General features: G+C 31.5%; 3 protein-coding genes and 1 long non-coding RNA gene across 6 annotated transcripts; 2 read left to right on the plus strand and 2 right to left on the minus strand.

The window, feature by feature from the left end:
- Positions 1-2,129: 2,129 nt before the first annotated feature.
- Positions 2,130-6,731, minus strand: LOC139486174 (uncharacterized). The gene is made up of 3 exons (XM_071270964.1): positions 4,892-6,731; positions 3,819-3,960; positions 2,130-2,249 (listed from the first exon to the last, which is right to left on the minus strand). Exons 1-3 carry the CDS (start codon positions 6,711-6,713, stop codon positions 2,228-2,230), a joined length of 1,986 nt encoding a protein of 661 aa, XP_071127065.1. The 5' UTR covers positions 6,714-6,731; the 3' UTR covers positions 2,130-2,227.
- Positions 6,732-25,709: 18,978 nt separating this feature from the next.
- Positions 25,710-27,923, plus strand: LOC139486175 (uncharacterized). The gene is made up of 2 exons (XR_011655489.1): positions 25,710-25,947; positions 27,744-27,923. It is a non-coding gene; the product is annotated as an uncharacterized lncRNA (long non-coding RNA).
- A 10,933-nt stretch (positions 27,924-38,856) lies between these two features.
- Positions 38,857-44,680, minus strand: LOC139487096 (collectin-12-like). The gene is made up of 4 exons (XM_071272099.1): positions 44,581-44,680; positions 42,020-42,259; positions 40,991-41,170; positions 38,857-39,105 (listed from the first exon to the last, which is right to left on the minus strand). Exons 1-4 carry the CDS (start codon positions 44,669-44,671, stop codon positions 38,858-38,860), a joined length of 759 nt encoding a protein of 252 aa, XP_071128200.1. The 5' UTR covers positions 44,672-44,680; the 3' UTR covers position 38,857.
- Positions 44,681-61,018: 16,338 nt separating this feature from the next.
- LOC139486176 (galactose-specific lectin nattectin-like) lies at positions 61,019-69,260 on the plus strand. 3 transcript variants are annotated; one of them, XM_071270965.1, is made up of 3 exons: positions 61,019-61,226; positions 65,558-65,737; positions 68,229-69,260. In XM_071270965.1, the coding sequence occupies exons 1-3, from the start codon at positions 61,031-61,033 to the stop codon at positions 68,477-68,479; spliced, it is 627 nt and encodes a 208-aa protein (XP_071127066.1). In that variant the 5' UTR covers positions 61,019-61,030; the 3' UTR covers positions 68,480-69,260. The 3 variants fall into 3 exon arrangements, 1 of the variants encoding a protein (XP_071127066.1); XR_011655490.1 differs by lacking the exon at positions 61,019-61,226 and adding an exon at positions 64,619-64,706; XR_011655491.1 differs by lacking the exon at positions 61,019-61,226 and adding an exon at positions 64,627-64,729.
- The last annotated feature ends 2,829 nt before the right edge of the window (positions 69,261-72,089 follow it).

Genomic DNA, 72,089 nt, shown 5'->3' on the forward strand with positions numbered 1-72,089 from the left:
TTATTTAAAAAAGTGAACGAAAAAAAAAAATGAAACACATAAACAAACGACAACCACTAAATTACCGGCTTCTGACAGGTGACAGGTACATACATACATAATTCAAACTACATTTTACCTGCGTACTGCTGTGTGTTTGTTTAGTTTACATTGGCTAGAGGTATAGGTGGAGGGTTGAGATCTCACAAAACATTTTTATCCCGGCCGCATTTTGGCGCCTGTCCGTAGTCAAAAGCATCAGGCCTTTGTAAGTCTTGTATGTGTTTTTAATTTGAGTTCTATTCTATATATTATACCATTTTCACTGAGCTAGTACACAGTTTTGTTTCGGGGTCAGCTGAAGCCCGCATCAAGGTACCAGTCGCTGTGTTGAAGACAAACAGTAGGCCTTGGGCTGTTTTCTGCTCTTTGGTCGGGATGTTTTCTCTTTGACACATTCCCCATTTACATTTTCTATTTTATCTTACTTTTTTTTAAATAATATGAATTAACAGAGCTGCATACCGCATATATTTGGAATGTTTACATATGCTTGCATTTCAAAATAAAATGAGATGCAGATTCGAAGTTGATATTTTCAAAACAATCTCCAATATGATAGTTATCAAAGGTACCAGGATTATAATTTAGTACGCCAGACGTATGAGCTTTTCAATGTTTTTATAAAGTTAATATTTTAAACTTAGTAAATGAAGAAGCAAATTATTATTTTTGCAAGGTCAGCAGAGACAGGTCAAACGATAGCGAATTGACGTATCTTTGTCCATAAATACTAACATCGTACAGAAAAAAACAAAATAACTCGATATCTGTAAATCTTGTCTTACTAAACAAAGTGGTCTTTCAAAATGTACCAATGAGTTAAATGGAAGGGTTTGGTAGTATTTTCATTGAACAATGGACAATGGTCTATACTGAACATTTAAATATTATAATATATATATATATATATAAGAAAAGATCAAAATCAAGCCCAGGATTAAAGGTGAACAACTTCATTCGCTTTGCTAACTTTCTCCGATTATGTTTAAATATCTTTGTAATATACGAAACGAAAATCGTTGTAGTTTATCACAAGATACCTGTAAAACTTATGTATATTTATTGATAGTTGTCAATGAAACCTTTGAAATAGTACAGCAAATATCTAAAACGATAAAGAAATGTAAATGTCCATCATTCATATGTAAAAGTCGGGAATTGCTTTTTACCAACTCCTTAGATGAAAGATGTTCAACCCAATACGTTCACAAAGTCCTGTGAATAGCTAAAAAGACCAAAACAAAAACTTTACAAATATTCAAACCATTTGCATGAGAAATGAACAGATTCTCAGGCCTTCAGATGTCGTAAGAAAAATATTGGGCTTCCGGCAAGGTTTTACAAAATTCATGTAACTTAATGCTGAATTGTTTATGATTTACGGTCAACTTAATTTGGATGATTTGTTGTGAAATGAGGACAAGAAAAAAGCGATTCCGATGCCTGTCCTTCACACAGTGATATTTTTATTTATATACAATCCCATAAGAACAGACAACAAATTAAAAATATTTACAAACGTTTTGTGAATTTTAAAAGGTATGAGTTGAAGAACAAAGCAGAAGTACTAGTTTATTACGTAATACTAGTTTCAACTTCTGTTAAATAAAATATAAACAATTACTCAGTTAGAAAGAAAAAAAAACCAACAAAATAAACAAATCTGCAACAGCCGGTGAATTTCTGTTATATAAGTGCAATCTTTATGTGCATCCCGTTTCAAAACTGTGAGAGGATTTATTTCAAACTTTTCTCAATCCAACATGACTTATTATATATATTTTGGTACAAGTCGTTTTTGAACTTCGTCAAGCTGGGCTAAAATGATCAATAATTCATGTATTTGTGGAAACACCGATGCAGATATTTTTAAACAATGAAGAATATCCCAGCTTAATCTTGCATACATGTATGTGTTTAATTTTCTTGTTATATTTACTTTTTTTCTACCCGTAAATGTTTACTCTGCCTGCTAATTTAAATGTTAATAGTGGATACAATAGTGTTTACATTGCCCGTAAGTTCATCTCATGTTGTCTTATCTTTTTTATGGTTAGATTGGTTATCATTTACATTAACAAAGTACTACATGCATCAATTTTATTTATAATATTATAGAATTAATTTATATTGTTATTATGTCTGTTATTCAAAATTCAAATCGTTCCATTCCATTTCCTGATTTTCAAATACCCTGATAATCTCCTCTGAAATGAATAGACAATATGATCAGTAGTACATATTTCAAAATAAAATAAGTATAATGTTAGATAGTATATGTTATTCAGGTCTTAGACAGGGTATATACTGTGACATTCCCGGCTTAGAGTTTATATCTCCTGAGCTTGGAACGTTACAGTATATACCCTTTCTGAAACCTGAATTACACATATATTACGGATTACTCTGTCGTAATGTTTTCTTCCGGGGCTTGTAGGACTATTTGTAAAACATTCATGATGTAACATGTATAACAAATACATGACTATTTATTTTCTTAATATTTTGAGAATCCCTTAAAATGCACCTCTTTTATCTTGACAATTTTTTTCCCGTTAAGAAAACTGTTTTCAATAAAGTTTTTAGATTTCATATTTTGTGATTGTATGTGCGTGTGGCTTGTTTTTTTTTACAACAGATACATTGTATATTGAAAACCCAACAGGACATGTTCGGGATACGTGAAGGATTTTGTAGTTTGCTGTGAAATTAATTTGTATCGTGTATTTAATCATTCATAATAACACTTTTCACATTAAATTTTAGTATTTAGAGTGTAAATTGCGTGATTTTGTATAAACAATATATCATTGACTGATGCACGCCATTTTTTCCCTTTGCGTGAACCTCTGAAATTTCTAAGTGTTTGAATACTTTTTGATTATGTCACATAGTAACCGGTGTTTTGTTGACATTTTTGAGGTTCCAATTGGGAATAGAAACGTCGAATATCATATATACCCGGCAGTTTCCTGAATATATAATAATGCTCCTGTAGTCCGCTTTCTATACCTAAATCCATACGACAAAACTATTTTGTGAAAAACTAGTCAATTTATCAAAATTTAGCATTTTCTCAGTTTATTCATGCCCTGATACTGTGCTGGTGGGTCCTGTCATTGTGCTGGTGGGTACTGATACGGTGCTGGTGATTTGGGATAGAAAGTTGGTCATATTTGAAACAAATGTTACAAAATCAATAAAATTGGTTAGATATTGTATCTAATAGGATCTGTGAATCCTATTTTTACTTTTGTGCTTCTATTTGGCTGTTTAATAAACGTATTCAAAATAATCTGCTCATTGTTGAAGGCCGTACGGTGACCTATAGTTGTTAATGCCTGTGTCATTCTGGTCTTTTGTGGATAGTTGTGTCATTGGCAATCATACCACATCTTCTTTTTTATATTACTTTGACAGCTGTGATCAGTTTTTTTTTTTAATTATTTGAACTCGTAATAAACCATACATTTTTATTGTTTTTTCATACCATATATTGGGTATCAGTAAAACAAGACAAAACATTTTGAGTGTCAAAATAACACATCGTAACAAAGTTTTAACAACTTACTTCATTGAAAATAGATATATATTTATAAGTTGTCGTTACTATCATGTATACGTATTTAATTTTCTAGAAACTTTTAATAAAATTATTTTTAGTTGATGTGATCGGAATTGCCATGGCTTCGTTTATCTTTGTTTTCAACAAAAAAATCAAGTATTTGTAGGTAATCGAGATATGGGTCCATGTTTAGAAAGTTGATTATTCTTACCTCTTTATGCAGTCAATGCAGCATTGGCTACAAGGACAGCAAATACAAGCCAATAGTGTCATCAATATAAGTACTGAAACTGATGTTAGAACTATGAAACTGATCATTATATTCCTATACAGTTCACAGTTGTTTGTTGTTCCTGAAATACAATTTAAACACTAAATGACTTTGTGTACGACGGTAAAAATTAATATACAAGATGTGGTATGATTGTGAATGAGACACTAATCAAAAGGAGTTCAAAGGAAGTGAAAATACGCAATTACAGATCACCTTCAAGATAATTTACACAACCCATACCGTATAGTCGGCTACAAACCCTACATTAAAAATTTTGAACACAAATATGAAAGAGCCGAACCAACGACAAGACCATTCGTTCATCATGTCTGCATATCTATCCAACCTTCAGATCTAGTGTAGAATATTCATTTTGATTTTTTTTATTATTGAATTGTTTTGATACAAGAGAAGGTTCGATGATTCACAAAATTGGCACTTAAATACGAATATTTATATAATCTCTTAGTTTCAGATAAAAATTGAATTTTAGACGTTGATAAAAAACAATGATGTTAGAGTTTGAAGTATTCGAAATGTTGAGCAAAATACTATTGAGACCCGGCATGGATTATCGCTGCTAACGCAAAGGAAAACATAGGGAGAAAGTGTAAAGAAATAATAGTTGATTTGCTACAAATATTCCTTTAATAAACCACATTAGATAAATTATCATAGATTATAACACTAACGCAAAAATGTTATTATTTTAGTTTTATAAACTGAAAGATAAATTTAACTCCTTGAATTTGAAAGTATGTGATGTATATTCAAAAATACTCACAAATTTAAACATCAATTAAACTATTGGATGGTTTATTACTTATGTACATTCCCGTTTGTATTGTTTGAGGGATGGGGTAATCGTAATCTGTAATCGTACTCGATTGCATTTCGTATTTTTGATACTTTATTTTACGTAAAACTTGATCCTTTTCATACTGATGTTTAAGTTTTGCAAATACAGAAAGCTTATGGAAACAAAGGACATCATGTAAATATTTTGTTACCTTCATCAGTATTTCTCTGAAGCTCCGGTAATTCATTTATGATCATTCCCATCCCATTCGTATTGTGCAAGTCGATGTGGCAATGTAAGAACCAAACACCTGGATTATCGGCCTTGAACCTGATGATAACGTAACTTCCGGTTGGTACAATAATAGTGTCTTTTTGTGGGGGATCCTTCCAATTCAAGTCAGGGTGTTTCCCCTCCGACCACGATTCATTTCTCCATTTCGCATCGTTACAATATCCGTGTTTATCGTTGCAAATTATGTCAATTGTGTCCTGTCCACCGTTTGATATAATATTGCCAGTAGTTATGTCATATTTACCAAATCCGATTTTCATAATGTAAAACGAATGTCCATGTAAATGTATTGGATGTGACCATCCAGATCCATTTCCAATATTTGTCAGAACAAGTTGATATATATTGTTATCTTTTGGACGGTCTATGGTTACTGAATATGTGCATTTACATATATTGGATGCATTACAAAATCGGCAATTATAATCTACTAGATTTGGCTGAGCTAAGGCATTGACAATCGGAGAACGAAATTGGTGACCGTTCACGGAACCAGGTGTGTATCCTTTTTCCCCAGGAAACCCAAAATTAAAGAAAAGTTCCGTCGCTTTACCTTTAATCTCGTCTGTCTGCGAGTTTGGGTCATTTGAAGCCACGTTGTTAAAATTGAAGCAATAACGATTTTCCTGTTCAGGATAATATTCAAAGGGACAATTGAAAACTTTGCAAGCATCAACATTGCAGTTATTTGTATCTGCCTTTGGTGGGTTTAAATCTATAACAGTAGGTGACGATTTGTAAAAAATCAAAGCTTCGGCTGCATGATATTCATTTCGTTGTTCTATGCCAACTTCTAAAGACTCTGCGACAAGTAAGTAAGTGCTTGGAACGTTATCGGTATGTAGCATAAAGTCTATTCTTTCTCCGGGATGAATAATAAATGACTCTGTCGCTTCTTCTTGGATTTCTCTTCCATCTGAGGCCACAATATATAATGGACGGTGCTTCTCTACATATACATGGAATGGATACATTGTGGCAGCATTTATCACCCTAAATCTATATTTTTGATCTTTTTCCACAATAAATTTATAAAGCGGAGCTTCATTGTTTTCAGTAGAAGATGAGTAATAACGTCCACGACCATTAATTAACCCCGAATGAAATCGAAATCGACTGTACTTTGCACCAGAATGATCATTAGTTACGTTGTATGCTTTTCCTGTCTTTCGGTCGTAATCACCCCATAACAGTTTCTGATATAAAACTTCAGAACTGTCATCATGATTCCAGTCTTGCAAAACTGCTATGAAAACATTGTTTCCTTCTTGTGGTTGCGAAACCTGTTGAAAACCTTCCGGAATAACTATGAGAGGCCCATATAGTCCCATTGTCCTTTGGTCACCAATATGTGCATGGTAAAAATGAGTTCCAAATGGAAATGCTTTAAACTTGTATGTTTGATTTTGGCCTGGCAATATCGGGTATTGAGTTATAAACGCTACACCATCCTCTTCTGGAGTTGATCTTTGGTGCATTCCATGCCAATGAATAGTCATACAATCAGTATGCATCAAGTTCCTTACGTGGACAATCATGTTTTGATTTTCATATGACGTGATAGTTGGTCCTGGAAATCGTCCGTTTATAGATATAACTTTCTGTAAGTTAAAGCCATCGGTTAAAATAAAACTGTCTTCGATTTTTTCATTGAATTTTTCACCAGTATTGAAATTTACAGCAGTACCATTTCGTGGTTTCAGAAATATTGCCGGTGATCTGAACCCTTTGTACAACATTGATAAGTCATATTCTATAGTAAAATAACATTCACAAATTGGATCATTTTTACGACACGTATTTAACTTACATGATGTTCCTGACTTACGAAAATAATCGAACCAGTCTGTATCTGTTGGTTGTGCAGAAGATCCGTCGAACATGCTCAGTACGTACAACATGGATACAAGATAAAATCTAAAAGAAAGTTTCGAAAACATATTTTATCTTTTAGAAAGATATTTGATTATTTAATTTTTGGTGTAAATTAAAAATGTCAGTAACTTGTAGAAGCAATTTAAAAGAGAGGATGCGTGTTGACGACCAAACACGTGTATCATGTGAGTACTGTAAATTCAGAAATTATTGCGTGCATTTATTATTGTGAATGTAGCACGTAAATGTGACATTTATCATTGATATCAAATACAATCTGCATATAGTATCAGATATTGGAATCCGAGTGTTTATTATAAATACAAAACTCATTCTGGCGCACAAATAGCATGTATGAAAACTTCGAGGTCACTTCTGAATTAACAATCGTAGTCACCCAATATACTAGATTTAAATAATAAACTTGAATTTTAACACTCAAAACTACAGTCTTTACATAAATTATCGTAAACACATATCTTTTAGAGTCTGAACTTATTCTTTTGTTCTTTCTCATCATATGTTCTTATATATTTGATCAGTTTAATTCAGTACATTACTAACTAATACGGTATACATACTTGACTAACAATTAAATGACATGAATAATAGGAAGAATTATATAGTTTTTATAAATAATATCGCATGCATTGTGTCACTATCACGATGAAGAATCACGAAAACAAAAGGACCTTAAATATATCATGCTTAGTAATAAGTGAACCATATATTGAAGGCTGTCGTCTACATTAGACTCATCGGTGTCGCTCGAAAAAAACCTCATATCAATAACAAAGCCGAAGCGAATTTGAAATCAGGTATTCTCTGTTAAACTTATTAAGTCTTGATTTAAGTCATTCGTTCTTTTAATTCTATGGGAGCAGTGCTTATGTAAGGAGCATACTCCTGATAATAACGTCTGTATACAGCGACCATGTGCATGATGTTCGAACGTAAAGAAAAGGGTAAAAAGCATGAATTCATTTAACATAAAATTTAAAATTTTGTATACAATGTTAAGGTGCATGCATATAAAATAAAATAATAGATATAACGTGTACAGGTGGCTATCTAGTAACACGACAATATGGGTACTGTTATCAAAGATGAGCTCGGTTGTTCTTTTAACGCTTTAAAATATCTTGAATAAATAATCATTATCAATATCTTTCTATATCACTTTGAAGTACAGTAAAACCTTGTCTCATGAGCATCTAATATAACAAGTAGTTCATCGCGTTCTGTATAGAACACATTGCTCACTGTTGGCAACAAGCACCACTTTCAGTGACAAAATAGACAAATAATATTTTTACTCGTTTCGCAAGTGAAATGTCCAAGCAAAAGCCGTCAAGATATTTAATTCTGAACTAAATTCTAAAGTGCTCGAATTTTAATTTTAACTTTTAACTTTTAACTTTTAACCCGTTCACTTTATCAGAAATAATTTGTAAGGCTTGATATGATTTTTATTTCCGGTTCAGGTTTTCTAATATGGCAAATAGCATTGTCTTTAAAATAAAAATGATGTTTATCTTTTATATTCCTGAACTTGCTCTTTGCTTGTTTATAAAAAAAGGAAAATATTTCTGGCATAGTTTGACAGTTTGAATAATCTCAAAGTCCGAAAAAGTATACCGAAATCTCTAAGAAAAATGTCGGTCCTTTTTAGTTTACTTACTATGCTAATTGTATAAACTGAATACAATTAAGGCACTTAATATGTATTTAATTAAAGTGATTTAACAAAAAAACAAATCAAAGCATTGCAGAGTATGTCGTTGTACATCACTGTATGCATGTACATCGTTTTGAAATAAAGAAGTGTGGTTCCATCGCCCATCTCTTTATAAATGGGGACCTGTCTAAAATATGTATTAATCTGTTTCCTTTGTGTCACTTTAAAGCCAGGATTGACTGTGTGTTGAAGGTACAATTGATTCAAGTATGGGTTTTATGTCTTTCAAGCGTCAAAACGCTAGTAAACATTGCACTTTTTAAATGATAAAGTTGTCCGAATTCATATGGTATTACATGTTATCTCTTTTAAAAGAATAAAATGAATGACATTGCTTATGCAAAGCGCTTACCTGTGATTAAATTCCATTTTCATCAACCAAACGTAACACAGTGTATACGACAGTGACAGTCAGCAAATAAGAACAGATATGGAAGTTGCTCGAATAAGGTTATAGATGTTTTCGGGCCCGGTAGAAGCTGGTAAAGTTTGGAATATGACTTCTATTTTAAAGTCACATGAACAGATACTAAATTTTGAATACTTGATATATATCTAATCAACAATTTTAACACTCAACGTTTCTGATTAATGATCTGTAATCAAGTAAGTTGTGCATGTGTCCTTGGTGAAACAAATATTCATCAAGTGTTCAAAATAATTTTGTTTAAACTTATTTCTTATAATTTGAACTCCGTACACTATATAAATCCCTCAATCTAAAACGAACTTTGTTTTTTTTTATATAGACTGATACATAACTGAATATGTTTGGCCATATAAAATTACGGCCCCTTTTGGCTTAACATCTTATTATATTTTTTATATTGTAGCATTGCTCATGCCAGTGTGTACAGCAGACTAGTGGTAATGACATCTTTAAACGAATGCAACTGAGTGACAACTTATTCCTAATTGCAGTTTAAACAATCCGAATCTATTATTTGTAATTAGCTTTCAACTATTGCACATTCTTTTATATTGGTACCTTTTTTGCAGTCTTTTTGTCACGGTTTGTTTGTGCTTGTTGTTTTGCTGATAATTCGAGAATTTACCAACTAAATGTTATAGTTTAAAAGACTATGATTTCTTGTTACTACACTGTTCATACTATGATTTCGTGGGACTCACAAACAATTTACTCTCGCCATAATATTTATATAGCTGTCCCAAATCAAAAGCCCCTGATTTTGTAAGATGTTGGAGCTGGTTGTTTTTTGCCTAAATTGTTGAAGCTGGTTGTATTTTGCCTTAGTTGTTTGAGCTGGTTGATTTTTGCCTAAGTTGTGGAGCTGGTTGTTTTTTTGTCTAATTTGTTTCTTGTTTGATGATTTAGAAACAATCAGGTCCTGGGTTTTCGCTTTTAAATTGTTTCATACTTTATCGTGCTGCATCTCATATAATTTGTATTACTAGTAAAACATTCATAACCCAGAAATCGCAGTTGAACCAGTTCAACTATCCATAGTGAGGAAAGAGTGCTAGGAATTCGTATATCTAAATCGTTTGATAGTTTCATTGCGGCTTTCCAACAATAATTATACCTGTAGATACAACATGTATAACATATTTCAGAAACGAAATATATATTCATAATATCAGATGAATTGTCATGAATCCGAATTCGTGTGATCTGGATTAATTTTAAACTGAATGTAGGTTTGTTTGAATATAGTCGAATTACAAAAGTAGCGAATTGTCATATTTTCCATTTCAATCTATGTTTGATACATATGCCAAACCTTAAATGGCATCTTTTTTTAATCCAAGATCCAAGACCATTAAATCAAACCCCATGTTTGACAGTATTTAACATGTTATTGATTGTATAATAGGTTCTTAAATAAAATGGAGAATGGAAATACTGATATGTGAGTGTATACATAAGAGTTAAGATTCCTAACAACCAGGTTTAGTACTCTAGCTTCAAAAGTTTCTCTGAACATTCTTTGAAACGGTGTCATAATGTTTGCTTTTCTTTGTGTCTATTTATTCTATTAATTCTATAGAATTCATTGAAAGTCATTTTATTAATTTGTCTATGCTGATTTGAATTTTGCGTACTTGTTCTGCTTCCACTGGTCCAGAATAAAGAATCAGAAATGACAGATATACTGGCCGTACGTTCATGTTTCCGTTCAACTACAGGGCTTTGGTTATGATTATGTCATCATGTTTATTTTTCATCACATTTCATCAAGTTGTATTGAACATTATATCATATTTAACTTTTTAAACTAATGTATGCAATGTATATGTTTGCATTTTGTTTGATTTTCATGATGAGGGCCTCAGGGAAGATTAGTTATATAGCTAACTGTGTAACCCTCTTAAAATGAAGTATTGTTGTTGTTGTTGGATTTTTCTACAATTACTTATAACCTATATTGATTAATTACAGTGGTTGTATTGAAAAGCAGACAACGTCCCATCTAAAATTTTAGCCCTACAGAGGTTTATTATTTCTGAACGTTTTCCTTTATCTAGAGAATGGGATAACAATAAAATTGAGAATCCAAATGAGGATTCGGTCAAAAAGAAAACAACCCGACCAAAGAGCATAAAACAACCGAAGCAACTAATTGGCTTTAAACATGGCGAGCGAGAAGATACCGCATCCGAATGCGGGCTGCAGCTGAATCTAAAAACAAAAATGTGTAATAGTTCCATGAAAATTGACGTCATACTAAACTCAAAAACATATGAATGAACTTAAATATGAAATCATAAGAGACTAAAGAGGGCAATATTGCCAATATGGAAAAACAAACATCTAGCAACACGCACTGTAAAATTCGTATTGTTCTACACAACTTGTATTGCCTTGGGACGCTTTAAAGAAAGACAAAGTGTATAGACAACAACTCAGTAGACTGAAGACTATTTAAAAATACACATCGGATATTAGAAATTGATAACATGCTAATTTCATTCTGATTTATCGATTTCATATTGATTATTTTTGTCGTCGCAGGTTGCTGTTTCATTTGACATTAACCTGTATATTTGTATTCATTGTTGATACATTAGTAAACTGCTAGAGGTATATGCTTGATAGACATGTATGTGTCCTGGTTGCCTTTTATTTTGATATAACGTTAACCTCCACATATTTTTTCTTGTCCCATCATTAAGATGTGTAACTACTTACTTATAATATATAACTGATATAAAAAAAAAAGAAGATATGGTATGATAGCCGATGAGACAACTGTCCACAAGAGACCAGAAGGACACAGACATTAACAAATATAGGTCACCGTACGGCCTTCAACAATGAGCAAAGCCCATACCGCATAGTCAGCTATTAAAGGCCCCGCCCCGATTGACAATGCAAAACAATTCAAACGTGACAACAAACGACCTTATTTATATAAAAAAAAAATTAAAAAAAAACAAACATGTAACACATAAACAAACAACAACCACTGAATTACAGGCTCCTGACTTGGGACAGACACATACATAAATAATGTGGCGGGGTAAAAAGTAAAATCACAAAAATACTGAACTCAGAGGAAAATCAATTCGGAAAGTCCATAATCACATGGCAAAATCAAATAACAAAACGCATCAAAAACGAATGGACAAGAACTGTCATATTCCTGACTTGGTACAGGCATTTTCAAATGTAGAAATGGTGGATTGAACCTGGTTTTATAGATAGCTAAACCTCTCACTTGTATGACAGTCGTATCACATTCTATTATATTGTCACCGATGCTTGAACAAAACAAACAGACACAATAGTCAAAAATGTCAAAAATAGGTGTACAGCAGTCAACATTGTGTTATCATATTAATCATATGTAACGAATCATTTTGATTACATTATACGATTTTATTTGTCTATGTAAAATGCACCCATCAAGGAAGGAGGGTTTTGAGTACTAGTGTAAAATAGCGCGTCTGAAATTCGCACAGGTAGACATGAAATAATTTTGTCGTTCAAAGTATGACTTTCTGTCCTACATTCTGCATAAATACAGTCACGCAACATAGATATACCAAAAACTGACTAAACAGTATAAAGTAATAATAAATAAAATAATAGTGTGGTTCAAAGTATGACGGGATACATGAGTACAGAGTCACGTCAAATGTATGTCACAAAAAAGTTGGTCAACAGTAAAAGTACTATTAATAAATAGAATAATTTTGTCATTCAAAGTATGACAAGATGCATAGGTACAGAGTCACATCGTAAAATAATTTTGTCGTTCAAAGTATGATGGGATACATAAGTTAAGTCAAAAAGGATATCTAAAAAAACAGACTTAACAGTAAAAGTAATATTAATAAAGACAAATAAAAGAATAATATAACACGTTATTAAGATGATAAACAACGTCAGTACGCAAAATCTATACTTCAAGACCATCGTGTATTATTTGTGAAGTTGATACAGAATATTTATCATCAAGTTCTGGGTACCTTCCAATGAAGAGACGAGACGTTCTTTGACATATCCCTGGTTCATCAACTTTCTGCTCAGACATTGGTGACGTTTTACAAAGTCTGAATAGGAAAATGTATATTCCATATGCAGGTAAAATATGTTAGCGGGATCCCAACCCTCCCACTAACCTGGGACAGTGGTATAACAGTACAACATAAGAACGAACTATAAACATGATAAAAATCAGTTAAAAAAGGCTCATCAGATGGACAAAAATATAAGTGGATGTGGCCGTGAGTATTTGTTCAAAGAAATTTCAAGTACATGTAATTAACCCGTCAGGTCATCGTTGAACCTTTCTTATCTTATTGTAGATATTTCTAAATGCTATCCTAATGTTTTATTTTATTTTTATTCTAAATTTGCTTTGCTTAATGTTTGGTTTTCTTTTTTTTTTTTTTTTATATATTAATTATTTGTTGACTGATCTGAGCGTCACTGATGAATATTATGTAGACGAAACGCACGTTTGGCGTATCAAATTATAATCCTGGTACCTTTGATAGGTATTAACATCAATGGGTCGATGCCACTGCTTGTGGACGTTTCGTCTCCGAAAATATCACCAGCCCAGTAGTCAGCACTTAGGTGTCGAAATACATATCAATTATATGGTAATTTTTATACATTTACTGTTTGCAAAAGTATACATTATTCGAAATACTAACGATTGTTTTATCCCAGGCATAAATTACCTTAGTCCTGTTTAGAAAATTGTTTGGAATTTAGGGCCCTCAATGGTCTTCAACTTTGTATTTGTTTTGGCTTTTTGATCTGAGCGTCACTGATGAGTCTCATATAGACGAAACGTGCGTCTGGTGTATCAAATTATAAACTTGGAACTTTTAAAAATTATTTATACTGTTATATTAACTATTATGAATAAAAACAAGTTTTACAAATGGAAATCAAAATGGTAAAAATTTGTACAGTTTCTATGCAAATTCGCTGTTTTCTTTCTTCATACCTGTATGTTTGTTAATATGAGGTAGACAATCCGTAGTGGATCAGCATCTGTTTACCCTTCCAGCGCACATGAGACTACCCCCAGTTTTTGGTAAGGCTCGTGTTAAGTAGTCTTAGGTTTTTATGTTGTGTCTTTTGTACTAATAGAAGTCGTCTTATTTTCATTTTTAGCCATTGTCAGTTTATTTTCGATGTAAGAGTTTGACTGTCCATCTGGTATCTTTTACCTTTCTTTCATGCATGCACACCCCCCCCCCCCCCCCCGGGCCCCCCGTTCAAAAAAAAAGAAAGGTAACTCTAATTATCTAATGTTCTTGCAAGGACGCTATTGAACTATTACTTTATAGCTTTATACTTGAATTAATCATTTCAAATGTTTCACGGAAATATTTTTTATTTGGTTTTTGGCCAAGGTGTTCAAGGGGTCTAAGTAGTCGAAATACTTAATCACTAGCATGTCAACACTCTTGTTGTGAGTTCGAATTTCGCACGTGGAACATGAAGTTCTTCAACTCGAATCTGACCGCTACCAAATAGCACAATACTAATTAAATATATAAACACCAATAAATCATTGTTTGTTTAAACATAATTATGTTACAAAATATTACAAAAAACACGTTTAATAAATATTTTATGCGTCAGAGGCGCCTTTCTGTATTTATCTTTATCGGTAATTTGTACATTTTTCCTTTGATGTGTACTCGCTGATAATGTCAGTATCAGTGTACAGGCTGTGATATAAAAATTATTGGGTTAGTACGCAAATGACATGCACGAATGCAACGCGTAAGGATCTATTTTCCCCTTTCATTCACAAAATTGCGCGTGATTTTTATTGCAGAAACGCACGAGATTTTTGGCGAATGAAACACTTGACATTGATTATAACTTTCACAAAGTTAGTTTAGCCTTTTTTGTTGTGAAAATGTGAACAGAAAATGCATGAAAAAGTCGACAGACTTAAAAAAAAAATGCGTTATCTATAATTGATATATGAAGTACAACTAACACATCGTCCATGGTGTTCCAATCCGAGATTTTATTCATACAATACCAATACATAGCCTGGTGCCGTCCCAAGTAGTTTTCTGTTTCTGTTTCTTGAGAAGTATTTGTTTTACCTGTTCAGTCACTATAAAGTGTTACAATTCATATTTAAACGCAACACATAAATAGTGACCAAAAAGGTACCGCTATTGCATGAGAGAAGCTAGAAAAAAATGAAATTTACGCATTTTCGACATATACAATTTTAAAAGATGTGGTTTCATTGTCAATTTAAAGACAGATATTCATAGAACAAAGAACAAAAAAGTGAACTTATTCATATGCGGATCTAGGATAAATTTTAAAAAGGGGGTAACCGGGGCACCATAAAATGTTTGAAATAATTATGAAGTAGACAAGAAATGAGCTTGTTCAGATAATTTACAAACTACAGTCAGCTTTAAGTAAAATATAATTATAACTTGACGTCGTTGAACTTAAAAAATGATGATCGATGAAAAATCTGCTGATTAATATCGTATCATTCTAATGTTCTGACTTACTATGCTCGAGGGGGGTAGGACCTTAATCGGGACTCGTGATTTCGGGATATCGGGATTTACTTTTTAGCTCACCTGGCCCGAAGGGCCAAGTGAGCTTTTCCCATCACTTGACGTCCGTCGTCTGTCGTCCGGCGTTAACTTTTACAAAAATCTTCTCCTCTGAAACTACTGGGCCAAATTAATCCAAACTTGGCCACAATCATCATTGGGGTATCTCTTTTAAAAAATGTGACCCGGTCAACCAACCAAGATGGCCGCCATGGCTAAAAATAGAACATAGGGGTAAAATGCAGTTTTTGGCTTACAACTCAAAAACCAAAGCATTTAGAGCAAATCTAACAAGATAAACTTGTTTATCAGATCAAGATCTATCTGTCCTTAAATTTTCAGATGAATCGGACAACCCGTTGTTGGGTTGCTGCCCCTGAATTGGTAATTTTAAGGAAATTTTAGTTTTTGGTAATTATCTTGAATATTATTATAGATAGAGATAAACTGTAAACAGCAATAATGTTCAGCAAAGTAAGATTTACAAATAAGTCAACATGATTAAAATGGTCAGTTTACCCCTTTAGGAGTTATTTCCCTTTATAGTCAATTTTTAACCATTTCGTAAAACTTAGTAATCTTTTACAAAAATCTTCTCCTCTGAAACTACTGGGCCAAATTAATCCAAACTTGGCCACAATCATCTATGTGGTATCTAGTTTAGAAAATGTGTCCATTGACCTGGCCATCCAACCAAGACGGCTGCCACGGCTAAAAATAGAACATAGGGGTAAAATGCAGTTTTTGGCTTCTAACTCAAAAACCAAAGCATTTAGAGCAAATCTGACATGGGTAATACTGTTCATCAGGTCAAGATCTATCTGCCCTGAAATTTTCAGATGAATCGGACAACCCATTGTTGGGTTGCTGCTCCTGAATTGGTAATTTTAAGGAAATTTTGCTGTTTTTGGTTATTATCGTGAATATTATTATAGATAGGGATAAACTGTAAACAGCAATAATGTTCAGCAAAGTAAGATTTACAAATAAGTTAATATGATTGAAATGGTCAATTGACCGCCTAAGGAGTTATTGTCCTTTATAGTCAATTTTTAACAATTTTCATAAACTTTTTCCACTGAAACTACTGGGCCTATCATTATAGATAGAGATAATTGTAAGCAGCAAGAATGTTCAGTAAAGTAAGATCTACAAACTCATCGCCATCACCAAAACACAATTTTGTCATGAATTCATCTGTGTCCTTTGTTGAATATTCACATAGACCAAGGTGAGCGAAACAGAGCCTCTAGTTTTAAATCACAGGAGTTTTAAATCCTATCAACAAGGGATTAAAAATATACCAAAGTCGACTATAGTCGACTTTGGTATATTTTAGAACTCTTCGAGAGAAGCTGATAGTCGACTTTGGTATATTTTTTAACCCCTTATTGATAGATTAAGAGAGCTCTTCAAGTGAAGCTATACTGTGATAGTCGACTTTGGTATATTTTTAACCCCTTATTGACAGTATTTCAAACTCCTGTGATGTAAATTCGGGACCTCGTGATTTCGTGTTTTTAAATCCGGGATTTCGGGATCAGGACCCTCCTAACCCCCCCTCTATGTTGATGCTTTGTGAAAAATAAAGAAATCTGACTTACCGGTATGCTACCATTATATTTGCCATTGTTAGAGTAATGTCCAAAGCAGAATATTAATGAAACACATGCAATAATTCCTTTTCAATACTTTGTGAAAGAGAACGCCATGTTTACTGCACTGTGACAAAATTTCAAATGACGTAATGCAACCTGTGACGTCAAGTGTGATTCGCCGTGATTCGACGCGAAAAAGAAGTTCGTTTGTTATTTTCTCTATTATTGTAGTAATTTTTATTTCATTTAAATTGAAAGCCAAGCATGTAAAAGTACCGATAGAGCTATATGACAAAATAAATTACCGAATTAGACTTATCACAAAATGTACAGTTAAACTGACCTTAAATTTATGACGGTTGAAACATGATGGTAATGACATTTTGGTTTTTTTTTACTTTGCTGGTGTTCTACAGATGAATCCCAGTTTCTGGTTTTGTCTTGGAACTTCTTCAACCTATAGAGTGATATTGACAGTTCCTTTTTATACTGTCCGAGTTTTTATATGTAAGATCATGAAGAAAAAAAAATCAAAACAAATGCAAATTGTAAGTTGAACATGTTATTCCTCAATAAACATATCATTAAACGTTACAAAAACATTTTGTTTTCGCATATGAATGGAAAATGTCTGCTACAATCAATATCAAACCATTTTGCTTTAGGGTTGAGGCCATATCTCATGCAGTCAGCGCCTGGTATTACGTTGTCCGTCCGATCATCTGGTTGATTACTACCCCAGTTGGTGTATGTAACACGTTGTCCGACAATCCAATGGAAAATCCCCTCTTGGTATACATCCGTTCCAGCTATCCACCATCAGATTAATCCTGTTATTTCTGTTAATTACAATACTTTGTTTTAATAATGATTAAGATAACTTTTTTGATCTGAGCGTCTCTAATGAGTCTTATGTAGACATAACGCGCGTCTGGCGTATTAAATCATAATCATGTTACCTTTGATAACTGATTATAGCAAAACTGTTGTTGGTTGTACCCAAATTGTGACATTTTTACCATTTTTGTCTGTATGTTATGTACAAACATTGCTGTTAATATAATTATATGCGATTGTCAAGAGAGAGGTTTCGCTAGCTATAAAACTAGGTTTTATCAACCATTTGCTACATAAGAAAATGCCTGTACCAATAGTAATCAAAGGTACCAGGCTTATTATATGTTACCCCTCATGCGTTGAGGACCCTAAATTTCAAAACGTTGTGCCAAATACAGCTAAGGTAATCTATGATAGGGATAAGAAAATCCTTTGTATTTCGAGTTATCATACTTTTGCAAACAGTAAATTTATTAAAAAAAATGACCATATAATTGATATTCATGTCAACACCGAAGGGCTGACTATATAGCTGTTGCTACTCTCGGATACAAAACGTCCAACAGCAGTGGCATCGAGTTATGGATATGACAGTTGTTTTCCATTCCTTTGAACTGTTTAAGCTTTTGATTTGTCAATTGATAATGTTATTTGTTTTAAATTAAACTTAGTACTCGGTATCTTTGTTATTTTATATTTAATTTAGACGCCATCTAACAAAATGCTTATTTTGATAGTCTCTAACTAAACTGTAACTTTTAGTTTCACTTTTTCACTTCAATAAATGCTTGGACAACAGTTGTTGGCATGACACGGGTTATGTTCTTCTCATATATTTTATGATAGTATGATACTAAACCCCTAACGGGAGGGATTGTACCTGATATTCATATGATGAAGACATAATCTTTCAATCAGTTTAATTGAGGTCTGGAGCTGGCATGTCAGTTAACTGCTAGTAGTCTGTTGTTATTTATGTATTATTGTCATTTTATTTATTTTCTTTTGTTACATCTTTTGACATCAGACTCGGACTTCTCTTGAACTGAATTTTAATGTGCGTATTGTTATTTTTTACTTTTCTACATTGGCTAGAGGTATAGGGGGAGGGTTGAGATCTCATAAACATGTTTAACCCCGCCGCAATTTTGCGCCTGTCCCAAGTCAGGAGCCTCTGGCCTTTGTTAGTCTTGTATGATTTTAAATTTTAGTTTCTTGTGTATAATTCGGAGTTTAGTATGACGTCCATTATCACTGTACTATTATGCATATTTTAGGGGCCAGCTGAAGGACACCTACGGGTGCGGGAATTCTCGCTACATTGAAGACCCCTTGGTTGCCTTCGGCTGTTGTTTGCTCTATGGTCGGGTGGTTGTCGCTTTGACATATTCACCATTTCCTTTCTCAATTTTATTGGACAAAACAAATCATGATGATATGTATGACCATAAGAGTGAAAACCTACCAAATTTTGCCAAAAAATATGGTAAAAAGAAATATTCTTTTCTCCCGTTTTGTATACCTAGCAGATGCCAGCTATCATCAGCGCATTTTTGCTGTGATGCATTCCATGATAATTTTGTGGCGTGAAATGTAATACAAATGTCCAACTGCCATATGTATTCATAACTAGAATCAAGGCAATCGACAAAAAGATGAATAATATCAATTTTCAATTACCTAGTCTGGTATGCAGAATTTACCACAAGAAAGGCATAAATTACACTAAGTAGTAAAAACCAATGAATTTCAAGAATATTAAAATAAATTGCAAGCGTTCTGAATCTTATATTTATGCTCATAAGGATATCAATCATATTTATGTCTTATATAACATATTTTTTTTTATTGTATAACAGTAGGTACCATATAAGTCGTCAGTCAGTATATACATGTGTATTATACACTGGGGAAGTTCTTAACCTCTCTTGATTATAGACTGGGTGTATACATTGTTACACTGTTCCACCATTTAGCTTGTATATTAAACTACTTGAACTTGATAGACTGATATTAACCTGAGGACTGACGGATTGTATTTGTTGATTGTTTAGTGTTTTAACGTAATTTTTTAGCACTGCATTTAGGCTATTGCGTGGTGGCCACTTTTTATTGGTGGAGGGAGCCGGAGTAATCGGGCAAAACAACCGACCTTCAATAGAAAAACTGATAATCCTTTTCAATTAAGATTGGATACGAGTGCACCCGCACGAGTGGGGGTTTGAACTCACAAACTGATATCAATTGACTCCTGTACCATTCGTTCATTCTATCAAAACATCAAGATTATGATTATGTGTTCATATCATTTCCTAAATAAGTGTCAAAATCAATATTTCAAAAACTAAAATCACAAAAATACTGAGCTCTGAGGAAAATTCAACACAAAAAGTCCAAAACGAAAAAAAAAAAACTGTCATTTTTAAACCTTTGTTTATGTTCTCCTCTTATATTTGATGTGTTTCCCTCAGTTTTAGTTGTTAACCCAGATTTGTTTTGTTTTTTTCTCAATCGATTTAAGACTTTCGAATAACAGTATACTACTGTTGCCTTTATTTATAGCGCGAACCCTCTCCCTTGTACGACAGTTGCATCAAATTTCATTATATTGACAACGATGAGAGAAAAAAAAACAAAGACACACTAGGGATACAACAGCAAAACGAATCCCACCAAAAACTGGTGGTGCTTTGGAAGTGTCAAAACGACTACGTGACACAATGTTTGGTGATTCGATTTCTTTGTTAACTTTGTCAGATTACAACCTTACGAACAACCTCACATATACACAGAACGCTTTGCCCAAAAATATGTCGTATATATTAGGATGTGTTAATGTTATTTAAGAGCTAATATCAGGCAAACCATTTAATGTACGTGGTACGCTTAATATGTTTTATGCATAACCAACACAAATTTACCTTTCTTCCTGTAAAAGAAGTTGTCCAGTGTGTTTTCATATATTATGATGTCATCCTCTATGGTAAAGGTCACACACTGTCCATTTGTATTGTCATAGAAAAAACCGTCGCATGTTTTATTTTGATGACTACATCTACAACATTCAAGCGATGTCCTGACTTTTATTGGTGTGTTTAATCTTCCTTGGACATAAGTTGTTTCTCAGTTTGGAATTGATACAAAGGTTTCAATGGTACTCACTAAACATATTTTAAAACATTAAATTCAGTAACGTACTGTACAAATTTACAATATATATGGCAAATGAAGATCTCTTTACAAATATAATTTGCCAAAAGCAAACCAGTCAAAATTGTGCAGAAACTTTGTATCGCAAACTCATTAATTAAAATGTATTTGCAATGCCCTATTGTGTTATGTTGTTAAAACTAACCTTTACCATTATTGACCTACCGACCGACGCTTTAGCTATAAGAAAGTAACAAAATAGATATAGGAAGATGTGGTTTGAATGCCAATGAGACAATTCTCCATCAAATTAACAATTTAAAAAAGTTAATCATTATAGGTCAATATACGGCCTTCAACACGGAGCCTTGGCTCACACCGAACAACAAGCTATAATGGCCCCCAAGATTACCAGTGTAAAACCATTCAAACGAGAAAACAAAGGGTCTAAGGTCTAATGCGTCATGTTAGAAATGGGCCAATGTCGCGAAATATTCGCATATCTATGGGATCAAGGGAAAATCTACGTAGTGTTTATTAGGTTGTTAAAATCATACGAGTTCTGCTACCATAATCTGTTTTGCGCCTTTTCCAAATTACCATAAAATTTTTCATCATTCTCATGTATAACTTGTCAAACTAATTAACCTTTGTGAATCCCCAATTGTGTAAATGTCTTACCGTTATAATTTTAGAAGTCTATAGTTGCTATATTTTCTATGGGTTCTAAAAGGTAAATGTTTAATCTCTGTCTAAATAGCATTGCTACATGTATGTCGATTATTTAACGCAATTTTAAACCGTATTCTTTAATTAAAATCGATCGAAAGATGATATTGGCAAACATTCGATTTATCATTTGTCTTTTTTGACCAAATATACGCCAGCGCCATCAGTTTAATTTTCTTCATTTTTTTCCAGATCGAATCTTTAAACTCCTCTCATTTTATTGCATACAAACACTTGTAGGAAAAGTTTTTTTTTTAAATTTTATAACACATATAAAATAAATACATGTTAATTCTCGTATAATAATTTTCATCAAGAATAATTTACCAAATGTACATATGTCAGAAAATAAGCATAATAACTTAATATTTCAGGCAATAGCTTAATGCATAGGCAATTCCGTATTGCCAAGGATTAAAGCGTATTGCATATTTTAAGTTATTGCTGCTAACATGTACTTACCAGAAATAACTTGAATCAAAAGAAGGACACATAATGATATAGTTCCGAACAAAGTTATGGTCATCATTATTGTAAATTAAAGCATTTCAATTCTTCAGATGTGGAAAATATCGAAATATTTCACTCACTTCAAAACTAAAAGTAATATGTCAAAAATAAAGTTTGTATTATCAACAATGGACATAAAAATTAACTCTTATCAAATAATTATTTTAATGCTTATTATATTGATTTGACTGTGAACTATTTGCATATTAGTACCAATTAATGTTTATTGCGAAGTAACGTAAACAATAAAGAAAAGTTTCATTTAAAAAACACATAGAACATAAGTTTGGTCAGTTTTATAAAAGTACAAGATCTTTGAGTTTGTTAAGTTTTTCTATAATATATTAAATGCCTGTTAAATGGAAGTCAATATCGGAAAAGATGCTAAAGAATTTATGTAAATATACTTTTGGTTAGTGGATTGTTTACTTTTGGTTGCTGATTAGATATCTAAATAAAATATGCGTTTATCAAGAATTGGATATAAACTAAGGAAATGATTGAATTCTATACAAAACAATCGAACACAGTCATACCACATTTTTCTATTCGGATACAGTTAAACCATGAAAATCACTACCTTTTTAAATGATTAAACCAAAGTCCGGCATCAAGATACAATTGATAAGATAAAAACTAAATACATTCAATTCAAGTATGCTGACATTATAGGCGTCACCACCTTGTTGTTTAAATTCCGATCCTCTTCTCTTTTTTTTTTTTTTTTTTAATTTAAACTGGTTTATTTTCCTTTAATATGTAAATGTATGTTGTTAATAATTTTTTCAGATGACATACTTTGTATCGAATAATTAAAAAAAAGTATGCATCAACAGAAAATAAGCATAACTGTAATAATGAATAAACCTAAGGTTTTAAATCAATTGATATTGTAAGTCCATAACTGAAAGGACCTTGCTTGTCAAACCTCAATAAGATGCAGTAAAATATGTGTCATAAATCCTAAAAATACCACTATATCGATACGTCTGCTGTTGGAGTTTGGTTTCCGAGGGTATTGCAAGCCAGGTACGTGTAAACTGCCATGAAACTATTACTGTTTTATAAAAATTATTTGTTCTAAATCTAAAGTTTAGGACTATTTGGATTACATCAGCTTTTCAAAGTTTATAATTACAAAATATTTTACGACCATTACTCAAGAGATGTCATTTGAACATTTCGGTGTTGACATGAATATCAATAATGTGGTCATTTTTATAAATTTTCTGTTTACAAAACTTTGAATTTTTCGAAAAACTTATGATTTTCTTACCCCGGGCATAGATTACCTTAGCCGTATTTTGCACAACTTTTTGGAATTTTGGATCCTCATTGCTCTTTAACTTTGTACTTGTTTGGCTTTATAAATATTTTGATATGAGCGTCACTGATGAGTCTTATTTAGACGAAACGCGCGTCTGGCGTACTAAATTATAACCCTGGTACCTTTGATAACTATTGAAGTAGTATTTTCATTCAACATATGTTTCTTCTTCATTTGTTCTTTTAACACATTTGTTATATAGTTAACGTTATAAAGATCGTGTTTAATGAACAGTAAAATTGCATGCGACTGCATTTTATAAAAAAAACCTGGTTTATATTACATGTAAATGTAAAATAATAACAACACATCGACTATCGAATTATTTTACATTAATAATTGTATTCCACTAAAAAAAATTTCTGATTCTCGCGAGGTGGATTTAACTGTTTTGTGTTTTTATGTTACCTGAGCTGTGCAAAGTTTTAAGTTTTTTTAATTATTGTTTGCTTCTATATATAGCTAGCATAATTCAAGGGCTATAGTTTGTCGAAACGCGCATATGGTACATTCAAAGTGGTATCGATAATACTTTTGAAATAAAACTTATCAGTACGATACTTCTCAAGACAGGAGACTTCAAGTGCTAATTATTAATTATAAAATGTGTATTAGTTTTCTATATCTTAAGTGTAATTGGAATTTTATTTACAATAGATTAATATTGGTTATTATGAATTTTAATTAACGCTGAGCATTTTTTTTTTAATTTCTCTCTTTGTTCGGAACTCAATGAAAGATCAACATCATTACCATTGAGAAAGACGATAAAAAACATCAATATGCCTGCATTGTATAGCAACTATTTAGCTTTCTTTATAAGAAAAACCTCCCAATTTACCTAAATAACCGTTAAGATACTTTGACAATTGCATCTAGTTCATTTGAAACACTGACAGAATTATAGTAGCTGTACAGTTATTACAAACATGCATTTTTTCTGTGTAAAACAATTGTGTCTGTTGATGGCTGTTGGTGTTTTAAAAGGTGAGAAGACTATTTCGGGGATAAAAAAAAATGACAGTTAGACAATCTTATCATTCAAATTGAAGTTTTAGAATCATAAGGTATTTCAATGATTGTACACCATTGTATAGGACGTTGGTTACTTATACCAACGTTGTGGTGTATGCCTTTGGAAATGTTACTCAGAATTTATCTATTTTTGAAAATAACAGATAACAGATAACAAAACACTAGTTTTAATTAGTAAATTTAAATGTATAATTACATTGTATAAGGACACATTAAAACAATGTGCATGTTATAGACTTTTATTAGAAAAATCTATGCATTGTATACAGCTCTATATATTTTTGATAAGCTTTAGATTTTCAAATATTTTGGTCACGAGCATCAGTGAAGAGACATTGATTGTCGAATTGCACATCAGAAAAATTGGTACTGTAACAGTTTATTTTTATTAGTATTTTTAAAAAATACGACGTTCTTTTGTGTAATCTTGAAAATAAACAACACTGATTGCTGTTATCATATTTCAAATGACATTCAACATTAGAACAGCTGGTTACTTGCATTTGTCATTTAAAACAATTCATTTAACTACAGCTTGTCTTGAGTGACATATTGTTAATTTTAAAAACAATATACATTTTGCATGCATATTTCAAAAGTGTTTGAAAAAATTATTAGATATAAGAAGATGTGGTTTGAGTACCAATTAGACAACTCTCCATCCAAGTCACAATTTGTAAAAGTAAACCGTTAAATGTCGACGTACGGACTTCAAAACGGAGCATTGGCTCACACCGAACAGCAATCTATAAAGGGCCTAAAAATTGACTAGTGTTAACCCATTCAAATGGGAAAACCAACGGTCTAATCTTTATAAAAAATGAGAAACGAGAAACATTTATAAACAACATCAAAAATCGACAACTCCTGAATATCAGATTGTGTGCATTTACAAACTTTATATCCTACAGGCAATAGTCTGCAAATCATGGAAGGGATTCAAAAGTGGGATAGCATGGACGTTCATGGGAATATAGAAAGTGTAATAACTGTTGATACGTATCTAGAGTGTGCCAGGTGGTGTCTAAAGTCTGATGTTTGTGATGGTATTTTCTATAACAGCACCAATGGATATTGTGTTGTTATTGCAATTGCTGATGGATTAATCAGTGATGTTTCTCTCGGGACATTTTTTCGTTTAAAGAAAAGTAAGTTGTAATAAAAGGTGCTGATCAAACTGAGAATGGAAATGGGGAATATCTTAAAGAGGCAACAACCTGACCACAGAGCAGATAACTACCGATTGCCACCAATGGGTCTTCAATGCAGCGAGAAAATACCGCACCCAGAGGTGGGCCTCAACTGGCCCCTAAAAAATGTGCAAAAGTTCAGTGAAAATTATTTCTATTTATAACGGATATCTAATTTGTCCTTGTTGTTCTTGCTTACTGGTATATAAAATAATCTTGAGGAAAGGGTTTAACTCGAATTAACATGCTTGCAGCTTTATGCAATAAGTTTGTCAACCGAAACGGTACAAAAGTTAAACAAATCAGGTTTTGGAATTTTGGATCCCAAATGCTTTTCCACTTTGTACTTGTTTGGTTTTATAAATATTTATATATGAGCGTCACTGATGAGTCTTATGTAGACGACACGCGCGTCTGGCGTACTAAAATATAATCCTGGTATCTTTGATAACTGTTTACCTAATTATGTATTTGCAAAAAAAAGTTTAGGGGGAGGTCTTGTATAAAAGTATAAATATATGTCAAGGATTATTCTTTTTTAAATCACACCTGATAAACAAGGTGCAATTCGATGTTCCTTGTTAATTTTTGTCGATTTAAATTCCCATCTTTACAATTAATCCAGCTGTTATTTACGAATGTTTTTGCATTTATATCATAGTTTTGTATAGACAAATAACATTAATTTTGTTTTGCAATCTATATCGACATTTCGGATATAGTGCAGCTGTATTTTCTTTCACTATAAATACACTATAAATACACCAAATACGACTCATCAACGTATTTCTAATGGCTACATGTATGTTCAACACTAAGAAAAAAGAAATAATTAACAAAGTTCTGAGCTCCAATTCAAAATTCCAAACGGAAAGTCCATAATCAAATGGCAAATTCAAAAGCTCAAACACAACGAATGGATAACAACTGTTATAATACTGACTTGGTACAGGCATTGTGTTATGTAGAAAATGGTGGATTAAACCTGGTTAATATGTCACAAATAGGGTTACAGCAGTCATGATTGTGTTATAATCCTAATCACTATAAAAACAAACGATAGGACTTTACGATTACATAATTTAATTTGCACAATCTTTTTTTCGTTTAATTACTTTTAGGACTATTTAACATGTTTAAATGGTTGTTTGTCCTCAAGGTTTGTGGTTTTTGCATATGTTTGTATGTATTGTGTGGTGTATCCTTCTCCTTTCTAAAGTCCTTATCATCTTCCAATAAATTTGAAAAATTTGGAGAAGAAAAAAAAAAAGAACAAAAAAATATGTCTTATGTTGTTATAAAAAATTAGTACCCTTTGTATAATAAAGATATGAAAATAATAAATTTCGTATGATTGCAAATGAGGCAAGTATCCACCAAATTTTCAAAGGGCACATTTGTCTACATCTATGGGTTGCCTTCAAGAGTAAGAAAAACAAGTATCAAATAGTAAGAAATGACGTAAAGAAAACTACCGGCCGTCTACTAGCTGATAGAATTCCACGAATTTTTTTTTATTATGATTGACGGCAAACATCAACAATAGTGGATTACAAGTGCATTGTACATTGTGTACACGCATATCAATTTTTTCACATTATGTTGGTACAAATGTACCACGCTGTCATTTGTACATAAAGTGGATTATTTCTGGAGCAGTTGTTGTAAAGTGTAAATCAATGTGATAATATACATCTTGCATGGATTCAGGGTAAACGTTAAATAAGCTATAAAATGTGATTCTTATTTTGCAGCTTGTCTTTATCCTGGATATGTATATATATGGCAGTTGGATTCTTGCGTAATGTTTTATTATTCGCATCTAACATGGAACAATTCAAAACTGAGATGCATCAACGACAATGGTAATCTGTTAACCATTGACACAGCAAGAAAAGAATATTTCATTTTACCATTTGTGATTGAAATGTATGGTATGTACAATATGACCGTTACAAATTTATAGAAATTGTAGGTAACATTATTTTACAGAGATTAGTAAAACATATTTAATTAGCACACTCATTAAATATTTAGTTTGAATAAAAATCTAATGAAACAAACAAAAACTTAGAAGTATTTTTTCCAACTGATTTTTTACAGTGAATTCGTATGTTTTGCTATAACACAAGTGGCACATGTTAAAGAGAGAGCTTAGTGTTCACAAACATGTATGACCCTGTCACATTCGTTTTGTTCCTTTCAGAAGCATGTAATTTAGTGGTTTTCTTTACCTTTACAAACCAACACAATGGCATAAACAGATGCCAATTTATAGTACTGTAAAGCACTCCATACCTTTTTGGAAATGTTAAACTTATATTCTTTTGACTATACATTTGATGTATTTATCAATGGAGAATGGTACTCTGTCGGCAATTTCAGTCCCTGTTCTTTAGAAATTCCTTCAATTCCTTCAGTATTTACTTCTAATCTTGATTTTCTTGTTTTATGAGATTTGAGCATCGTTAAAAAAATTGTTACCTAAATTTTTTCCTATTTTAATCTAATTTGTTGTAATTCCTCGTGTTATCTATCAATAGATGAAAACTGTATTACTGTGCTCGTGTATATTCACAACTTACGGACTTCATATGCAGGCGTGTGCTTCTAACGCAGAAACTGCTCCAACAAAGTTATGAGAAGGAAACATTAAAAATGACACTCTGTAAATATTATGGTCACAATCCCAAATTTGTGTATCTATACGATTTGTCTGTATCTGAACTAACTAAGGAGAGTCTACCCCGTATCACATTTGTTGTTTATGATTTAAGTCTGGTCTTTTATAAGACGTGTCTCCGTATTTGTACATCCAGCATTCATGTATTTAGTCAGATATTGGTTAATGTCTTATCGTTTGTAGTTTTCATTCTTTTTTTTCTATTTGTATCTAAAAGAAAAGATAATTAATCACCCAGTTCCTTTGTAAGATTTTAGATTAAAGCAACTACAAATGTATATGCACAGGATTTATTTGTTTTACATAGTTTGATTTAGAGGGAAAACATTTAGTTAGATATATAGTTATTACACAATTATTAAGTAAACACAGTTCTATATTAATATTCTTGTAAGTCTTATAAAAAACATAAAAATGTAATTACATACCTAATCTCGATTTATATCTATTTTTTTAGAAATTTACCAGTGACGTCACTTTTTGTGGCGTTGATGCATTCGTGTGGCGCACAGTTCATAATTCTATTATGCTGTTTTTGTGGATTGTCGTAAATTAATTCTAAGTTTTCGTTCGTATTCTATGGTACTAGTATATTATCTATTTATGTATTTTACGTCCTGAGTTGTTTCATTTATTAATATTATATTTTGTCATGAAATGTTGTCACGTTTGAGGTTTCACTAGCCACAAAACCAGGTTCAATCCACCATTTTGTCTGCAAATTTCCTATACAAAGTCATGAATATGGTAGTTGTTATCTAGAATTTCGTTTCTATGTATTTTGCATTGTCGTTTGTATTTGTTGCACTTCAGTGTTCTGTTGTTTCGTTGTTTTCCTCTTATGGTTGATGGGTTTCCCTCGGTTTGAGTTTTTAACCCGGATCTGTTATCTCACAATCAGTTGGTGACTTTTGAAGAGCGGTGTACTACTGTTGCATCTATTTTAACTGTTTTTGTGACTATATACATGTAGACACTATTTAAGCAAGATGTGTACTTCAGTTGACAATTTTGGGGTTCAAAGATTATGAGGCTACTTCTTGTTTCTAGCATCTGGAATGTTGATTATATACTTGCATAATGTTATATACTTCTACATAATGTGTTATAATGTTAAAAAATTTAATGTGCTTTCTTAGATTAGAACACTTTTCAAACTTGGATTTGTTATTCGTATTCAATAAAGCATCTGTCAAACAAGTGTGTATCGGGTTGATCGGGTTATCGATTGTTTTTACATTACAGAAAAACAGGGGTTAAGGTTCTGGTGGATAGGTGGGACGGATGCAGCACAGGAGGGAATTTTCCGTTGGATAAATGGAGAAAATGTAACCTACAGTAACTGGGCCCAGGGCCAACCTGATAATTTGTCTGAGGGCATAGATGGAGCAGACTGTATCAGATATGTTATTAATTCCAAGACTGAAGCTGTATGGGTGGATAAGCACTGTCACGATGAATTACGATCTATATGTGAAAACAAAATGTTTTTGTGATTAAAGAAGACATAAATACATATTATGAATGCAATTCATCAAGTTAGATTTATGTATTATGTGTTTTGCTATTGTTTCTATGATGAAACTATATTTGAAATTTAAAATATGAAAGATCACAATTTCGATTTGGATTTAAGGATGTACTTAGGTGAGGTTTTGGAAATGAGTGTCAGATGTTCGGACTTCTTGGGTTTTTTCCATCAATATAGGGTAAAATATTTTTCCTCATAACACTTATTTTTCTTTTCATAAATGACTTCAATAGCTCATAAAAGGCCATTTTCCAAAATTTAAGCAGATTCTTAATTTTTGTTCTTTCGATTTGAGACCCAAATAATACCAATGCAAATGTAAGGTAAAAGTCAGAGTCAGCCTAACTCGAAAAGGAGCTTCATGACCTATCAATAGTTTTAGTTTATTTTGTTCCTTAGATGGTGCTCATTCAACATGTAGTATCAATTTCAATTTCTTGATTTTTTAAATTTCACCTAAGTACATCCTTAAGCCGACATAACGTTCAAGTTTATTAATTATTATTACGAATCAATAAAAATCTTTGTGATCAGTGTACGTAATGTACGAATCCTGAAATGTCATTTTCACTGTATCCGTGATGAATTTCTTATGCAGAATGATAAATAAACAGACGACAAATTTACGATTTTTGAATACAATTAAAAATAATATACAATATGTACTGTTTTTATAAATTCATGATAAATATATTTGATGCGGACCCTGCAGCCATCCAGGTGTAAAATTGATACACAGATAGATAAATATTAAAAATAGTTAACGAACAGAGCGTACAAGAGTTTTAAAAGTAGCAGTCAAGTTTCATTTGTAGAAAAATGTACCTTTTAACATGATTAATAATGTAGTATAACTTAAAACAGGGTTTGTTGTTCAGCTTGATAATATTGAATCAAATTCCACTTTGTTGTTTTTGTGATGCGATTCATGTTTACTGTTGAATAATGATATCAAAATTATTTCATTTTCACTGTAGAGCCATTCATTACTGTTGCATATGCGATGCATTTTCACAGAAGGATTTTAATTAATTTTCATCATATAAAGTCGTAATTTAGTCGACTCTCTAACATAATTCATGAAGTCAGAAGGATTGATTATATATGCATACTTTGTGAGTGAAAGTCTGGGGAAATATAGCAGTAAATGCCGCAAAAATTGCATTTGTTGCTCATTGTTGAAGACCGTACGGTTACCTAAAGTTGTTAATTTCTGTGTCATGTTGGTCTCTTGTGGAGAGTTGTCTTATTGGCAATCATACCACATCTTCTTTTTTATATTGTCAATTCTATATTCTCTGATAATTTGTTCAGACCCAGATCTATATGCAAGATTAAACATATCCTTTCCTATCACACGCCACCATTGTATACATATATCTTGGACAGCTAAAGTAGCAACCATTTGATTTTCTGAAGGAGGGAGGCTTTGGATTTTTTTTACATTGGACGAATGAGCGAAAGTAACTTGTTATTTTTTCCCTTGCAAAATAACCTGTACTTTTTTCAGGGAAAAGTTACTTGTATTTTTACCAGGGCCAATCAAAAACAATTAATTTTTTTCACGTAGTGATCCGAACCTGCTAGGAGGGTTTGGATCCTCCCCCTGCCCCTAGGAAAATTTTTAAAATTAGACTATACTCATTTTCTTCACTAACACATTAATATAGTTCTTTTTCCAAAAACAATCTATTGTTATATAAACTAATGTGCCATTTCAAGTAAATCAATCTCCTCCCCGAAAATCAAATGATTGCTACTGGAAAAGCAGATTACGATTTCGGTCTAAATATACAGCACATACTTAAGACTTACTTACTTGCTTGGTTTGTATTCATGTTTGCCTATGCGTTGTAATTGAGATAGAGCACTGCATTTATACTAAAAAAGCAAACAAACCATACAAACCGTTTAACTACAAGCATTGTGAAAATAGCTGTAATGGATGCATCTATGAAAATCAAAGAGAAGTCACATAAAGATCTTCATTTCACGATTGATGAGTGGTAACGTTTTCGTCTCGGACAAACAATTGCTTTACATTAGACGTCTGGATGGCTGCATAATTTTTTTTTGTAATGCCATTTTATATACATCTTATACAGTAAAGAAAGTTCGAGCAGCAATCTATTCACCTTGATATATGTTTGAATTTCTCATAACTATGTTCTCGATGTTTTGCTTACGAACGGTACAGAACTATGACGAAAAAAAACCCAGAAAAATAAGAACAGAAAAAGTATCGATGAACAGCACACAATATCCGAAATCAACCATAAGTTGATTATATCCGTGTATATTCAAGTGATCATCTACGACCAGTTTAATTTTTAAAAATCATCAGTATCAAAGTCATTTTTTTAAACTATTTTCAGTTGTTGCATGTCGAATTATCATATAAAATAATAATGAAAATGCATCGCACCTGCAAAAATTCCACATCAGAAATGATTGCACTTTTAGTGATAATTCATCGCAACCATCATAGTTAAAATGAATAGCATCCAGTCAACGATATCATGGATGCAGCTGCTTTAATTACACTTTTTTGGACTTTAATCTTGTGATTATACATTAGAAAGTTATATTCTTATTTAATTGTGTTAAAACATACATTTAAATCAATTATTTCGTACTTTCAAAAAGTAAACAGACGCAGTTTTTCCCGTCTTCCTTTATTCTACAATAGACATTCTCGCATAAAACAGTGAAAATTAACAAACTGGATTCGCACTTTATATACAATGGCAGTAATATTGTATAAATGCATCGTGTATAGTATCACTTAATTCTTTCAAATATTTTACTTTTTATGTACATGTAATGATTTAGTATGGTGTGTCCTAGATTTGAAAATATGTCTAAATTGTACAGCTCACAATATTGGCAGCAGAATTCCGTCTTGAAATTTAAAAGGAAACTTTGGAATCATGATTTTTTATAGTTTGTTATTGGTTTGAAACTAGGTCCCGCATAATTAACTTGATTTTATTGTTTAAAGCCGATGTGGTAAATCTTACATGTCTGCCATGGTTAAGGCGAAGAAGAGGTTGGGGAGCCCGAAAACATGTTCAACTCCGCCATATTTTGTAAATACTGTCTCAAGTTAAGTTTCTGTAATGCCGTGCATATCGTTTGTAAATGTATATCATATTTTTCTATTTATTTTGAACAGAAATTAGGCTGGTGCATGGTTTTCTTATTGGAATTCCTTTACATTGAATTTTGTCGCAGCCTTTTATAACTTATGTAACTTTGAGTATGGTTTTGCTCATTGTTGAATGTTGAAGGCCTCTTGATGACATATAGTTGCTTACACCTACGTCATTTGATCTTAGGTGGATAGTTGTCTTATTGACAATCATATTGCATCTAAAACATATTACTACATTGTATATGCGTTCTTATGCCCTTTTGTGTTTCAAATGAAACAATTGTTGTTAATTTTGAAAATAACTCTTCATTATACACGACAAGAATTACATAACTGAACCATGTCCAACATGAACTAAACCATGACACGAATGAACCAAACCATGACACAGATATTTCAGTAATTTTGAATTAAATGCAAAATTAGGTATTTTCAGAATAATTGACGGCAGTATTACATCACGAAGAAATATGTGATGTAACAGACAGAAAGATAATAACTTTTTTTATGCACGTTTAACCAATTAGCAACTTTTAAATTTTGACATACGCAATCTTTGTTCTGTGTTAAATCATTAACTATATGATACAACTTGCGATGTACTAACATATTTACTTTATACAAAGGTACTTGCCAGCTTGAATTATTGATCAGAAGATCCTTTTAAAAAATATCCGATTGTTTACATTTTTTCATTGATTGTCATCAAAACACTTATTATAACACCGTCATGTCAAACTTATCCAAACTATGACAAAATCACTGTACTAAACGCTCCTCGATATGACGACCTTACTACCCGTGATAGGATTAAACGCTTTTTTGAAGGAATTTATAAACATATCATTTTTTTTGTGAGTAAATTGGTCGGGTTTATACACAAATAAATTCCTTTAAAAAGGCGTTTAATCCTCATAATTCTTTAAAATTAGAGATAAGGAATATATTTTTCAACACTCGTTACCTCTATCACACATAAACAGTATAGTTATGTCATTGAATAGGCCTGGCGCATGAATATTTTTGTTGGTTAACGCAAAATATGTACTCAACGAAATTTGCTATCTGATAAAAAGTAAAGCGCAAATAACATTCGAACGAAAGTGTTGGTGTATCATTTTATTTAACGATTAACGTGCAGTAAAAATAAATTTGCTTACGTCGGTGTTATTATCGCAGTCCCTTTGTTTACATTGGTAGCGAAAAGAAGTTCGGTCAACGTCGTCTATCGAAAAATAACGAACGTCAAGATTACCACCGTAAGTTCCCTCGACCAGTCATATCAACGTATTCCCTTATATGCAAATCATATAAGAATTATGATTTTCTTAACTGAAGTAAGCTCCAGTCAAAAGGAGAACACTTTACTTTTTTGTACAAAACATTTATACTGATTAATAGTCATATATGTACTATATAAAGATAACAATAAAATCATATTTGCGTTTTTCCTTATTACTTAAGTTGGGCTTATTGTGTAAAAATAAAGTTATGGATAGAATAACATAGACATATTCTGACAATGACATCATCAAGTAAAACCTTACGATCACTAATGATAATCTTAAAGTCTTTTAAATACAACATGTTCAAAATGCTGACTTTTGACTTTCCAATTTTAACCTGCCATGAATCAATTAGATTATCAATTTTTACAAATAGTTCAAATTTATAACTAAGATTTTTGTGAGAGTTTGGACCACTTTGATTTTGACTGTTTTTGTTTGGCAGATAATGTTTATTAACATCATGTTTAATTTTGGTTAATCATTTTTTTTTATAATAAACCAAAATTAAAAATAATGTTAAGATGGGAGTAAACAGACGGGTTCAAACAGAAAGATTTTAAAAGCAGAAAAACTGTGCAGGGTTAAATCAGCATGACTTTAGCAGATGACCATACTAAAAATCCAAGGTAAAAAAAATGTATACAAATTTTAATTTTCTCAAGAACATGTTGTGGGTATTTTCTAGTAATATACTAGGAATCCAGACCTAACTCCATTTTTGAAAAATAGTATGATAAAATGAGTTCAGACTACGATGTAAATGAATTAAAATTGACAGGATTACTCTTCTTAATGATAAGTATTGGAGATTTGATATTTCCATCTCTGTACATGTCTACGCAAGGCATAGACATGTCTACGCCAGGCATAGGTAACTCAGTCTTTTTTGTGTGCAATCAAAGTGGACATGCAATAGCTTTATCACAGGTATCAATGTTGCTGTAACAAAAACTTTAGTGATTTTATACGTTGTTTTAATATAGATAAACCGTATTGAAAACCTGTGTTGTGTTCGAACTATGTAGAAAGGAATTTAGAGATTTTTCTTCTTATACTTATAGCATGTATACGCTATTCTGAATTTTTGTTGAATGCATTATCATTGAATAAGGTTTTCATAGACAATCACACATCACCTCATTCATTCTACGCCATTAAAATCAAAACTATACAAATAAAGAGCCTTTATATATAATGTTGAGAAAAGGTGAAGCTAAAATAATAAAAAAAAAACGACATAAAGAAAGAGGCAAAACAAATTGAGATTGGTCGGCAATCTAATTAAAAACCGATCTCTCATCGCTCCCTTTTCCTGATATGTCGCGTGGGAGATCTAACGAAACCCGCTTTGAGGTCACATGTGAGTGAACTAGAAGTTACGAATTTATAATGATATGATAATATTTTTATATTCACACACTTTTTGTTTACAGTCAACACTTTAATAGTACATTTAATCCAAGATTATCACTATATCAAATTATACCATGTGTAACTTACTGTATTTAACTCTTTTTTTTTTGACTGTATAAAAAGTACTCAAAAACATACTTATATGTGAATGTATAGTAGTCATGATTCCATATTAGAAGAGTTTTAAAGTACTTGAGCTTCAATAGTTATTTGGAACATTCTTTTATACGGTGTCGTAATGTTTGTTTTTCTTTGTGGTGTTTTTGCTATTTATTTTATACAGTTCTTTAAAGTAAAATGTTCTTTGTCTTGACTTATTTGGATTTTGCGTACTTTTTATTTGTCAACTGGTACTTAGTAAAGGTCTCTCGAATGATAAATAAATATATAAAAGATAGACATACTCGCCAGTGTTTCCGTCGAACTACAGGATTTCGTTATGCCTCCTGAGATTTGTCTAGTTACCAAATAATAACTTAGAACCTCTATTGATTCATTACACTAAAGTAAAAGGGTGATATTGAAAAGCTGTCAATATCCTATTTAAAATGTTAGCCCTATAGTCGTATACTATATCTTAACGTTTTTCCTTATTTTGAGAATTAGGTAACAAATCTTGTTTTGTTCTACACGACTTTTATTGCCTTAGAACGCTTAACAGATAGACATATCGTGTAGACAACTAAGTATGGTTGACGACTATGTTGAAATGCGCTTCTGACGCATGCAGTTGATAGCGTATTGTTTTCATTTTCACTTATTTATATCATTTTGAATATTTTTGTCTTCGCGGGTTGTGGTATCATTTAACGTAAACCTTTATCTTTTTATTCATATATAATACATTAGCAAACGAATATGTATTTGCTCGTTAGACATGTAGGTGTCCTGGTTGCCTTATATTTAGGTCTTTCCACCTTTCCGTGGAAAGACGTTTTGATTTTGTTCTGATGATTATTTTTTTTTTCTTCCGCCTAATTTTTGTCTTGCGTAATTTTGTTGTTTCAAAAGATGTCGCTTAGATATTTGGAGTATGAGATCGTATAGTTTATATGCTTTTACACTGACAACCGCGTAACTAAATACTTTGCGTTGTAAGAGTTATCTTCACAAACACTGTTTTTCTTGTGGTCACTACTTCTTTGCAAACGTAAAAGATTACGACAAATTTATTATACCAAATTGCCCGTCATATTTTGAACGACAAAATTATTCCATGTCTACCTGTGCGAATTTCAAACGCGCAATTTTACACTAGTACTCAAAACCCTTCTTCCTTGATGGGTGCATTTTACATAAACAAATAAAATCGTATAATATAATCAAAATGAGGATGTTAATTTGATGCATGCCTTTTTGTGCCTCTTCGTTACATTTGTTGTTTTTATAGTGATTAGGATGATAACACAATGTTGACTGCTGTACCCCCTATTTTTGACATTTCTAACTATTGTGTCTGTTCGTTTTGTTCATGCATCGGTGACAATATAATGGAATGTGATACGACTGTCATACAAGTGAGAGGTTCAGCTAGCTATAACACCAGGTTTAATCCACCATTTTCTACATTTGAAAATGCCTGTACCAAGTCGGGAATATGACAGTTCTTGTCGATTTGTTTTTGATGCGTTTTGTTATTTGATTTTGCCATGTGATTATGGACTTTCCGAATTGATTTTCCTCTGAGTTCAGTATTTGTGTGATTTTACTTTTTACATCTTCAGGATTAGGAGTTTAGTTTTGACCAAAGCTTTCCGGAGACTCCATATGAGAGTGATTCCCCCTTATGTATTTGATATAAGTGATTTGCATTTCTAACTGGTAAACCATAAGTGATAGAGCCATAGAAACGGACATTTTAGATTGATTTTTAATATTTTGATAATAAAATAGATCTTTACTTGTGGAAAGACCTTCAATTGTTCTTTGAAAAATTGGTTTTTAATTTAATATAAAGTTCCACCAATAAAATATGATAATACGTATTTGTAATTGATAACTAAGCATTTGAAAAAAGAGATATCAAGTAATTATCCTGTCAAATAATCGTTGAACCTTTCTAGTTAAATTGCAGGAATTTCAATATGCTATCAAAATGTTTCATTTTACTTTGGTTTCTAATTTTTAAAGTTTTTTTGCCTTGTTTGTTTTTGGCAAATTTGTTTATAATGGTTTTAATGTAATATGCATTTTTTTTTTTTTACTTTTTATGTTTTTTTCTTTATTTTCTTTCTTCCGTATGCAATCTTTATTTGGTTTGAGGCCATGATGGCCGAGTGACATTGTAGTCGAACTACTGTTTCACTAGCCTGTCAACACTGATGTCGTGAGTTCGAATCAAGTACTTGTCAGGTGCGCTCGACTCCAATCTGACCACCCCATTAAGCACAATAGTTCTTATAGGGGCGTAAAATACCAATCAATTAGTCAATCAATCAATTTTCTTTTGGTTAACCACGAATATATAAGAATAATCGTAGCCACAACCTCGTACTCTTTTACTCGATTATGACATAACAAAATTAGACTTCACCAAATTTGCACTTGAATGGACCTTGAAGAACATGACAGGTGCCACATGTGAATCGTGGTCTTTTTTTTTAACCTTCCGTGTAAACCAGAAATAATCCCTGGTTTTGTGCGGTCGTTAGGTTTCTATGAAGTGTGATGTAGACTGTATTTTGACTGTCCCTCTACTATTGTATGAGGTCGTAAAATAATCTTATGACAGAAAATATCATAACAAATGCAAATTGATTATTGAAAATTTAGTTTCACAATAAAAATATCATTCAACGTTACAAAAACATTTTGTTTTCACATATGGATGCAAATTGATGGCTACAGTCAATATCAAACCATGTTGCTTTAGAAGTAATTCCATATCTCATGCAGTCTGCGCCTGGTATTATGGTGTTCGTCATATCATCTGGTTGATTATAACCCCAGTTGTTGTGTATTACAAGTTCTCCGTCTACCCATCGAAAAATTCCCTCTTGCAATACATCCGTTCCACCTATCCACCAGCCGGTTATTCCTGTTGTTTCTGTTAATATCAAATAATTTCTCAAACTTCACCGTCTACTATTTCATCAACTTTTCAACAAAAATTGAGTTATCGTTGTAAGGGGGCTGTTACAACTGGATTCACATATAATTAATTCATGTTCCAAAATAAAAACATTTTGAAGACCTTGCACAATGTTTTGCAATTGATAATTCGGAACTAAAAATTAGATATCAGAAGAAAAAAAACTCCAAGGCAAATTCCAAAATTAATACTTGTTATTCGATGTTAAAGGTTTTAAATGTACAATGTTCAATATTCAAGATAAAAATTGATTTATGTCATTTTTCACCTTCTACAAGTATTGATTTAAAAAATATATATATCAAAATAATTGATAACAAAGACTAAAATAAAACAAAAAGCCTAGGAAAAACAATGAAAAAAAATATTACCAATTCAAACTCAAACTAGCTGAACTTTCATCCGGATTATTTGATGTGTAAATACAAAGAAATGTGTTTATTACAAAAAAATAAAACTGTTGAGAAAAAAAAGACGTCTTTAATTTTGATTACATGTATTTATACAATTTTCTCATACTGCAGTACCCTCATGGTGAGAGTGGTAAACTGTAACCCTTGAATTCTTTAACCCGAGAATAAAAAACTTTGGCAAAGAGGTGCGTTCGTTTATCCTTTAGGGATATATAACTTTACATCCATGTCCAGTCAGAACGAGAACGTTAAATCGATTTGAGGAGGGTACCATGCTCTCTGCTCCTACATTTTCAGTTGTATTTCAAATTTCTCGCTTATCGTCCAGGGTGATCCTTATAATAGGAATTAACGTTTGCATAAATAATAAGTAATCAACAATACATTTTTTTTAATCGTGCGAACGATTTTAATTTTCTTAAAATTGCGATTTTCAAATGCTGGAGTACTGAAAAAATATGTCTATGGAATCATGACAAGCAATATTTGAAGTCATGAACAAAACATGTTTTAGAACAAAAAGATCTTCGAATAATCCTGAATTGTCTTCGTGAAATAAAACAACCAATAGTGTATAAAATGTGGGACTTGACTTTAAAAAATAATACTTGTCTAAGCGCAGAAAAACTAATGAAAAATAGCCAATAAAAAGTAAATGTGCAGATATTCAAATTCAAGTTCAAATTGTGGTTCAGTTTTAAAATATTTTATTTGCATAAGCACAAATTGGATGAGCCACACGTCGCACAGACTAATGGAGTCTTCTCCATTTAACATATTTAACAATACAATGTATATGAGCATGCATATATTATATATTATTAACATTTGTATAAATTGGACAGACAATGTAAGTGACACAAAAGAAGTAGAGAGAAAAAAAATAAAGTAAGTAGATTACTACCCGAGGTTAATAGTAATACATTTAATGGACAGTTATTTGGGAGCAAGCTAAGATTTTCTAAAAGCTTACTTTTTATTTCTGAATACAATATACATTCAAAAAAGAAATGATGCGAATTTTCGCGATACACACTACATCGGCAAGGTTAATCAGAAATAACATTAACCTTAGACAGATCATCATTTAGGAAGGAAGCAGAACATCGAAGTTGAGTATGCGCAATGTTTAGTTTACGACTTCTAAACTCGTAATGTTTCGGTATTTATTCATGACTATTGGGATTTAAGTTTTTTAGTTTCGTTTTAAATTTTCCTAATGTATCTGCTTCAAATTGTGGTTATAGGAAGGATCAACTGGAAGACTAAATTTCAAGCCTATTTGTACTTGACTTTTACGTGATTTAAAAACAATCGAAGAAAGGGAAGAGAGAGTACATCCTACGGATTACCCTTTAAATTTACAAACTTGAGGTTAATATGATAAAACATGCATTATACGTATGGACTTAAAAGTGAAAACATACCGTATTTTGCCCACAAATATGGTAAAAAGAAATATTCTTTTCTTCCACTTTGTATAACTAATAGATTTCCACTGTCATCGATGCATCTTTGCTGTGACCCACTCCATGATAATTTTGCAGTGTAAAATGTGATGCAAGTGTCTAACTGCCATATGTATTCATACCCAGAATCACGACAATCTACAAGCAAACAGATACTAGTAGATTGAATTTCTTATTTCATAGTTTGGTATTCCAAACTGAATACATGATAAGACTTGGGTATATGCTTAGTATTAATATCAATAATTGTTTGAATATTACCAATCGATTAAACTACGATTAGATGTAATCGAAAATTTTGACGATTATAGATTACCGTCGATTATTTGAAACAAGAGTAATCAATTACAAACAATTATGATTAACCCATCCCTGTTTGGTAATTCAAACGTTTGAAATCGTTCTGTTTCAGTCGCCATTGCTGGCATTGTTATCAGTCACGATTGCACAAGGTGTATCAAACACCAAACAAATAAATTGTAAGTATAAAATGATATGTATATGATACCGTGTTAGACATCAATCAATCCATACAAGTGCAGACCATAATCGAGAAGATCTTTTCTGGATTGATTGGGTTGGGTTGATGCGCGTGTAATATTTTAAGGTATCTATTATAATCACATGCTGCATTACCAGGGAGATCGGTATAAGCCAGATGACTGAAGCACAAAGGGTTGATATCAATTGTCAGCTTTACTATCACATATTTCCGTTAATTTATTATAACATAAAGACTATGAACATTTATTGTTTCCTAAAGGAGTATCAAAAACAACATTCGATAAAGACTGGTTGACCCATTGTTATGATGATCCCTTTAAAAACTATACCATGTTCAAAAGCTGAGGAACGATTCCATATATACCCTGAAAGCTTAACATTAAAATGTCTTATATATTATCATGTGTTAATGTTACAAGAAAAAAATAAGGCACCCAATTTAATAAACGTGTTACGTTCTATTCATTACCAACAAAAATTTACCTTTCTTTCCATAAAAGAAGTTGCCAAGTGAGTATTCCTGTATCATGTGTCCATCCTCAATGTCAAACGTTGCACAATGTCCACTTGTTTTGTTATAGAAAATGCCATCGCAAATGTTATGCTGATGACAATATCTAGCACATTCAAGCGTTGTACTGACTGTCAGTGTTGTATTTATTATTCCTTGGGCATTAGTTGCATCCCATTCTGGAATCCGTACAAAACTTTGTATAGTGCTCACTGAAACACGATTCGAAATATATACAATACAGTTTTATATTATTTTAAAATTTATTCAAATTTATACTATCTCAAAAGAAAATGTTTACACAAATGTAACTCATTTGAAAATTTACCAGTAAATAATTACATTACATGTATGTTTCACGAGAATTCGTCAGTTTGATTGGCTAACAACAATCGCGGGTCATTCAAAAATTAACCTTCATATGAAAATGAAATGTTACCTTCGTGATGACACATGCTTTGAAAAAAGGGCACAGTTAGATAAAAGAAAAACTTGATAGAACTTTTTTAATGGTCTTATTGGCATACAAATGTAATTATAAGATATGAATGCTCCTTTTTGTAATTTTATTGGGTGTAAAATTGTTGATCGTGCACACATTTTTAGAATTTTTTTTTTAAAAAGCAATATTATATTGAAGGCATGTTTATTCTATTAGTCATTTGCAAACTATAACTGCCATGCTTTATAAAATAAATGCTATAATCATTTAAGTAGAGTAGACACGTCACAAGGAAATGCATTATGATAGGTTTAAGATATATAAAAGATTATTCATAGTTCATCTTTTCCCTTGCGTTTTTTTCAGAAATTTATAAATTGTTTTTCCAACGTCAAACAGTATTTTTGTTTAAATACTTGAACACATAACTATTACACGTTCAAAATGTCCCTGTCCAGAGTCAGGAGGCTGTCATTTAGTTGTTGTCATTTGTTGCTGTATATCATATTCGTTTTCCGTTTATTGTTTTGTACATAAACTAGGCTGTTATTGTTGTCGTTTGAATAGTTTAATACTTATCATTCAGGTGGTTTTTTTTAAATTATACTGTTCAATTTGGGTTATGCTCACTGTTGAAGGTCGTTTGGTGATCTATAGTTGTATGTCTTAACGTCATGTTTTTTTTCTGTTGGAGAGTTGTCTCATTTGTGATCATCCAATAATTTTTGATTTTCATATCATTATTAAGTCTCAAGGATGCATTCACCTCTGTCGTTAATAAAATAACTGTTAAATGACGTTTATAAATGTTTAGATCAGTAATGCATTTGTAATAGTCAGTTTCATCGATATTTATAGAATAACTAATCCAAGAATTTAAATATGAATATAAGTTCAACGAGTGGCTGAACAACACATTATTTCACGAATGCGCGTAGTGTGTCAAATCCTTAAATATTAATTGATTGTATGAACAGATTGACGCAGATTTTAGTATCAAAATAAAGACTTATTATTTTTACCGAAATAATGCTATCAAATTGTAACATATATTAATTGTAAGTGTGATTATAGCAAGCCCGCTACTAAAAACTTTTTTTGAAAAATATCAGTATAAAAATGTTAATTAAGCATACATCATGTACATATTTTAAATCAAAAATACTAGATATTATAAAACAATTGCAAGTATCTGACAGGTCGATATTCGAAAAAAAAACGAACCAAGATGAATAAATTGTATATTTAAGTACAATGAGGGATTAGATTGTGTGAAAACACAAAAAAGAAAGGAAAACTCATATATTTGTAAAATAAGTGACTTAAAGGTACAACAGGCCGGGTGTAATTTAAAATTGTTATTGTATCATTGATATGTAATATCATTTATTCTACACATAATAAATCACTATAATGAATGTAGATTTTGCATAAATGTGCGTTTTATTAAGATATAGAAATAAATGTTGCATTTCTTTTATTTGCATTCTGAACGCTAATTATATTTATTTCATAGTAACTATTTAAGTTAGTACTGACATTTTTTATTGTTAATAAATGTAAAGAATAAACAAGTTTCATTCAATAAAATATAGAAAATTAAGTTCAATTTACAGAAAATAAGTTCTGGTAGTCTGTTTAGTTTTTCCAATATTTTACATGGATTTTAAATGATCTACTTCATATATATATTACTGTAAAAATAACAGTTACAAATACTATTCATATTTGATACATTTTGGTCACGTTTGACTGTATGTGATAATGATGATAATAGCAAAATTTAATTAAATGTAAATGTAAATAAAAAAAAAAACTAGATTGATTAAATAAGGTAAAACAATGATTATTATAAAACTAAAAACCTATGCATCAACATGTCAGTTTTAAATTTTAATTCTGTAAGTAAAACGCATGCACGTACATCTGGCGTGTTTGCATGCTCCTTGTCATATTATTCCTTCCCCTTACGACAAATCTAATTGTTAAGTTGAAATTACTATCCATTTTATTTTGCATATTTAAACTCATATTGTCTCTTTAATATGAATTCCCCTTTTATTTGATTCCTTTTTAAATATTTATACGTACCAACAAATACCGGAATCGACAGAAAGAAACATAATGCACCAATTCCGAAATAAATTATGTTCATTATTGTAAAAGCATTTAAGTTCTGCATATACGGGACAATAGGGTAAATATCGCAATATTTAAAGAATAACAACACTAAAACGTATATGTTAAGAATAATATGAGTTTTATTAAGATATAGAAATAAATGTTGACATTTCTTTTATTTACATTCTGTATGCTAATTATATTTATTTTATAGTAACTATTTAAGTTTGTACTGACATTTTTTTTAATTGTTAATAAATGTAAAGAATAAACAAGTTTCATTGAATAAAATATAGAAAATTACGTTCAATTTACAGAAAATACAAGATCTGGTAGTCTGTTTAGTTGTTCCAATATTTTACATGGATTTTAAATAAAAATCGATATTGGAAAATACAGTTGTGGAGTTTATGTTGTTGTACATATACGTTTGGCCATTGAATCACAAAATTTCGATTGCTGATCAAATATTTACGTATACCATTCCCTTTCCTGTTGTTAAACAAAAGTTATGAAAAGACATACGTGGTAAAATACACGATATAAAAGGTAATTGAAAACGGAAATAGTTATGAACTAGGATATATTTGTTTAGGGACCAGTTGAAGGACGCCTCCGGGTGCAGGAGTTTCTCGTTGCATTGAAGACCTGTTGGTGACCTTCTGCTGTTGTCTGCTCTATGGTTGGGGTTGTTGTCTCTTTGGTTCATTCCCCATTTCCATTCTCAATTTTATATAAAGGTCATTATCCATTCATTAATCGGATATGAAATCAATGCAACGCACAGAAAGCTAACGCGCCCCGCGTGTAGTAAGGATGTTGATAACTTAGTGATGAACCGACAAGTAGCAAACAACGACTCGAAAAAAAGTTGTGTGTATCGTCTGTTTTAGGGTTTCACCAGCGAAGAGATCGGATATTGCCATAATTGTTATTGTTCAATCTTTTTTTTTCAAAATACAAATACAAATACAAAAAATCATTTACTAAATATTTACAGTGCCCGCACTAGAGTAGGATACTTACAGTTAAATTATGACTACAAGACAAAATCTACAATACTTAACATGATTTAAATGATTGATTTGACAAAAACATTGAACATATATACATTTAATAATGAAAAGAACTGGTGAATAAAACACGGCAATATGGATTCCACTTGGAACAAAAAAATGTCAAACAATAATAAAAATATAATAACGAGGGACAGCCCTTACGTTTATTGTTCAATAGTGCATCTCTTTGTTTTGACAGTTGTATTAAAAATTTATGAATTATATAACTGATGTCTAAATCTTCGTTGCTTAACAGTCAAATTAATTTGTTTTCATCAAAAAGTTTAATTGAATTTTTCTTATTTTTTTTTTAATTGAACAAAATATGGTTTGCGTACTGCTGTTAAATAAAGGCAACAGTAGTATACCGCTGTTCAAAACTCATAAATCCATGGACAAAAAACTAAATCGGGGTAACAAACTAAAACCAAGGGAAACGCATTAAATATAAGAGGAGAACAACGACATAACACCGAAACGTAACACACACAGAAACGGACCAAGCATCAGACAAAACACCACGAGAATAACAAATATAACATGAAAACCAAATACATGAATTTGGGATAGACAAGTACCGTGCCACGTCTTATCTCAATTTCTCAAAATTAAGAGAAAACACAAACGACTCAACGTTAAAATGCAACACACACAGAAACGAACAATAATATAACAATGGCCATCTTACTGACTTGGTACAGGACACTTTTAAAGGGGAATAAAAGTGGTGGGTTGAACCTGGTTTTGTGGCATGCCAAACCTCGCACTTTAATGGCAAAGTTAAATATAACATTGAAATGACAACATAATATTACAGGACTACAATACAAATTAATAGAACATATTAGACAAAGAAAAACATGATTAATAGATAACAAAAAGCATCAGGTTTAAAATTCAATACGTCAAAAACGCGCCTTGTCCACACAAGACTTACAAGTGACGCCCAGATATAAAAGATCGAAAGTGAAAAAGGTACAAAGTTGTACAACACTGAAGATCAAAAGTTGAAAAGGTTTCGCCAAATACGGCATTGTTTTTATGCTCGGGATAAGAACATTCTTAATATAGAACAATTCATGCTATTGCAAACAGAAAATTTTATCAAATGAATATGAAAGAGATATACATAAAGAAACTGAAGTATTAACTAATTACAGAAAACTAAACCCGAATACATAACGCCCCGATATAAAAGATCGAAAGTGAAAAAGGTACAAAGTTGTACAGCACTGAAGATAAAAAGTTGAAAAGGTTTAGCCAAATACGGCATTGTTTTTATGCCCGGGATAAGAACATCATTATTATATAGAACAATTCATGCTATTGCAAACAGTAAATTTTAACAAATGAATATGAAAGAGATATACATAATGAAACTGAAGTATTAACTAATTACAGAAAACTAAACCCGAATACATAATGCTATTAAAGTTTAACACAGAATAGACACACCCGAATCAGTCCAGGCGTCAACGTAATTAAAAAAAATGTGACGTCACATACGATGGCGAAAAGGCACAAACGTTATGCCACATTTGAATTTATGAAATTTAGAAACAGCATGACGTCACATATGAAAAACTATCAAAGTGAGATAGAATTAGGATTGATTTAAGATTATATTAGAACTAAATACTGATATTTCATTCAAACAAAATGCATATTGCAATACTTATTAATAACAATTAACTGTAATATATATATGTCCAGTTTGTTATGAATCCAACTTCAAACGTAAATAATCGTACAAAATTTAATATAATTAATAAAGGCGGCGATTAATTTTTCTATCCGTAACACCTAAATATAATAAAAAGACGTCAACACATTTGACAAAATCCGATGAGAATTTTGCCCCTTATAGCCCCTTCTCCTTTAACATTAAACATGTAAACTAAATACATGAATTTGGGATCAACAAGTACAGAAACACGTCTTATAGTAATGCGAATTCACATTCAGCAAAACAGTCACAATCGGGAATAAGTCACGTTTGGTAATTAAAAGATTAGACGACATAATGACAAACCACAATCTACCATGTGATAAAAATGTCCTTAGCTAGTTTGGTTAAAGAGACATCATATGGATCCACCAATTCGTGATGGTGTCCATAAAATTAACGGAGTGTCAATTTTAATCTGTCCTCCTCATAACTTTGTTGGAGCAGTTTCTGCATAAGGAGCACACTCCTGTATATGAAGTCCGTATAGTGTGAACAAGCACGTGAATAACGTATCAATTGTGATATGTAAACACCATACGAAGGGGCAGAGGGTATGTTACTGCTGAGAAATGGGAAATTGATAATTGGGAAGTTGAAATCGTCCCGTTTATCATAGATTTTCATGTGAAGTCGTCCATCTACGTCAATATTGAGGAAAAGATCAGGGTATGAAGCAGTCCTTCTAGTATCAGTAGTATCCTTAATTTCAAGTTCACTGGGATATATGAGATGTAAGTATTGGCTGAAGTATGGGTTGTTCAGTGATAAAACATCATCAATATATCGGAAAGTAAAATTAAAGAATTTCGCAAGGTGCTTTTTCTTTTTGTCTTTTAGAAGGTTCTGAATAAATTCTGCTTCATACGAATACAAAAACAAATCAGCCAGCAGGGGTGCACAATTAGTACCCATTGGAATACCGACTGTCTGTTGAAATATAAATCCTCCAAACTCAACAAATATATTGTCGATCAAAAAGTCCAGCATTTTAATAATATCATCTTCAGTATATTTTCCGGAAGATTCAGTGTGATTCTTAACAAAATATGAATTATTGTATCCCAAAACAAGAAATTTGTATCTACGATTCCTATTTTTATAGAAAAAGCTCTGTTTTATGAGATGGTGAAGTCGATCTTTCAACTGAGCATGGGGAATAGTAGTATATAGCGTAGACAAATCAAAAGTTTTTATGTTGCTGCAAAATTGCAAAGATTGTGATCGAAGGTTAAGCAGTAGATCTTTCGAATTTTTGAGAATCCACATCTGGTTAACACCACTGGTAGAATATATCTCGTCACAATATTTTTGAAGCCCATCTTTAACTGTAGAAAGAATAGTAGTCAATACTTTAGAAAGATGTTTAGTCGAACATTTTGAAGACCCAGCTATGTATCGTTCTTTATATGGAGTTTTGTGTAATTTAGGTATTCAGTATAATGAGGGCAAGTTTTCTTCGTTTTCTTTGATGTTGATACCAAAAGAAAGAAGGACAGATTTATGATTTTGTAAAATTTCGTCCTTGGTAAATGCTGTTAAAGAATATGTAGGATTACCAGTAGTTTTATCAATTCCAAGCTCTGTAGTGAGACAATGCAAATAATGTTTTTTACATATGAAGACAATATTATTGGAGGCTTTATCTGCCGGAACAACGACATATTTGTCATGCAAAGAGGATAAAGCATCCACAACCTCCGGATTCTTGAAAGGGTTAGAAACTCTAGTACTCATATTACATCTTAGTTTTTGTATGCGCCTCTGAATGCATGATCGAATAGCTTTGATCCATTCAGACAGAGTGTCCAGGTCGGGTTCGTCTGGTTCGCGCTTTATCCATTTTCTTGCATAGTCCTCAACTGCATCCATCAGTAACTTGAAATTCTTTTTCCAGTTGATGGGCTGGGGGATTCTATACTTTGGTCCCTTGGCTAGCAACTCTCTTAGTTGTTCATTGGTAACAATACCAAGGTCACCAGTAATAATATGACCAGCTGGACTATAATTGTATTGAGAAGATGTACATGAGCAATCCGGAGGCTTGGATTTTGTATCTTTGAGGTTAAAAGCCTCTAAAACTCTCTTGTGGTTGAAAATCTTTGATGCAATAGACTTGGTGTAAGTATAAGAAATAATAGGTGTAGCTTTATTTTTGAAGTAATCAGGTATATTTTTTTGTACAGATTTTTGATGGAAAGTATTGCCAATATTTACAGCATCTAAACCTTTATTAGCGAATTCTACCTTAAAAAAGTAACGTTTTTCCTCACTATTGGATGTAGTCAATACGGGTTTGAATAGTCTATGGTTAGCAATGTTCATGATAATTGCAACTAATCTATACAAAACAGAACGAGAATCAGTAACGGAAGTATTTTTGGCATCTTGAAATAGTAAAGAAAGTTTTGACAATGGAATGGAGTATAATTTAGTTCTAATATGATGAATTCCTACAGGTTTTTGAACAGACGTTAATAGACTATCAATTGTCACGGTGTGTACAGCAGGTGGTATATATTTTCTGTGACCATGACTTCTATTTCGTCTAGCAGAAGTATAAAATAATTTTAATGTATTGACAGTACTACACCTGGGACTAGATAAAATACCTACACCATCAATTTTGTCATTGCATCCATAGGGAATGGCTGTTCCCAACTCTCTAATCCAAAAGTCTTCTCTTTGTAAACGATATGGTGTACTCAATATGGGGTCATTTGTTGGATGATATATTTTCTCTATAATCCGGACTTTCATTGAAACAATAGAATGGTCAGGCTGATTAAAATGTTTATAGAGAAATTTGTTGTTATTAGGATCATTAACATTAGACCGATGATCATTCATCCTAAAATTGAGTCTTTGTCGAGTTTCCCCGACGTAGATCAATCCACAAAGAGTACATTCAATACCGTAAACAATATTGGAGGCAGTGCAATTCAAATCCTCATGGCTATGTGTATTGTAATTTTTGGTGGTTAAATTACTTTGAAAGTGGGTATCAGTTATAAGAATATCACAGGTTTTACAATTTTTACGGTTACATTTGGAAATAGAGCAATATTGATAGTTGTCATTGAAATCTAAAATATCTGAAAGTTGAACAGTACACGGCCGAATATATTCAAACTTGTCTGAATTTTTATAGTACAATGAGGATTCAGAAGACTGCACGTGTGTCATTATCATAACATCATTTAAGATGATCCTGGGGACACCTGATAAAATTGGTGTTGTTGTGTCCTTGACAACAGCCGATTGACACCTTTTTATCCTGGGCGTCGTGTCATCCAGTATAATATTATTTGTTCTACTAGTTTTCATGCTGTTAGGCTACCGGAGTGGTAGAATCCTCGGGGACAGATTGTCCACCAGCAGAGATTCCGGTCCGGTGGTGATAAATAAAGGCAACAGTAGTATACTGTTCAAAACTCATAAATCCATGGACAAAAAACAAAATCGGGGTAACAAACTAAAACCGAGGGAAACGCATTAAATATAAGAGGAGAACAACGAAATAACACCGAAACGTAACACACACAGAAACGGACCAAGCATCAGACAAAACACCACGAGAATAACAAATATAACATGAAAACCAAATACATGAATTTGGGATAGACAAGTACCGTGCCACGTCTTATCTCAATTTCTCAAAATTTAGAGAAAACACAAACGACTCAACGTTAAAATGCAACACACACAGAAACGAACAATAATATAACAATGGCCATCTTCCTGACTTGGTACAGGACACTTTTAAAGGGGAATAAAAGTGGTGGGTTGAACCTGGTTTAAAGCATGGGCATTGAATTAAAAAAATGGATTTCATCTTCAACAGAATTTTTACATAAGTTACATTTTCGTTCATTAATATCTAAGTTCCCTTTTAAATGTTTACGTTATGTGAGCTTACTCTACAACCTTCTTTCATTTTCTTTACCACAACTTAAATATTTTTCTAATTTGAAAATGTTTTTAAATTTACGATAACATCTTAACTTGTTCCAAATTTTAGAGTGTTTTGTATCATCATTAAACAGCCTTTGTAACCAAATTTGGTTAAATACGGTTTTAGGAAAACTTTTTACTTTTGTTATAATATAATTAGAAGAACTAGGCATATGGAATACATAATCAAGTTTCAGATAAGACAAAAGTTATATTACAAATCCAGGATTCTTTATATTTTATGAATCCATTGTAATGGACGTATATGTATGTTTCATCTTATCACACATAGCTCGTTCTTGGCTCCTGGCACAGAAATTCAAATGTTGAGATAAAGAATAAATATAGGTGAAATAAATTTAAGAAGATGTGGTATGATTGCCAATAGGACAACTGCCAACCAGAGAAAAAATGACGTAGAAGTTAACAACTATAGGTCACCTTACGGCCTTCAACAATGAGCAACATCCATACGCATAGTCATCTATAAAAGGTCAAACGACAAATGTAAAACAGTTCAAACAAAACAACTTACGGCCTGATTTGTGTAGACAAAAATGAAAGAAAAATAAATATGATAAACAGCAACAAACGACAACCACTGAATTACAGGCTCCTGACTTTTGACATACACATACAAAACGTGGCGGGATTTAACTAGTTTGAAGGCGCCAACTCTCCCCATTACCTGGGACAGTGATGAACAATATAATAACAAACTATAAAAATCAGCTTATATCATCATTTCGATACAAAGCAGAATATTTCAGACAAAAACACAGACCGGACGTGGCAGTCAAGTAATGTACTGATATTATTTGAGTTACCATCTTGTTATTTTTTTTTTAAATCTCGTCCTTGTCTCTTTTATAATTTATTTTAGGAGTATTACATTCTGTACAAATTTTCTTAATCATCGGTTGTAATATAAGCCAAAAGCTTACCATTTTTTACATGACATACTAAGGAATTGAAAAAACAATTCTTATCGAACAGCATTTTATTACTTCAATAATGAATACCATTTCAGGTTTTATTTATCAAATATTTTGGCCACGACTATCACTGTAGAGACCTTAGTTGTCGAAATTTAAATCTCGGGCAGTAAAGTTGGTGTCGTAAACGTTAAAACTACCACTACGTCGATATTTCTGCTGTTGTTCAGTAGGTCCCGAGGGTATCACTATCCCAGTAGTTCGGTACTCCTGTACTGCCATGAAAATACAAATAATGTTTTATTGAAATTGGCTGTTCTAAATCTTACAGAATCATTTAAGATTAAGCAATGTATCTCCTTCATGTAAAGCTCTAATTCCTTGTCCGAATTCGGTTATACTTGTTGGTTATTTTTTTTAATTATATCAGTATTTTTGTATTTACTATATAACTTTCACATATTTTTCCAGCATCACTGAAGAGATATATCATCTTTCATCATCATTCAATTTATGTTTCGTCCTTTTCATAATTTCATTATAAAGTCCACGTTATTAGTATATAGTTTCATGTATACTTAACTTAATATTTACTAACGACTGCATGAAATTGAAACCTGATTTAATTCTTCAATTGTTTAGATTCTTATACATCCATAGCTTTTAAATATTTGGCTTTTAGGATTCCTGATGAAGGTAAATCTAGAAAAACGCGTCGGATGCATAACAATAATGAGTGTAGTTCTGATTTTTTAAATTGCATGTATATATTTAATATCATCAATGGAAACATGGTAGTATTTGGTTTACGAGTTGAGGACATTAACACCAAATCGACTTTAACTCAATATGAACAAAGTTTAACTCAATATGAACAAAGCCATATTTATCTTTATGAATGTGTCTCACTTAAACATGTCTCTGATTTTTTTGTTTGAGTTTGACTCTACTTTTTTGTCCTTTTAACATGTTAAAGTTTAAGTTATTTCAGCTCTTCAATGCTTTAATTGGGTTTTGGTTTTTGAAATAGTTTTGCATCAAGCATCACCGAAGAGACTTTAATTATTGAAATGTACATGTGTGCATTAAAAATGGTATCGTTTATGTTAATACCGTTAAACGTATCTTGTCAAGACAAAACACTTCGTTTGCTTATAAACAATTTAAAGGATCATTAATTTTCTAAACATTAAATGTAATAAGAATGTATTATTTATTTATTAAGATATTGGTAAATGATAAATTGAACATTAACAATTAGTATCTCTCTTCAAAATTCCATAGAAGATCAACATCATTATTGTTGAGAAGAAAGATAAGAGAAACATCAATATGCATGCTTTGTATTGCAATTGATAAGCTTTGTTCCTTTAAATAAACCCTCCTATTTTACCTTAAATACAGTTAAAATAGTCTGACAATTAGATCTAGTTCATTTGAACACCTGCAGAATTGAAGTAATTGTACTGTTATTATGAAAATGCACTTTTTCGGTGCAAAACAATTGTGTCTGTTCATGTCCGTTACAGTTTTAACAGGTAAGAAGATTTTTCGGGGATAAAAAATAAAAGTAAGACAATATTGTCATTTAATTTGCCGTTTCCGTTTTTGTTTTTCGATATTTATAGAATAATTAATCCAAGAATTTAAATATGAATATAAGTTCGACGAGTGGCTGAACAACACATTATTTTACGAATATGCGTAGTTTGTCAAATCCTTAAATATGAATTGATTAATGGTTTCTAGTTTATACTCAAGATTGACGCAGATTTTAGCATGAAAATAAAGAATTATTATTTCTACCGTGATAATGCTATCAAATTGTAACATATATTAATTGTAAGTGTGATTATAACAAGCCCGTTACTAAAAACTTTTTTTGAAAAATATCAGTATAAAAATGTTAATTAAGCATACATATTTTAAATCAAAAATACTAGATATTATAAAACAAGTATCTGACAGGTCGATATTCGAAAAAAAAACTACCAAGAAGAATAAATTGTATATTTAAGTACAATGATGGATTGATTTGTGTGAAAACACAGAAAAAATAAGAGAAACTCATAAATTTGTAAAATAAGTGACTTAAAGGTACAACAGGCCGGGTGTAATTTAAAATAGTTATTGTATTATTGATATGTAATATCATTTATGCTACACATAATAATTCACTTTATCATATGTTTAGTACAAAATACAGCAATTTTGTATATCTAATAAAGGTTCTTTTTTCCAGTCTGTATCACCTACCCTGTATCGCATACCCCGTATATCGCATGGCTACACCCGTATCGCATACCCCGTATCGCATGGCTACACCCGTATCGCATACCCCGTATCGCATGGCAAAACCCGTATCGCATACCTGGCATGACGTCACAATTCGAATGAAGTCAACGTTTGAAATATGACGTTCAGTTGCTGTATTTCCTGGCATAGGAAACAAATGAGTTCCGATTAAAAAAAAATGTCCTATCATTTCCAAAAATTATTACCCAGTAACTTTAAGAACGATTTTTACATGTAAAAAAGACACAATAAGATATAGAAATATATGAAATTTTATTGTTTATTTGGTCATAATTTTGGTGAAGTTTGTTTTCATTACTGATGGATTAAACACAAATGAAATTTTTACGGTCTAAATTTTGGTTAGAAAACATGTAGATAGCAATTTTTTCAAGAAATATTTGTCTTGCTGTTCAGCTCTTCAGCAAATTAAAATGATCATGAATGATATCTTCGCCAAATTAACAATAAAACTTTTAACTATTAACATTTCTACATCTTATATTTATTTGATAAATGTTAATTTTAGTTGAAATAATAGGACAGTATCGTCAGTGGATGCATTTTAATACATGGTCTTCAACATATATTGAGAATGTAATAAGATTATAGGGGGCATTACGATGAACTTTGTACTTGTTTGGCTTTATAAATATTTTGATATGAGCGTCACTGATGAGTCTTATGTAGACGAAACGCGCGTCTGGCGTACAATAATTATAATCCTGGTACCTTTGATAACTATTAACATTTCTACATCTTATATTTATTTGATAAATGTTAATTTTAGTTGAAATAATAGGACAGTATCGTCAGTGGATGCATTTTAATACATGGTCTTCAACATATATTGAGAATGTAATAAGATTATAGGGGGCATTACGATGTGGATATTAAGCAAATCAGGATGTCTATGAAAAAAACCCAAAGTAAGCTGGAAAAATACAGGAAAATCATATTAGAATTGAGAATGGTAATGGGGAATGTGTCAAAGAGACAACAACTCGACCATAGAGCAGACAACAGCTGAGGTCCACCACTGCCAGGGTCTTTGCTTGTCGCGAATAGCGAAAACTTTATTATTCAAATTTATGGACTTTATTGATTTATTAATCTCCGCTAAATAGTATTTTACTCCGCTAATTGTCTTTAGATATTTTCTCCGTCCTTTTGTGAATTTGACTCCGGTAATTGTATTATAATGTAAAATTATCAGGCACTTCATGTGAATTTCATGCAACCGGTTTTATATTTGACTATAAAAGCAATTTCAAATTATCATTGTATTATTCTTGATACATATGTTGATGTTCAAGTGTCGTATTAAATATGAAAAAGGATTACTTGTTATTATGTTTCCGATGTAAGTGTAAAACAACTATCTACACAACATTGCTAACTTATAATTTCAGACGATTTAAAACAAAAAAATTGATATCCCATAAATCTGATTCTATGAAAATATATGATAAACAGAATAATACATGGGACCTTCGGCCCTCGGGACTGATATTGGTTTCTCGTGGTGATACAGCATGCGATACGGATTTTGCCATGTATTATTCTATATATAATGAATGATCTACTTCATATATTACTCTAAAATTATCAGTTACAAATACTATTCATATTTGATACATTTTGGTAAAGTTTGACTGTATGTGATAATGATGATAATAGTAAAATTTAAATAAATGTAAACAAAAAAAAAACTGGATTGATTGATTAAGGTAAAACAATGATTATTATAAAACTAATCATATATTATAGTCAACCTGAAGCTATGCATCAACATGTCAGTTTTAAATTTTAATTCTGTAAGTAAAGCGCATGCACGTACATCTGGCGTGTGTACATGCTCTTTGTAATATTATTCCTTCCCCTTACTAATTATTAAGTTGAGATTACTATCCATTTTATTTTGCTTATTTAAACTCATATTGTCCCTTTAATATGAATTCCCCTTTTATTTGATTCCTTATTAAATATTTATACGTACCAACAAATACCGGAATCGACACAAAGCAACGTAATGCACTAATTCCGAAATAAATTATGTTCATTATTGTAAAAGCATTTCAGTTCTGCATATACGGAACAATAGGGTAAAATATCTCAATATTTAAAGAATAACAACACTAAAACGTATATGTTAAGAATAATGTGCGTTTTTTTAAGATATATATAAAAATAAATGTTGACACTTCTTTTATTTAGATTCTGAACGCTAATTATATTTATTTCATAGAACCTATTTCAGTTGGTACTGACATGTTTTTTAGTGTGAATAAATGTAAAGAATAAACAAGTTTCATTCAATAAAATATAGAAAATTAAGTTCAATTTACAGAAAATACAAGATCTGGTAGTCTGTTTAGTTTTTCAAATATTTTATATGGATTTAAATAAAAATCGATATTGGAAAAAAACAGTTGTTGAGTTTATGTACATATACGTTTGGTCATTGAATCACATAAATTCGATTGCTGATCAAATATTTACATATACCATTCTCTTACCCGTTGTTAAACAAAAGTTATGAAAAGACATATGTGGTAAAATACAGATATAAAAGGCAATCGAAAACGGAAATAGTTATATAAAGGTCATCATCCAATCATTAATCTGATATAAGATGTTGGCAACTGAGTGATAAACCGACAAGTAGCAAAAAATGACTCGAAAAAAAGTTGTATGTATCGTCTGTTTTAGGGTTTCACCAGCGAAGAGATCGGATATGGCCATCATTGTTTTTGTTCGTACCTAATTCTTTTTTTTTAAATACAAATACAAATACAAAAAAAAAATATTTACTAATCACAGTGCCCGTACTAGAGCAGAATAATTACAGTTAAATTATGACTACATGACAAAATCTACAATACTAAACATGATTTAAATGATTGATTTGATTAAAACATTGAACATATATACATTTATTAATGAAAACAACTGCATAAATATACACAACTGGTGAATAAAATCCAGCAATATGGATTCCACTTGGAACACACAAATGTGATAAAGGGGGACCTTAAGTCTATTGTTCAATAGTGCATCTCTTTGTTTTGACAGTTGTTTTAAAAGTTGATGAATTATATAACTGATGTCTATATCTTCGTTGCTTAACGGTCAAATTAATTTGTTTTCTTCAGATAGTTTAATTGAATTCTTCTTATTTTTTCTAATTGATCAAAATATGGTTTGCGTACTGTTGTTAATCATGGGCATTGAATTAAAAAATGGATTTCATCTTCAAAAGAATTTTTACATAAGTTACATTTTCATTCATTAATATCCGAGTTACAATATCTTCCCTTTTCAATGTTTAGGTTATGTGAGCTTACTCTATAACCTTCTTTCATTTTCATTACCACAACTTAAATATTTTTCTAATTTGAAAATGTTTTTAAATTTACGATAAGTTCGCAACTTGTTCCAAACTTTGGAGTGATTTGTATCATCATTAAACAGCCTTTTAAACAAAATTTGGTTAAATACGGTTTTAGGAAAACTTTTTACTTTTGTTATAATATAATTAGATGAACTAGGGCATATGGAATACATAATCAAGTTTCAGATAAGACAAACGTTAAATTATAAATCCAGGATTCTTTATTTTATGAATTCATTGTAATAGACATATATGTATGTTTCATCTTATCAAACATAGCTCGTTCTGGACTCCTGGCACAGAGATACAAATGTTGAGATAAAATAAGAAGATGTGGTATGATTGCCAATAAGACAACTGCCAACCAGAGAAAAAATGACTTAGAAATTAACAACTATAGGTCACCTTGCGGCCTTCAACAATGAGCAAATTCCATACTCATAGTCATCTATAAAAGGCCTCGAAACGACAAATGTAAAACAGTTCAAACAAAAAAACTTACGGCCTGATTTATGTAGACAACAATGACCGGAATACAAATATGATATACAGCAACAAACGACAACCACTGAATTACAGTCTCCTGACTTTAGACATGCACATACAAAATGTGGCGGGAGTTAACTAGTTTGAAGGCGCCAACTCTCCCCATTACCTTAGACAGTGATGTACAACATAAGAACAAACTATAAAAATCAGTTGAAAAGGGCTTAACTCATCACATCGATACAAAGCAGAATATTTCAGACAAAAGCATAGACCGGACGTTGCAGTCAAGTAATGTACTGGTATTATTTGCGTTACCACCTTGTTATTTTTTTTAAATCCCGTCCTTGTCTCTTTTATAATTTTTTTTAGGAGTATTACATTCTGTACAAATTTTCTAAAACATCGGTTGTAATATAAGCCAAAAGCTTACCATTTTTTTAAATGACATATTAAGGAATTGAAAAAACAATTCTTATCGAACAGCATTTTAGTACTTCAACAATGAATAACATTTCAGGTTTTATTTATCAAATATTTTGGCCACGACTATCACTGTAGAGACCTTAGTTGTCGAAATTCAAATCTTGGGCAGTTAAGTTGGTGTCGTAAACGTTAAAACTACCACTACGTCGATATATCTGCTGTTGTTCAGTAGGTCCCGAGGGTATCACTAGCCCAGTAGTTCGGTACTCCTGTACTGCCATGAAAATACAAATAATGTTTTATTGAAATTGGCTGTTCTAAATTTTACAGAATCATTTAAGATTAAGTAATGTATCTCCTTTATGTAAAGCTCTAATTCCTTGTCCGAATTCGGCTATACTTGTTGGTTATTTTTTAGTTATATCAGTATTTTTGTATTTAGTATATAACTTTCACATATTTTTCCAGCATCATTGAAGAGATATATCATCTTTCATCATCATTCAATTTATGTTTCGTCCTTTTCATAATTTCATTATAAAGTCCACGTTATTAGTATATAGTTTCATGTAAACTTAACTTAATATTTACTAACGACTGCATGAAATTGAAACCTGATTTAATTCTTCAATTGTTTAGATTCTTATATATCCTTAGCTTTCAAATATTTGGCTTTTAGGATTCCTGATGAAGGTAAATCTAGAAAAACGCGTCGGATGCATAACAATAATGAGTGTAGTTCTGATTTTTTAAATTGCATGTATATATTTAATATTACCAATGGAAACATGGTAGTATTTGGTTTACGAGTTGAGGATATTAACACCAGATCCACTTTAACTCAATATGAACAAAGTTTACCTCAATATGAACAAAGCCATAGCACACCATTTATCTTTATGAATGTGTCTCACTTAAACATATCTCTGATTATTTTTTTTTCTGAGTTTGACTCTACTTTTTGGTCCTTTTAACATGTTTAAGTTTAAGTTATTTCAGCTCTTCAATGCTTTAATTGGGTTTTGGTTTTTGAAATAGTTTTGCATCAAGCATCACCGAAGAGACTTTTATTATTGAAATGTACATTTGTGCATTAATAATGCTATCGTTTATGTTAATACAGTTAAACGTATCTTATTAAGACAAAACACTTCATTTGCTTATTAACAATTTAAAGGATCATTAATTTTCTAAACATTAAGTGTAATAAGAATTTATTATTTATTTATTAAAATATTGGTAAATGATAAATTGAACATTACCAATTAGTTTTATAATTATTCATCTCTCTTCATAATTCAATATAAGATCAACATCATTATTGTTGAGAAGAATGATAAGAGAAACATCAATATGCATGCTTTGTATTGCAATTGATAAGCTTTGTTCCTTTAAGAAAACCCTCCTATTTTACCTACAATACAGTTAAAATAGTCTGACAATTAGATCTAGTTCATTTGAACACCTGCAGAATTGAAGTCATTGTACTGTTATTATGAACATGCATTTATTCGGTGCAAAACAATTGTGTCTGTTCATGTCCGTTACAGTTTTAACAGGTAAGAAGATTTTTCGGGGATAAAAAAATAAAAGTAAGACAATATTGTCATTTAATTTGCCGTTTCCGAATCTGAGGGATTATACTTATAAATGTTTGTAGACAATGGTATGGGACGTTAGTTACTTATCCTAACGTCCTGTTGTAAGCTTTTGAACATATTACGAAGAATTCCTTTAATTCTGAAATGACAAATAACAGACAACCAAAATCTGGTTTATTCATTGTGTTAAGACTATTTAAGACACTATGCATGGTATTTACTGTGATCAGCAAAATTTATACATTGTTTACTACGCTGTTTGCTGTGATACTGAATCAAATGGTATATGTATCCTGTTTGTATTTTGACATTCAACATATGTACTGATTACTTTTATCTGCTATTTCAAACTATTCATTCAACTACAATTTGCCTTTAGTGACATTTTTTTTTATATATATATATAATATGTATTTGGCATACATATTCTAAAATTATTTTCAAACATATTGCATGCATTTTCAACCATATTGCATGCATTGCAAATTCTATTTCATATAGCCAATATTCTGCGAATCATGGAAGGGATTCCAAAGTGGGACAGCATGGATGTTCAAGGGAAAATAGAAACTGCAATAACTGTTGATACGTATCTACAGTGTGCCAGGTGTTGTCTACAGTCTGATGTTTGTGATGGTATTTTCTATAACAGCACCACTGGATATTGCGTGATTATTGAAATATTTGATGGACTTGTTATCAATAATGTCTCTCTCGGGAAATTCTTTCGTTTGAAGAAAAGTAAGTTCTTGTTATAAAGGGTGTGGATATTTATTTTGTGTGAGTTATTTGTTTTTGCTTACAAGTATTATTAGTAATTTATATTCTAGAGGAGAGTGTAAAACTGGAATTAACCTGATTGCAGCCTTTTACGAAACGTCGGTCAACCGAAAAGATACAAATGTTAAGTTAATCAGTTGTACTTCATCATTTCACATTAAAGTTTAAAAAAAAGGGTACAAATTTGAAGACCTTAAAGTCGGGACAAGTATAATTTTCATAAATTTTCAAGGCTGAAATTCTTTTAAAAAATCGGTCAACTTGAACAAGATGAAAACTGGATCTGTCAGTCATCATTATACACAACTGTACCAAATTTAGCTGAAGATCTATATGCATGACAACACAGATGTCCGGATGAGTGTAAATCAAAGGACCTTTAGTTATCGGAACATTGTTAAAACAAAACACAGTAATGTACACAAAACATAGATAATTGACTGCAAATGCAAAGAAATTTTTTTTGCCAATTGTTTGATTTGAGAATAATGGAAAAACAGAAGAACAAAAATAAGCAACACTAGTATATGCCATGGTAACTGATTGACTAGGGAGGAATGGGAGGAATTCACATACTTACTTATTTAATCGTCTTCGTGCTTTAAGACCAACACCATCTCTCTCTATAATTTCCTGTTTTGTGCTTTTTTTTCTTCCGACCAAGTCATCGCCATCTCTATCATCTACCTGTTCACTATTCTTCTCCATATTAATCAAGCCTTTGGAAAACTGCTGCCGGCTTTTCAGACCAGACGAGGAGACCCTATTCAAATATTCCAACACGTCACATTATCCATTTGTATAGCAATATCTTTTTATCTGACTTTAAATTAAATTTTAAATAAGGGAGCTTTTACTAGCATGAATTTTCGAGTATTTTCTTCTAAGGATTTAATGAGCGCTTATCTAATTTCTTTCAAAAGAACACTGAGCGTCACTGATGAGTCTTATGTAGACGAAACGTGCGTCTGGCGTATCAAATTATAAATCCTGGTACCTTTGATAATTATTTTATTAATGTTTTCATACAAGAAACGGTGGCTTTGCTCTTAATAATTTGTAATACACTTGCTATATAAAGGCAACAGTAGTATACCGCTGTTCAAATCTCATAAATCCATGGACAAAAAACAAAATCGGGGTAACAAACTAAAACCGAGGGAAACGCATTAAATATAAGAGGAGAACAACGACATGACACTAAAATGTAACACACATAGACAAAATCCCACGAGAATAACAAATATAACATATATATATAACATCAAAACCAAATACATGAATTTGGGATAGACAAGTACCGTGACACGTCTTATCGCAATGTGAATTTACACTCAATTTCTATCTCCGACACTCTGATGATACAAAAGTTACTTAGCCTTGCGGTGTTGTTGATTTGATTGTTTTATTTTCTTACATATCCCTTCCTTTTTTGAAAAAGTCTAAAACAATGATTCAACCTCTTCTTTTTTTTTTTTGTTCAGAAATTTTAAGATATTCTTGTCTGTAAATATCGTTTTAAACAGACTTGATACAACATAAGATTAACAAATTTGTATGCCTTTATCATGTTTATCTGATTAAATAAGATTATATTGCATTGATAAACACATGAAAAATCTCATTTTCATCAAAGAACAACCTTAAAAGTAATTACTGAATTATTTATTTAGAGAAAATGTCTTTGGGGGAGGGTATTTCGATATAGTTACCATAACTCATTAAAACGTTGCCGGATTTTTATGATAAACAATGATACCAGTAGGAAAGATGGTGTTTAAATGGCAATATGTCAAGGATAATAAAAAAAATACACACGTGATAAACAGATAGCAATTTGAGGGTCACTGTTAATTTCTATCGATTTGTATTCCAATCTGGAATAAAACTGTTGTTTATGTATGCTTATACATTTATAGCATAATCTTGTAGAATAAATAACATCAGTTTTGTTTTGCAATCTATATCGCCATTTTGATTTGATTTACCGTTATACATAACTTCGTTATGTATAATGTAATAACTCCGTTGCATATAACCATAGATATAATACAGTTGTCTTTCCCTCGATTATAAAGACACCACAAACGACTTAATGAATCTATGATCAACACTAAGAAATGATAAGCCTTCACGAGCACATGATTATTTTGCTCAATATTTTATTTTCTGTGAATTATTTTGTGAACTGTTTCTCTTTTAGATTTTTTAGATTTTTTTGCCAAGGGTTTGTGGTTTTTTACTACATGTATTTTTATACTCCTTGGTGTATACTGCTACTTTGTAAAGTCCTTATTGTCGCTGAGCTTCCAAAGTGTCGTGAATAATATTTTTTGGCAAACAAATCTTTATTACACAAACCGACGTGGCGGGAGGAAATCTCTGATATTCCAAAATATCACACATTTAGACCAATCAAAACATTTGAAATAAGGCATGTGACAAAATCGCCAATCTGAATTGTTTGTTAAGTTTACTTCCAAAATGTTGTATGTTAACTTGAAAATAGTTGTATAATGATTTTGGAAAGCAAACACTTGTAGATTTCTTTATTTCTGTGAAAATAACGTTAGTTTTTTATATTATCCTGAAATGTTCAAGTTTTTTTTTTCACAGCCATGTACAAAAAATTTCAAGTTCACATACAATATTTTGGACTCAAATATTTCAATTAAATTTTCAAAGCCTGTTTGTGAGATTTTTTTTTTTTTAATTTGTAACATACTACATTTTGGGAGCCCAGCGACGTTATCATCTTCCAATGAAATTCGCTAAAATTTAAAAAAATTAGTAAATTGCTGTAAAAAATATGTAGACTCTACTGACCAGTGTTCGATAATTTAACACTTGTTTTTACTGTTTACCAACATAATCGTGCAAACTAACTCATGACCTTTTGTTTGATCAAAATTGACCTTATTTGAAATAAAAGGACCTGATTGGTTGTTTAATTCCTATTATGACATCACCTTTGGGCATGCTTGATTCACATGCTAAAAATATTCCATATCTGAATACAACTTGACTAGTTTTCGATAATGTTATAAAAACTTCAGAATAAAAATAAAATAAGAACGTTGATGTCTATTTGATGAAATGAACATTTTACTGATAATGGACATTAAAATTTTACTGAAATGGTAATATATTCACAGAAATTCAGAGATTCTAAATTTGATCTAAATGTGTATTGTTTGGAAAACTATTTATGTCCGTAAAAAATGTTTACAGTTCATTATTCCTCACACTGCACACAAACATTGCAGTACCACGGCTCATCAGTGACATATGAAACACCCAAACCGGAATATACATGAAGGGACAAGCAAGTTTATCCAAAATATGTTGTTTACATAAAAATGGCGGCGGTCAAGTGAAAATATGAACGAGCTCTAGGGGGACAAAACATGATGATACAAACGCCCTAGATTGAATATTACTGTAGGAATCACATCATTTGAATTGTAAATGAATTTATAATCGATCCATGTTATTTCAAACCACTAAATATTTAATTAAAGTTTTTTTAGACCAGATTCCAAGAGCGATCTTTCCGATTCACCATTGTCGGTCCATCGTCTGCTAATAATTTCCAGTTGAGTTAAGATCATGCGAAATGTACATATCATGTAAAGTCCCTTTTAATGTATAAAAACAAATAATAGTTTAATTCAAAAGTGTTTTATTTCCATTACAAAATCATTTCTGTAGCGTGTTATCGAGCACTGGTCAGGGGAGTCTATCCTTAATAAAATAAAGATATGAACATAAGACAAGTATCTTGTAAACAACTACAGGTTGCAGTACGACCTTCACGAATAAGCAAAACAAATGCCGAATAGTCAGATATATGAAAGGTGTCGGAAATCAAAATACGACACAATACATAAAAAAAATCGGTCGTTTACGGGCTGTAGTATTAAACATGTATTGATAGACGGCAACCATCAACAACACTGGACTACAAGCGTCTTTTATATTGTGACTACTTTTGTACACATTATGTTGGTTTCTAGTTGTTTTTTTAAAATTGAAAATGGAAATGGGGTATATGTCAAAGAGACAACAACCCGCCCATAGCATATTTGAACATAAAGTCGCTTTGTTTCGTTTTTTTTTTATTGGTGTCTGTATCACACCTTTGTTTCATACCGATATTCACATTGACTTTTCAAGTAGATTACTTTCTACAGCAGTCGTTTAATAGTGTTAGTCAATGTGATAATATACTGATTACTGGTTCCAGGGCAAATGTAAAAAAGTTATAAAAAAGTTATGTCTTATTTTTGCAGATTGTCTTTATTCTGGATATGAATATATATGGCAGTTGGATTCCTGTATAATGTTTTATTATTCGCATCTAACATGGAGTGATTCAAAGCTAAGATGCGTCAACGACAATGGTAATCTTCTAACCATTGAAACAGCAAGAAAAGAATATATTCTTTTACCATTTCTGATGGAAAAATTTGGTACGTACAATATTATTGATATTAAATAATATTAAAAAATATTACAGATTTATAGAAATTGTCGGTAACATCATTTTTCAGAGATATGTATACCTGATATGATTAGCACAAATATTAAAGTTTTGGTTTGATTAAAAAACAAATAAAACAAAGAAAAACACAGAGCCGAAAATTAAACAAATTTTAAGTAAAATAAATGTGTACTCTGTATTTTACGATGAAAATATATTGATGAGTTTTGTAGATAGAAAAGAAGATTTTTGTTTATATTAAACAACGATCTGATTAGTTTTACAGGTCTTTAGTTCTTATGTAGCTATTACACCACTGACCCAGGTTGAACGTTCAGACTCATGTTTAACCTTGCCATACTAGTATTTTTTTTTTCTTTTCAGAAGCCTGTAATTCAGTGTTTTTCGTTGGTTGCTCTGGTCAATTGTTGTGTCTTGTCTATAGTTGTGAATAAAATAGACAGTAGGCTTTAAATGTTTGGTCATGCTGGGGATTTTATTTACAACAAAACAACCAAAACACAAGTATATAAGGTCAACATGATAGATATAACCCTCGGAACATGGTAGATTTAAAACGTCAATTTAAGGTTGACTCTTGCTATGTTGTGTACTTTAGGTGATGATGAAGTCTATATTTACTAGCACCCGAAAAAAACAATCTATTTTATTAAAAAGAGTAAAACTTTTTAATCAAAATAAACGGTATCTTGTCTTAGCAATGGTATCCTAAAATAACTCCCTTCCTCTAATGTAAAATTTGTTATTTTACTATTCAAGGTCACATTTTCCTTTTACAGTCTCTGGTTCCTGACCATCTGGACTGAGTTTTTTTCCTGTTAGGTTGCATTGTTTGTCATATTACTAATGAAAAGTGAAACTTGATTCCAAATAAAAAGTATCCGAAAATCTTAAAAAATAATTAATTCTTTTAAAAACTGTCGTTTTTTCTCTAAAAGTTACAAAAACAAACCACACAAAGGCATAATCAGATGTTAATGTATAGAACTGTGAAGCACTCCATAGTTTGTTTGGAAAGGTGAAACTTATATTCTTTTTGATTGTACCTATGATGAATGTATAGATGGAGACCCTTACTCTGTCGGGTCGGGCGGTCCAACTCTTTTCTTGCAATTCCTTCAGTATTTGTTTGTCATCTTGATTTTTTCTATTTGAGATTTGGACATAGTTTAACAACCGTTGCCTAAATTTTGACTCTTGTTGTGTTGTGTATTTTAAGTGACTCTTAATCCAATTTGTTATAATTCCCCATTTTATCCATTTTATAAGTTTGAAAATTGTATTATACTCGTTTTGTGACAATATACGCTGTAATCCCAATTTCAGGAAAATTTGTATTTCAGTGGATAATTCTGTGGTTCAAATATATTAGAGGCTACTTGTTTATACTAGTATCTTGAATATTAATTATTTACTTGCATAATGATTTATTCTTCTGCTGAATATGTAATAATGTTATGATTTGTCTTCCTACATGAAATTTGAACATCATTTAACTACTGTTGCCTACATTTTTCTATCTTAATCCAACATTTTATAATTTTCCATTTTATCATGAGATGACAATTGTATTATTTTTGTATTATGACTATATACTCCAAATTTAAGGAAAATCTTTACCTCAAAAGATAATTTGTGGTTCAAACATAGTTAAGGATATTAGTATTGTGAATATTAATTAGTTAATTGTATATTATTCTATTGTTCAAAGTTTGCATAAATACTTTTCATTAAAAACTAGAACTCATTAAATCTATGTATTATGTTAACATGGTTAACTCCTACAGTAGTTAAATGGAAATTATAATAGCTATAACACACGAAAGTATTTCTTTAGAAACTTCTTTCACAAACATGTTTTGTTTGAAAGTGATAATATTATTTAATATTTATTGCATTTAGTATATAACTATACAAAAGGAATCCTTTTTTGTCCAAGGAGTTATAGTAAGTTACACATTCAACATATTTAGGATAGATAAAAAAGACATATATGTTTGTTGTGCATGTTCTGATTTTATGTCATTGATGGATACATCATACCCTTTGTTTTTCTATTATAAACTGGTCGTGTTTAATAAAAAACTCTTCCTGTATGGTTTACCCCTTTGATCGTGTATTGTTCCGACAATAGAAAAAATTAAAATTGGTTGAGAACTAGTTAAGTAGCTAGGCCGTGTACAGGTCGAGAAAGAGTTAAGACAGTTTCAGATTGACCATTTTCTTGTTCAGCTTTGTTAGTATTGGCAAGATTAGGGTAGAATACAAGACAAGTAAGGCTAAGATAAGAAATTTTAAGTAAATTCCAGATTAAATCAGACTGGTCGTGAAAAAAAACAGTCGAGTACAAAAAAACGGAGAACCCATTTCAGACTGATTTGTTTGTAGTGTTCATTTGAGCACCTGTTATACAAGTGTCATCCTGTTGATCGGGGCTATTAGTTATATTTACATTACAGAAAAACAGGGGCTAAGGTTCTGGTGGATAGGTGGGACGGATGCAGCACAGGAGGGAATTTTCCGTTGGATAAATGGAGAAAATGTTACTTACAGCAACTGGGACCACAGTCAACCTGATGATTCGTCTGACGGCATACCAGGAGCAGACTGTATAAGATATCTTATACATTCCATGACTGAAGCAGCATGGCGAGATTATGACTGTAACGATCAATTGCGATCTATATGTGAAAACAAAATGTTTTTGTGATTAAAGAAGACATAAATACATGTAATGATCGCAAGTCATCAAATTAGATTTATGTGTTACGGTTATTGCTATTATTTCTGTTAAAAACAAATGTGACACTATTCCGTACTTCTATTTTTTTTTCACTTATCATATTGCAACGACGTAGACTCTACATTAGAGTTTGAAAAGTTTCCGTTCTTTGGCATCGGAAAGTTCCTTTCGCAATAGTATACCGATTTTTTAAGGCCGTTTATACAAAACTGGAAAGTATTCCTAGAAACGAAGTTTAAAATTGTAATTGTAAAATACAATGATATCGCATAATAGAATATTTAATTATGTCCTTGTTTTTATTTATAGAATGTTCTCGTTAATCATATATTATATAAAGGAAATGAAGGTAGATTATAGATGATAAAAGAATCTTTCCACTTTCCACTTAAGTTTTGAAAAGATTCATTTACTGAGACATTCTAGATTTGCATATAAGATATGAAGCAGGTAACTAATATGTAACCGTGTTGAGAAACAGTAGTGTAAATAAAATTCTCCCTTAAGCATTAGAAGAATAAAATTTGAGATCAAATAGTTGGGTTGATCAATGTCAGTTATTCTTTATTTATATATGTTCTATTCTAATTACATTGACAAGTGCTATTACAGGCTAGTTGTAAAAAGCGTAACAAAGTTCGTCCGATTGACATTTTTGCTTGCTTTATAAACTTAAGGAACCTACATTCAAAAGGTGAACACTTTACTGTTTGGGCAAGACAATTATACTGATTTGGAATTATATATGTACTGTATTATCATTAAATGTTTTGATTTGCAGTTTTGCTTATTTCTGAAGTTGGGCTTATTATCATGATTATGTAGAAATAAAGTTATGAATAGAATAACAAGAAAGTATTCTGACAATGGCATGCATCATCTTTCGTGCGTCCGAAGCGCTTTCTCTGGATTTACTCTCAAACACAAACATTGTAAAGCCTATAGTCAAAATACAATTATAGTCCAGCTGGTTATTATTTGCGATCTTGTCATCGTAGCCAATAAACTATGACAGTTGTTAGCCAAGGGATAAAAATATTGAATTCCCAAGCCCATCAACTGGAAAAAACACTTCAGGTTACTGATGAATGCAGTTGAGGACTATGCAAGATAATGAGTAAAGCGCGATCCAGATGAATCGGAACTGGGCACTTGGTCTGAATGGATCAAAGCTATTCGATCATGTATTCAGAAACGTATTCAGAAACGTATTCAAAAACTACGGTTTACAAAATTCTTTATTTTTACTTTCGGATATATTGATGATATCCTATCAGTAAATAACCAATATTTCAGTCGGTACTTACATGGACATCTCATATATCTCAGTGAACTTGACATCAAGGATACTACTGGTTCTAGAAGGACTGATTCATACCTTGATCTTTTTCTTAATATTGTCAAAGATGGACGACTTCACACTAAATTCTATGACAAACAGGATAATTTCAACTTCCCAATTATCAATTTCCCATTTCTCAGAAGTAACAATCCCTCTGCCTCATCGTATGGTGTTTACATATCTCAGTTGATACGCTATGTTCGTGCATGTTCACACTATACTGCTCCAACAGAGTTATGAGGAGGAAAGATTACAAATGACACACTGTAAATTTTATGGACACCATCACAAATTGGGTGATCTATACGATGTGTCTGTGTCTAAACTCACTAAGGACATTTGTCCCCCGACTTAAATATCGGTTTACCATCTACGTCGTCTGGTTTGATAAATACCAAACGTGACCTATTCTCGAATATGACTGTTTTGCCGAGAGTGAATTCGCATCGCTATACGACGGTATGTATACATCCAACACACATGTATTTAGTTATGATGCTTTGTTGTAAGTCTAGTTAGATATTTTGAAATGTTTTACCTTTTATGGTTTGAATTCTGTATTTTCGGTACATTTCACATATGTCATATTTGTCAGTATAGTCAGTAACTCATGGTTCGTCTACAGTGTTTTTGTCTTATTCTCTTTGTTTTCAATTGTGTTTACTGTTTGGTCATAGAGGATCTTGCCATATATTACAGTTTTTAATTTTTATTTTCTATATGTACATTAATCAGGTAATTCATTAATATGATTTTTCAATTAAAGCAACTTTATGCACAGATTTTTTTTTAACACTTTTGATTGAGACGAAATACCGACATGGTTAAAAAATACAAGTAATTACACCACTACAAACACAATTTCATTTTAATAAATAAAAAAAAAAAAGATCAGAAAATACATAAAATAACACAATTACTTACTCAACTATAATGTTATATTCTTGTACATGTCTACAATACAACCAATCTATTCTATTCTTAGAAGTTTACCTGTGATAAAATAAACGTCACTTTTGGTGGCTTTGATTCAATTTTTGTGACGCACAGTTTATAATCCATTTGTGGTGTACTGTCGTAAATTCATCGGAGGTATTCGTTGTTATTCTGTGGTTTACATGTTGTAATGTACTATAGTGTGTGATAACATTGTGTGAGGGAATTCGACGTTTGATGTACCACTGTTCACTCCAGTGCAATTTATGACAATACCACTGCATCAATCAGAATTATTGTTTTTGCAGTGTTTTAAGAAATGATTTTGCTTTGTTGTCGCGTATTATTTGTGAAACATTCAATGTTTTAAAAAGGCGAATTTTCTTTATAAAGTCAATGATTATGTTGACTTTTGAAGGCCAAACTTTCTACAGCCTTAAATACGCTAATGAAAGATCCAAAAACTATACCAATACATAACGACATGTTTATGAAATTATAACAAATCTATTGGTTAACAAATTTTTACTCGTTATTGCAAAATAATGAACTTAATATATCTGACATTTTCTCCCTACCCAGTTTACCCCTATACATTTTTATGATGTGGACTGGTCATTGTTATTGAATCGTAGGCAATTTGATTGGATTAAGTTGTTATTTGTTTACCTTCAAACTTGTTTATGCTTTTCATACATGACAATTGATTAATTAGAACGTGCATGAATGTGTACGGTAACTAAAATGACCTTCAAACTGGACACTGGACGAGTCAATATTATGTTTTATCAATGAAAGTTAAGGTATGAAAGGTAAGAATTGCCACTTATTCGATTTTCACAAAATTTTCGTAATATACAGTTGAAAGGTTATTTTTTAAAAGCCTATTGTGAAGAGTAAAGAGAAAGTTTACAAATAATATGTTTTGTTCCATTAAACAAGTCATTTTCGTAAGAGAAATACCGAAATATATTTTACGCACGACTACGGCAGGTAAAATTATTATTTATCATAATAAAAAAAAGCATTTTTCAGTCTCATTGGAATATGTTGATTACAATTAATCCCAAACTTAAGAAGTAAGTAACTAAAGTCAAAATATGTCCGATCTGCCTATTTCTGCACATCAAAAGTCAATACGATCGTTTTAAAGTCAATTTCGTCTACCTCACAAAATCTTGTTAGGCACTATATACTAATATGACGTGCTTCTTTCGCTTTGTAAACAACACCGTGATAAGATTCTCGATATATCTATACTTAGCGCAGACTCCAAGATGTACACAAATGGCTGTTTAA

This window comes from Mytilus edulis, chromosome 8, assembly GCF_963676685.1.
Source record: "Mytilus edulis chromosome 8, xbMytEdul2.2, whole genome shotgun sequence".
NCBI lineage: Eukaryota > Metazoa > Mollusca > Bivalvia > Mytilida > Mytilidae > Mytilus > Mytilus edulis.

What these genes read in the sequence shown, in the direction of transcription:
- LOC139487096 (XM_071272099.1), bottom strand. Translation starts at nt 44,671, where the DNA reads ATGCAGAACTTAAATGCTTTTACAATAATGAACATAATTTATTTCGGA. An exon ending in GTCGATTCCGGTATTTGTTG is followed by an intron (nt 42,260 to 44,580) that starts GTACGTATAAAT and finishes ATCGTGTTTCAG; the next exon opens with TGAGCACTATACAAAGTTTT. An exon ending in ATATTTGTGGGCAAAATACG is followed by an intron (nt 39,106 to 40,990) that starts GTATGTTTTCAC and finishes TGATATTAACAG; the next exon opens with AAACAACAGGAATAACCGGC.
- LOC139486174 (XM_071270964.1), bottom strand. Translation starts at nt 6,713, where the DNA reads ATGTTGTACAAAGGGTTCAGATCACCGGCAATATTTCTGAAACCACGA. An exon ending in TCAGAGAAATACTGATGAAG is followed by an intron (nt 3,961 to 4,891) that starts GTAACAAAATAT and finishes ATTGTATTTCAG; the next exon opens with GAACAACAAACAACTGTGAA. An exon ending in TGCATTGACTGCATAAAGAG is followed by an intron (nt 2,250 to 3,818) that starts GTAAGAATAATC and finishes TATTCATTTCAG; the next exon opens with AGGAGATTATCAGGGTATTT.
- LOC139486176 (XM_071270965.1), top strand. Translation starts at nt 61,031, where the DNA reads ATGGATGTTCAAGGGAAAATAGAAACTGCAATAACTGTTGATACGTAT. An exon ending in ATTCTTTCGTTTGAAGAAAA is followed by an intron (nt 61,227 to 65,557) that starts GTAAGTTCTTGT and finishes TTATTTTTGCAG; the next exon opens with ATTGTCTTTATTCTGGATAT. An exon ending in ATTTCTGATGGAAAAATTTG is followed by an intron (nt 65,738 to 68,228) that starts GTACGTACAATA and finishes TTTACATTACAG; the next exon opens with AAAAACAGGGGCTAAGGTTC.